This window comes from Prionailurus bengalensis, chromosome A3, assembly GCF_016509475.1.
Source record: "Prionailurus bengalensis isolate Pbe53 chromosome A3, Fcat_Pben_1.1_paternal_pri, whole genome shotgun sequence".
In the NCBI taxonomy this organism is placed as follows: domain Eukaryota; kingdom Metazoa; phylum Chordata; class Mammalia; order Carnivora; family Felidae; genus Prionailurus; species Prionailurus bengalensis.
The window spans coordinates 119,979,104-120,049,899 of record NC_057354.1 but is presented as its reverse complement, the minus strand read 5'-3'; the positions used below and the strand labels follow the sequence as shown (position 1 = coordinate 120,049,899).

At 48.1% G+C, this 70,796-nt stretch overlaps 1 protein-coding gene, 1 non-coding gene and 1 pseudogene across 3 annotated transcripts; 1 reads left to right on the top strand and 2 right to left on the bottom strand.

Moving 5' to 3' along the window:
* Positions 1 to 17,933: 17,933 nt before the first annotated feature.
* KIF3C (kinesin family member 3C) lies at positions 17,934 to 56,894 on the bottom strand. 2 transcript variants are annotated; one of them, XR_006301092.1, is made up of 9 exons: positions 54,492 to 56,820; positions 33,831 to 33,932; positions 33,064 to 33,186; positions 31,812 to 31,930; positions 31,202 to 31,318; positions 21,024 to 21,132; positions 20,667 to 20,839; positions 19,382 to 20,420; positions 17,934 to 18,534 (listed from the first exon to the last, which is right to left on the bottom strand). XR_006301092.1 is itself a non-coding variant. In XM_043604367.1 (8 exons), exons 1-8 carry the CDS (start codon positions 56,043 to 56,045, stop codon positions 20,327 to 20,329), a joined length of 2,391 nt encoding a protein of 796 aa, XP_043460302.1. In that variant the 5' UTR covers positions 56,046 to 56,894; the 3' UTR covers positions 17,934 to 20,326. The 2 variants fall into 2 exon arrangements, 1 of the variants encoding a protein (XP_043460302.1); XM_043604367.1 differs by having other exon boundaries at positions 17,934 to 20,420; positions 54,492 to 56,894.
* TRNAR-CCU lies at positions 39,361 to 39,434 on the top strand. Its single transcript has one exon. It is a non-coding gene; the product is annotated as a tRNA-Arg (tRNA).
* A 10,053-nt stretch (positions 56,895 to 66,947) lies between the features above and the next one.
* LOC122467017 lies at positions 66,948 to 67,270 on the bottom strand (annotated as a pseudogene).
* Positions 67,271 to 70,796: the final 3,526 nt, after the last annotated feature.

Genomic DNA, 70,796 nt, shown 5'->3' with positions numbered 1-70,796 from the left:
CCTGGCCAAATTAAGCAGTTGGTCACTCCTACAGCAAAGACGCTCTGCTCCGTCTGGTTACATGCCTGTCTCTCTTCCAGACTATGAGCTCCTTGAAGGCATGAACTTTATTCTCTGGGTCTTTGTAACCCCGGTATCTAGCATGGTGCCTGGCCCAAAGTATTTGCTTCAAGCCAGTGTATTATTTCTAAGGAGAGGCTCCCAAGGCCTTTCCATTGTTCTTGGTGTTGATCTAACCTTTTCTAAAGTTCAATGTCTTTTGCAAAGATAGTGTTTTTCCTCCATGATCTGGACTGGAGGATTGACCTGGTGTTTTCAGTCTGAAAGCTTTTAGAAAGCACTGGAGACAGGATTAATTGGTTTAGAGCTCCCCTCTCCCTCTCCCTCCTTTTTTTTTTTTTTTTTTTTTTTTTTTTTTAAGATTTCAAGATTGATATAAAGCAGAAAGACCGAGCGAAGAGAAAGCCACTTTGTCAATCAGCAGCCTGCTCTGGGAATAATGCACTAAGAGCTCTACGGAATTGAAAAGAAAAAAAGATATTATCCTTGCCCTCTAATTGAATACCATCTACAAATCTACAGACCTTCTGATTCTCTGAGAAGGACCTTGGCACACACTTGGAGTTTCCAAACTGTAATTCATAACATTTTGAATCATAGTTTTCAAGTGTTTCTTTAATCTCAGAACCGCTTCTTCAGGTTTTTCTAGCCTGTGAGATCAATATGCCATTCAGTTAAAAGCTCTCGTGGAAAGGTGGCCAGCAGATCCCCGAGGCTCGGTTCTATTGGACTTTCTGCTAAGCCTCTCCCACAGGGCCCCTGAGACAGAACTCGAGGCACCAGATCAATCATTCATCCAGTCTCTCACCATTCAACAATTTATTTTATTGAGTGCCTGCTACGTGTTTGGTGCTGGACACCCCTTTTCTCGGAGTCTACATTCTGGGGGGGGACGAGGGAGAGCAACAATAATCACTGTAAGCTAGTGGTTCTCAAACTTTGTTTTTCATCAGAGTCCCCTGGAGGTTTTTGTTTTTTTTGTTTTGTTTTGTTTTTTTGAGGGTTTGTTAAAATACAGATCTCTGGGCCCGACCCCCAGAAGGTCTGATGCCATAGGTCCAGAGTAGGGCCTAAAAATATGCAGTTCTGACAAGTTTCCAGCTGATGCTAAAACTGCTGGTTGGGGGCGGGGCACACTTTGAGAACCGATGTCAATAATCAAATGCTAAAATATCTTCAGCTTTTAGAAAATAAAGGATGGGGCGCCTGGGTGGCTCAGTCGGTTAAGCGTCCGACTTCAGCTCAGGTCACGATCTCGCGGTCAGTGAGTTCGAGCCCCCCTCGGGCTCTGGGCTGATGGCTCGGAGCCTGGAAGCTGCTTCAGATTCTGTGTCTCCCTCTCTCTCTGCCCCTCCCCCACTCCACTCATGCTTTGTCTCTCTGTCTCAAAAATAAATAAACGTTTAAAAAAATTAAAAAAAAAAAAGAAGAAAGAAAATAACAAAGGAGAGGGGACCCTGGGCGGCTTAGTCGGTTAAGCGTCAGACCTCAGCTCAGGTCATGATCTCATCACCGTCTGTGGGTTTGAGCCCCGCGACAGGCTCTGTGCTGACAGCTTGGATTTATTTAATCCTCAAAAATAAAACATTACCAAAAGAAAGAAAGAAAAAAAAGAAAGTAGTAAAGGAGAGTGGAGTTGAACATGATCTGGATGGGTGGTCACTTTAGACTGGGTGGCCGGGGAACGCCTCTCTGAGGGGATACTTGATTGAGACCTGGATGATGAAAAGGAGCTAGCCACCTAAAAATCTGGAGGGAGGGCAATTCTAAGAAAAAGACAAAGCAAGCACAAAGGCCCTGAGCCGGGGACAAACATAGCATATTTAAAGTACAAAATAGGACCTTGAAAATGCCAATGTAGCTGCAGAGTACTTTCAAGGAGGTAGAGGGATACAAGATTGTCATAAAAGCAGACAGGAATTGGATCAGGTAGGACTTTGTAGGCCATTGAAAATAGTCCAGTTTTTGAAGTGCGACATAAAGCCATTGGAGACTTTTAAGCAGAGGACTAGTATGACCTCATTTTGCATTTCAATTTTTTTTTAATGTTTACCCATTTTTGAGAGCGAGAGGACAGAGCATAAGCAGGGGAGGGGCAGAGAGAGAGAGGGAGACACAGAAACTGAAGCAGGCTCCGGGCTCTGAACGGTCAACACAGAACCCGAAGCGGGGCTCGAACCTACGAACCGTGCGACCATCACTCGAGCACAAGTCAGACCCTTAACCGACCGAGCCACCCAGGCGCCCCCTCACTTTGCATTTTAAATAGAACTCGTTTGCTATGAAATGCCTCTTTAGCTTTTGTGTGAAGAAGGCACCGTGGGGGAGGGGCGGGAGGGAAGGTCAAAGCAATGGTAGAGCGGACGGACCGCGGAGGAGGCTCTTGCTGGGTGGGGGTGGGGGTAGCAGGGGAAATGGTGAGCTACAGAGTGGTGAGGAGGAACACCTCATAGCGCTCTGTTCCTGGTAGGCATCGGCCGGTAGTCGTTGAAGGAATGGGTGAAGGAAGGAAGCTCCCTTCCCTTCTGAAATGACACGGCTGTAATCCTTCACCGATGAAAGGAAGACTTCTGTATATCATCAGTCCCCAAACCAGATTCCATTTCCTAGTTGGTAACAGGGGTTTTGTAGAGGTGCATGCGGGTGTGGGTGTGAGTGCTAGTTGAATCTTTTTGGTTATCATATGCCCCTTCGCTCTCTAGCTCTCTTTTCAAATATGTCACTGTTACCCTCCCCCCACCCCCCTTCTTCCCGGTAGGAGGCAATCCAACAGCTCGCTAGGAATCATTTTCCTTTTGTAAAGCAAATTGAGTGGGGGCGGCCTGGGAGCTCTGCAATTCCCCTGGGAGGTGTGAGGCATTGCTCGGTCTCCAGGGACTCCCGTTGCTGGGAGAGGCTGGAAGTGACGAAGGACTCTTCCCTGCTGCACCCAGGGCAAAATCAATTTACTCCTCTAAGTCACTTTCACTCGGCTGTTTTTATTACCGTTTCCACGGCATCTCATCCTGCTAGAACAAAATGCAATCAAAATATGGGTTTAATTTGACAAGGGGAAAGGGCCACGAACAACTGTAAATTGTCAGTACTGTGGCATACGACAGCCCTGATCTCTGCAAGAACAAAGATGAGTCAAGCGGCTTTTGCAGATTGAAGCGAGCTGTCATAGGGCTCCAAAGAGGAAGCTTAGGTATGGGGGGGGGGGGGGGGAGTATCTGAAACACAAGTCACTCCTTCAAATGCTGGCCCAACTTTTAGAATTCCCTGCTTAAACGATTCCATTGTTTTAGCATCAAGCTATTGTTTTAGCGATACATTTCAAAAGTTAAATAATAACAGCAGAAAGCCTATTTTTCTTTGCAGAGGTGACATTGAAACTGTTGCACCAGTCAAAAGGATTCAAAGGTCAGCTCTAAGCTGGCAGTACGCTGGAGGGCCAGTGTGGAGCTGAGCAGAGTGCTTCTCAGTGAGCGCGCTCTCGTCTCCCAGGGTGGCCTTGCTGACAGGCATGGTCCTTCCGGGATACTGGGCTTTCTAGATGGCTCTCTCACACCTTTCTTTTTCCCTTTCCTGCAAACCCATTTCTGTCTGGCTAATAATGTCTCTTAACCAGCCACATACAAAAGCAGCCAAATTGCAGAACTTTGGCTTTTTTTTTTTTTAATTTTTTTTTTCAACGTTTATTTATTTTTGGGACAGAGAGAGACAGAGCATGAACGGGGGAGGGGCAGAGAGAGAGGGAGACACAGAATCGGAAACAGGCTCCAGGCTCCGAACCATCAGCCCAGAGCCCGACGCGGGGCTCGAACTCACGGACCGTGAGATCGTGACCTGGCTGAAGTCGGACGCTTAACCGACTGCGCCACCCAGGCGCCCCAGAACTTTGGCTTTTTAAAAACATATTTAACTATTCGTTCTGTGTTCTTTGTTGCTCATGAAAAATGTAGATAAGTAAAATATATTAGCAGTCTTTCTCAAAGATAATAAAAAAATCTGTTTTATTTTTATTTTAAACGTGTTTTGTTTTGGTTTTAGTTTTTTAAATTTTTTAAAAATTTTATTTGAGAGCGAGAGAATGAGCACAAATGGGGGAGAGGGGCAGAGGGAGAGAGAGAGAATCCTTAAGCAGGCTCCACACTCAGTGCTCAGCACAGAGCCCGACAACGGCTTGATACCATGACTCTGGGATCATGACCTGAGCTGAAACCAAGAGCTGGAAGCTCAACTGACTGAGCCACCCAGGTGCCCCACCCTGTTTTGTTTTTAAATCACGATTTTTTCCCTTGGGGACCCCTGGCTCCCGAGAGAGAGAAGGAGAGAGACAGATAGGTGGGGAAGGAGGGAGGGAGGGAGGAAGGAAGGAAGGAAGGAAGGGCAGGAGGCCGGAAGGAAAGGAGGGAGGGAGGAAGCTCTATACATTTAGATTCCTTCTGTGGGAGCCGTTTAATTGTGTCATCAGACTTTATGCCTATTTTTAAACAAAGATGTTCTTTAATCAGCTACATTCCAGGGTTGGCGCTAGTTGAGGAAAGGGAGGTCACTCAGACTGGGCATCAAAAGTGAACATTTGTGTGAATATGTGGCTCTAGAAATTGTTCCTCCTCTTCTTTGGAGAGAGAGACCAAACACACGGCTATGTGCCTGTATCTGTGTGTGTGCACATGAGTGCAGGTGCACGCTCACCCTCCCACCCCGGCCACATGCTCAGGAGCAACGCTCTGGAGCTTAGCCTTTGGTGAAAGCTGCCTATGAACTGGGCACAGTCCCAAAGTGGGAGAGGAAGCTTTTAGCATCCATCCTCAACAGTCCTTCCAATACAGGAGCGACTGGGTGGTTCAGTCAGTTAAGCTTCCGGGTCTTGATTTCAGCTCAGGTCATGATCTCACAGTTTGTGAGTTCCTGTCTCACATAGGGACTCGCTGTACTGACAGCACAGAGACTGCTTGGGATTCTCTCTCCCTCTCTCTCTGTCCCTCCTCTTCTCTCTCTCTCTCTCTCTCTCTCTCTCAATAAATAAAACTTTAAAAAAAGTCCCCCAAATGCATAGATTAAAATTATTTATCTAGGTATTGTTTAATTTCCTGTGTGCATGTGTATGTTTATTTCAAATTTTCTGACTTGGCATGTATTGATCTTATAATTAAAAAAAATAGTTTCTGGGGCACTTGGTTGGCTCAAATGGAAGTTCACATGACTCTTGGCCTTGGGGTGGTGAGTTCGAGCCCCACAATGCATAGAACTCAAAAGAAAACTTAAAAAAATAGTTCACATTAAGACAAAATTCCATGGTGATACTTACTTGCCTATTTACATTTTCTTTATCAGGAAGAGAGCAGTCTTTGGGATGGAGGTTGGGGAGTAAAGTGCTATGGAGGCAGAAACACCAGGGCTAAGGACCAAAGGGGAATGCAAGGTTGCTTCCTAACGTGAATCACTTTGCCATTAAAGCTCTGTGCTATGGCTGCAGAGACTGATGTAAATTTACTCTGGGGCTACTGAAGCTTAAACCCTAGGACCCTCCTGCTTGCACGGCCCAGAGAGGAGCCCTAACAATGTAAATTCTAAAAGATATTTTAACTGCAGTCACTTAAGACCACGGTCTCTTCTCTCTCTTTTTTTTTTTAAGTCTATTTATTTTTGAGAGAGAGCGATGGGGGAGCAGAGAGCGAGGGAAAGAGAGAGAGAATCCGAAGCAGGCTCTGAGCTGTCAGCGTGGAGCCCCATCTCAAGAATCATGAGATCATGACCTGAGCCCAAATCAAGAGTCAGATGCTTAACTTATGGAGCCACCTCCAAGGCACCCTGTCTCTTTTAAAGATAGAGAACAAACTAAGGACTGATGGGGGGGGGGGGGGCTAGATGTGTGATGGGCATTAAGGAGGGCACTTGATGATGAGCCCTGGGTGTTATATGTTAAGGGATGAATCACTGAATTCTACTCCTGAAACCAATATTGCACTGTACGTTCACTAACCACAATGTAAATACAAATTTGAAAAGGAAAAAGAGGGGCGCCTGGGTGGCACAGTCGGTTAAGCGTCGACTTCAGCCAGGTCACGATCTCGCGGTCCGGGAGTTCGAGCCCCGCGTCAGGCTCTGGGCTGATGGCTCAGAGCCTGGAGGCTGTTTCCGATTCTGTGTCTCCCTCTCTCTCTGCCCCTCCCCCGTTCGTGCTCTGTCTCTCTCTGTCCCAAAAATAAATAAACGTTGAAAAAAAAAAATGAAAAGGAAAAAGAAAATGAAGAAAATTTTGACACGTTTAAAAAAAAACAAACACAACACCGTGTCTCATGGCATGGCTACAGGCATTGAGATCCAACTAAGGAGACACTGAGTTGGAGACCTTGAGTTTGCTTTAGTAGGATATAGTTACGTGGTTCACAGTCACTTGCGTGCATGGATAAATCGTTGCTAGCTCACCGAGTGCGAGAATGGCTGCCAGGAACATGCCTATCATCCACTCTCCCGATACGCCTGGTAACAAAATGTGAGGGTGCCAGGCCAGACATTACAAGTTGGTAATGAAGAGTTCTGCAGTGCCTGGCACCAGACGTGGGTGGGAATGAAGGAGAGACAAGGTCTGAAATTTACAGAACCCAAAGCTAGTCGGCCGAAACTTCTTCTATCAGATGTGTAAAACAGTGTAGGTGGACTATTGGGTTCTCGTCAGTGCCTGGTCAAATTGGAATTTCCCCCCTGTCAGGAATGTACATGATACAGCCTATAGAATCAGGCGCATAAAATTCATTAATTCCCCCCATGTTTGTTTAGAGAGAAACAGACAGTGCGCGAGCGGGTTGGGGCTGCAGGGGCAGAGAATGAGAAAGCGAGAGAGAGAGAGAGAGAGAGAGAGAGAGAGAGAATCTTAAGGAGGGTCCATGCTCAGCACAGAACCCAGCAGGGGACTGGATCCCAAGACCTGAGCCAAATTCAAGAGAGTCAGCCGTTTAAGGAACCAAGCCACCCAGGCACTCCTCTTATCTTTCCCCTTTTTGATGGAAATTGCACACAAGAGAATTATCAGGATTCTTGTGTTTACAATCTTGTAGCCACAAGAAAAGAGCTAGTACATCTGTGTATACTTTGCACGTGTTCTACATCTCTACAGATACTGACATATAAAGGTATACAAAAAATTCATACTCAGCCATCACAATTAGAACACTGTTAACAAACTAGTTAATAAGCATTATTATTTCAAACCGTATTTGAGGTTAGTTACTGTGCACACACATACAACTTGGAATGCCCTGAAATCTTATAGCTCTCGTATGAAAAAACTTGATAGAGGTTTTCCCAAATTTAACCATAATTCTAAGAATTCAGATGACATTACCGATAATGAGGTCAAGCAGAAAGAAACTGTTCTAAACTCTCAATAAGAGAAAGGCAGAATTATTTTTGTGTTTTTTTGGCTAGAAAACAATTACAAAATTGCTGTCAAAGGCAGAGGCATTCAAAAAATGCACAGCAGAAAAAAAAATACAGGGTAAAAGTTTTAGAGAGGTCTGTCAAGTGTTTAATAAAAATATTGTATAATTTTTCTGAATTTTATGGTATGGTATTTGTCAGCTTTTAAATTGTGTCCTATGTTGTGATTTATTTTCTCATTCCAAACAAATATTAACTTTTTTTTTTTTTTTTTTTTTTTTAGGAGAGACAGAGCGCAAGCCAGGGGAGAGGGACAGAGGGAGAGAGAGAGAGCTCTGAGCTCAGCATGAACCTGATCCCATGACCCTGGGATCATGACTCGAGCTGAAATCAAGAGTCTGAAGCTCAACCAAGTGAGCCACCAGGTGCCCTTCAAATATTGACTTGGATATCTAATTTTGTTTCATAATATTCATTCTTTTTCTTAATAAGGACTCTTCTCCCCCTCCCCCAGATTGTATAAGGTCTAACACCTGCAGACCTTGACTCTGCTGTTCCCAGCAAGGACCCACCTAGACTTTGCAGAGGCCATCATGAAAAGCCCAAAGAATACAGGGCAGGAATGCCTGGCTGGCTCAGTTGGTGGAACGTGCGACCCATGATCTTGGGATTGAGTTCAAGTTCCACGTTGGGTGTAGAGATTTCTTAAAAATAAAATCTTAAAAAAAAAAAAAGAATCCTGACATATCCTGTGAACAGGAACAGGACCGATACATAAAATAGTACCATAATAAAATCCCTGATAATTACCCACTCAGAATAAAGACACGGATTTCCACCTTGAAGGGAGGTGTGATAAAGTTCTGGCCAACAGGGGTATGCAACTTCCAGTTTCCCATAAAGGAACAGGAAGTGTCCTCTACTTCTTTTCTCCCTTTCCGATGACTAGAATACAGATGTGGTCATGGGTGTCTTGGTTGAAACAACAATGTGCAAGGACATAGGTCTCTCATCCCACGGAACAGTCCCGAGCCAGCGCTGGTCCATTCATACCCATATTACTACGTGTGAGAGTTTCTATTTGTTTAAGCCCCAATTATTTTGGATTGCCATTAGGCAGCTGATCTTATATTGTAACAAATACAACCATAATAACACTTTACATTTATAGGGTTCTCTATTCTTCATAAACTTCTCTAGTGTCTCTTATGATCAGTAGCTGCTGGTGAGAGAGGAAAGGTCATCACTTTGACCTTTTCTACGAGGAGCCTGAGGCCCAGGATGTGGACTGACTTGCCTGGGAGCACACAGGGAAGGGTCCCCGATATAGCTACCTCACCAACAGGGACAGATAGCAGCTGGAAGCCAGATGTGTGAGTAGCACGGGTGATGAGCATGCTGGCTTTCTGCTCTTAACAGTCACAAAGAATTTCTTCTGGACTATTCTATCTATAAACCCCTGGAGTAGAGACAGTTCACATCCCTTCTCTTCTCGTCTCCTACTTTTCTAAATTTGCTGCAGCACATGGAAAGCGATGTAAGATAGAGGATTCCTGCTTCAAATACAATGTGTCTCTGCCCTCTTCCACCTTTTCCCCTCCTTTCCTTTAAAAATTCAGTCAAAAAAGCTGGGGCACCTGGGGGGCTCACTCAGTTAAGAGTCTGACTGCAGCTCAGGTCATGATCTTTCAGTTTGTGAGTTTGAGCCCCGCGTAGGGCTCTGTGCTGACAGCTCAGAGGCTGGAGTTGGCCTCAGTCTCCCTCTCTCTCTGTCCCTCCCCTGCTTGTGCTCTCTCTCTTTCAAAAAATAAGATGAACATTAAAGAAAGTTTTTAAAAAGAAATTCAGTCAAAAAGCCTTCAGGCATGGCTGTGCAGAGCAGGGACTGGCAAAGGCTGGCACCCACATGAGGAGGGGAACTGACAACTAACAAATGGTGGCAGTCCTGGAGGGGGTCAAGAAATTGGCCACATACAAGGAAATTGGGCAACAAATAAATACATTGAGTTTAATGGGAGCCAGGGGTCTCAACTGTCAGGGAAAGGAGTTATAAATATGAAAAATGGGAACCCCAAAACAAACCCTGAGATGTTGGCTCAAAATTGGAAGAATCAGTAGAGCACTCGTGGTTAGATAGGTAGATGTAAGTACAGTTGTAAAACGTATGTGAATGAACGAGTGTGTGAATACAACATGTATATTTCCAAGCTCTGTCCACTGAGAGAGCCTGGGAGTAATAGACTACCATTAGCAATGAGGGCACTATTTGTCACTAAAACGAATTGGGCCTTCTTGGATGAGTCTGGAACATTTTTTTGTGCCGTAAAGTAAGGAAGTGCTTATAGAAGAAAGGAAAGATTTCAAAAGAACACCGAAGCCAGCTTGAAGGCACTACCACTGACCAAATCTGGGATAATTTGAGCATCAAAACAAATAATGACAGGGGCACCCGACTGGCTCAGTTGGTAGAGCATGCAACTCTTGATCCTGGGGGTGTGAGTTCGAGTCCCATGGGGGGCATAGAGCTTGCTATAAAACAACAACAACAACAACAACAACAACAAAGGAAACCATCAAGATCCTAGAGAACACAGGCAGCAACCTCTTTGACTTCGACTGCAGACTGCAGCAACTTCCTTTTCTTTTTTTAAGTTTATTTCTTTTTGAGGAAGAGAGAAAGTGCAAGTGAGGGAGGGGCATAGATAGGGAAAGAGAGAGAATCCTAAGCAGGCTCCACACTGTCAGTGTGGAGCCTGATGCAGGCCTTGAACCCATGAACCTGTGAGATTCAGAGGATCCGAAGGGGGTTCTGCAATGAGAGCCCCAAGCCCAAAGTGTGGCCTCAACCATGAACCACCAATGCCCAAAGTCGAGCATTTAACCAACGGAACCACTCAGGTGCCCCTGCCTGCAGCAACTTCTTACTAGACATGTCTCCAGAGGCAAGGGAAACAAAAGCAAAAATGAACTATTGGGACCTCATCAAGATAAAAACTTCTACATCAGTGAGGGAAACAATCAGCAAAACTAAAAGGCAATCAATGGAATGGGAGAAGATATTTGCAAATGATGTATCCAAAGGGTTAGTATCCAAAATCTATAAAGAATTTATCAAACTCAACACCCAAAAGCCAAATAATGCAGCGAAGAAATGGGCAGAAGACATGAATAGACACTTCCCCAAAGAAGACATCCACATGGCCAACTGACACATGAAAAGATGTTCAACATCAGTCATCATCGGGGAAATACAAATGAGAACCACAATGAGATACCACCTCACACCTGTCAGAATGGCTAACACTAACAACTCTGGAAACAACAGATGTTGGCAAGAATTCAAGAAAGGGGAATATTTGAACTATGGTGACAACGCAAACTGGTGCAGCCACTCTGGAAAACAGTATTCAGTTCCTCAAAAAATTAAAAGTAGAACTACACTAAGACCCAGCAACTGCACCACTGGGTTATTTATCAGAAGGATACAAAAATGCTGATCTGAAAGGGCGCATGCACCCCAATGTTGATAGCAGCGCTATCGACAAGAGCCAAATTATGGAAAGAGCCCAAGTGTCCATCGACTGATGAATGTATAAAGAAGATGCAGAGGGTGCCTGCGTGGCTCAGTCGGTTGAACGACCAACTTTGGCTCAGGTCATGATCTCGTGGTTCATGAGTTCGGGCCCCACGTCGGGCTTGCTTCTCTCATCGCAGAGCCCTGCTTTGGATCCTCTGTCTGTCTCTCTCTCTCTCCATGCCGCCCCTGCTTGCGCGCTCTCTCTCTCTCTCTCTCTCTCAAAACTAAATAAACATTAAAAAAAAAGATGTAGTATAAATATACAGTGGAATGTTACCCTGTGATCAAAAAGAACGATATCTTGCCATTTGCAACAACATGGATGGAACTAGAACTTATGCTAAGCCAAATAAGTCAGAGAAAGACAAATACCACGATTTCACTCATGTGAAATTTAAGAAACAAAATGGATGAACATAGGGGAAGGGAAGGAAAAATAAAATAAGATAAAAACAGAGGGAGGCAAATCATAAGAGCAGAGAGCAAACTGAGGGTTGCAGGAGGGGAGGTGGGTGGAGGGGTGGGCTAAATGGGTGAAGGACCCTTGTTGGGATGAGCACTGGGTGTTACATGTAAGGGATGAATCACTGAATTCTCCTGAAACCTATATACACTATATGTTAACTAACTTGAATTTAAATTAAAAAAAAAATGACAATAATGGCTTATATAACCCATTAAATAAAACAGGAATCCAAGAGTCCACATTGATATAAACAAGCAAACAAATAAGAAGAGAAAATGGTTTCTCACGTTAATGTCGACTAACAACTGCAGAACAAATAATGCCACCATTTGGCAACCAGATAGCAGTAATTAATTCAAGCAGGAAACATCAACGGACGTTAAAACTAGTGGGGAAACGTAGAAAAGTGGGATATTTACATAGTTCACAGTATCTCCTCCCCAAATGCTTATTAATTACAAAGAGATAAGGAGAAGCTACAAGCCTGACAGACACTGCCTTAATGAATGATCAAAGTTAATGTCACCAGTAATCGAACCAAACACTGTCATCAAGTGCCACCTGATGGGATACGGTAAGAAGGCCACCGCCTCACTTCTGTGCATCACCTGAATCTAATCATGACGAAACTAAACCTTAATAGAGGGACAGCCACAAATTAACGGGCCTGTAATACTGAAGAATGCGAAAGGTGCAAAGGTCAAGAATAGGCTAGGGGTGGCGCCGAGCTGGTTCATTCAGTGGGGCATGCACCCCTTGATCTCGGGGTCGTGATTTCAAGCCCCATGTTAGGTGTAGAGTTACTTAAAAGAAAAAGAAAAAGAGAAAAAGAAAAGAAAAAGAAAAAGAAAAAGAAAAAGAAAAAGAAAAAAAAAGCTTAATTAAAAACTGGACTAAGAAATTCTTCTAGATAGTAGACCAAGAGACATGATAACTAAGTGAAACACGTGGTCCTGGGTTAGAATCCTGTTGCTATAAAAGTAATTCTTGGGACAGTTGGCAAAACTTGAACACAGTGTCTAGGTGAGGAGTATATGGGTGTTCTTGGGGCATCCAGCTGGCTCAGTCAGTGAGACTCATGATCTCAGGGTTGTGAGTTCAAGTCCCACATTGGGTATAGAGATTACTTAAAAATAAAATCTTAAAAAGGAAAAAAAAAAGAGTAGATGGGTTTCTTGGTACAATTCTTACAACGGTTCCATGAGTATAAAATAATTTAAAAAATAAAAATAAAATCGTGCCTGGGTGTCTGGATGGCTCAGTCAGTTAAGCGCCTGGGTCATGTTCTCGAGGTCTGTGAGTTTGAGCCCCATGACAGGCTCTGTGCTGACAACTTGGAGCCTGGAGCCTACTTCGGATCCTGTGTTTCCCTCTCTCTCTGCCCCTGTCCTGCTTGCACTCTGTCTCTGTCTCTCTCTCAAAAATAAATAAATATTAAAAAATAAATAAACATAAAAAAATAAAATCAACACACAACAGAAACAGTGAGTCAGACTACGAAATCCTTATGCCTTCTAGGCCCATGTCACCTGCTAACCATTTGTGTGACTTTGGGAAATCACTCTCCTTTTCTGGGTCTACTTTTCCTTATTGTCAAGTGGGAGCTTTGAATGTGAACAAATAATCACTTTGGTTTTCTAGTCCAAAGAATGTAGCACTTGTGACTGAGTACAGGGGCTCCAGGGGCTCCAAGGGGCCCTGGAGTGGCTTAGTGGCTTTGTGCCCTCCCTCTGCCTCTATCATCTTTGAGGGTGGTCCTGGCGTCCACACAGGCGATGGCCCCAGTGCTGGTACATGTTGAGGGGCAGGCCCCATGGTGACCAGGACTTGGAATTGCAAATAGCTGAAATGGAGATTTTCACACTTTAGTAAGTGTTCCCTGTAACCACCTGGAGGTGCTCATTTCAAATGGAGATTTCTGGCAAATCCCCCTAATACTGGTTTAAACCTGTAGGGATTTGTCTGCCACCATTATTATTCTTTTTTTTTTTAAGATTTTATTTTTAGGGGTGCCTAGGTTGCTCAGTCAGGCCTTGGACTTCAGCTCAGGTCACGATCTCACAGTTTGTGAGTTCAAACTCCATGTCAGGCTCTGTGCTGACAGCTCGGAGCCTGGAGCCTGCTTCAGGTTCTGTGTCTCCCTCTCTCTCTGTCCCTCCCCCGCTCGTGCTCTCTTTCTCTTTCTCAAAAATAAATAAACAATACAAAAATTATAAAGATTTTATTTTTAAGTAATCTCTACATTCAACATGGGGCTCAAACTTACAACCCCAGGATCAAGAATCACATGTTCCACCGAGTAAGCCAGCCAGATGCCCCTATCTCCTACCATTATAAGTCCAGAAGTGGACAGATCCAGGCTGGTGCAGCAGCCCAAACTCCATCAGGACCTTGGTTCTCCACGTCTCCCCACTCCATTGGCCTTTACATGCTGTGCCTGTTGCCTCAGGGTTACAATATGGCCCCTGCTCCTTGAACAAGCCTGACACATTCTCACCTAGGAAGTCTGCATTTGCTTTTCCTCTCCTGGAGTCCACTTCCTTACCACCAGGAATTTGCTCAGAATTAGTAAAGGCTTTCCAACTGCAACTCCTCCTACCCCACCCCAACCAGTACCTGGAACGCCCCATCTCCCTTCTCTGCTTTATTTTTCTCAACCCCACTTATCACTACATGACATGCAACGTGTTTTTCTTTTTTTATATAATTAAAAAAATGTTTATTTATTTTTGAGAGAGAGAGAGAGAGCACGAGCAGGGGAGGGCAGAGAGAGAGAGAGAGGGAAATGCAGAATCCAAAACAGGCTCCAGGCTCTGAGCGGTCGGCACAGAGCCCAACACGGGGCTTGAATCCATAAACCATGCGATCATGACCTGAGCTGAAGTCAGAGGCTTAACCGAACGTAAGCACCACTTCTGTTTATTCTATTCACTGTTGTATTCCCAACACTTAGAACCATGCCTGGAATGAATATATGGGCAACAGGTGCTCAATAAAGAGTTGTTCAATGAAGGAATGCACTTCCAGGAGGTACACCTGAGTTCTAGGAAGGACGAAGAAAGGGGAAGAGGTAAAACAGGTGATTTCTATAACCGGAAAGCAAAAAACATTTCCAGAAATTCCTAAGCCACTTCAGTTTACATCTCCTTAGCCAAAACCATGGCCACCTGTTGCTGCAAGAGAGTCTGGGAATATGAGTATTTTTAGTTGGGCACACTGCCCTCCTTGAACAAATTTATTTTGTAAGTAAAATAGAAGGGAAGAGGGGCACCTGGGTGGCTCAGTCTGTTGAGCGTCTCACTTAGGCTCAGGTCATGATCTCATGGACTGTGAGTTCGAGCCCAGCATTGGGCTCTGTGTTGACAGCTAGGAGCCTAGAGCCTGCTTCAGATTCTGTGGCTTCCTCTCTCTCTCTCTCTCTCTCTCTCTGCCCCTTTCCCACTCGCATTCTCTCTCTCTCTATCAAAAATAAATAAACATTAAATTTCTTTTTTTAAATTAGAAGAGTGGATATTGGAAAGGCAACCTATAGTGTCTACCACATTGATGTGTCCTTGACCTAATAGAATCTCTGAGGGTGTTGATTTCGATGCACGTGAGCCTTGGACCATGTTGTAAGAAAAATAAAGAGAATAATAGGATGAACCCAAAACAAATTTTTTTTTTTTTTTTTTTTTTTTTTGAGAGCGAGCAAGCATGAATTGCGGAGAAGGGCAGAAGGAGAAAGAGAATCCCAAGCAGGCTCCACACTCAGCGTGGAGCCTGACTTGGGGCTTGATCCTACAACCCTGGGATCATGACCTGAGCCGAAATTAAGAGTTGGGATACCAGAGCAAAGTTGTTTTTTTTCTTAATGTTTACTTATTTATTTTTGAGAGAGAGAGCACGAGCTCTAGCGGGTGCAGAGAGAGGGGGACAGAAGAAATGGAGCAGGCTCTGTGCTGACAGCAGAGTCCGGTGCGGGGCTCGAACTCACCAACCGAGACCTCAACCAACTGAGCCACCCAGGCACCCCCAGAGCAAAGTTTAAAAAAATTTTTTTTAATGTTTATTCATTTTTGAGAGACAGCGCAAGCAGGGGAGGGGCAGAGAGGGGGAGGTGGGGGACACAGAATCCGAAGCGGGCTCCAGGCTCCTAGCTGTCAGCCCAGAGCCCAACGTGGGGCTCGAACCCAGGAACTGTGAGATGTGACCTGAGCTGAAGTCGGACGCTTAACTGACTGAGCCACCTAGGTGCCCCCAGAGCAAACTTTCTTAAGGCCTCATGGGTGATGAATGCACTGGTCATGGACCTCTGTTATGTTGGCTGTACAGAGCACACTCCACCACCCCCTTTCTCGAGAAAATCTTTACTTCCACCCCTCCCCCATACACATGGTTACAGTAGCAGAAATTGTGGAGGCCTTGTCCATCTACCACGTTTCCACCCACGTGACCCAAACCACTGAGTTGGCATCACATTCCCACGAATTTGGCACCAGGACTGAGATTCTGAGTCTCTCCGGATGACTGGATTGTGTAACTAGAGAGCGGCTGGCAGACGTATTTTCTACATCACAAACTGGACCAGCTGAGGAAAGAGCATGAACCCCACACAGAAAGAAGTTTGGTGAAATGGAGAGGGTCTTTGTGGTGTTTTGAGCCTCCAGTCCTAAGCTGTACCTGAGGACTCGTTCTGTCCTTGCCCTTGGGGTCTTTATTTCCATGTCTGTGGAAATCACGCTTCTCTGTGTCCTTATTTCACTCAGACCAGCTTAAATGAATCTTTAGTAGCAGTCAAGAGTTCTAACACACACCCCACCCTCTGGAGATCAGGTGCCCAGCTTTGGAGGAGGAAGTGAAACACAGCAGCCTCTTTATCAACAAACGGTTGACAGAAGACCCGGGTCAGGGTCAAGGGAGAATTCCTACCCTCGGCTGTTTTGTAAAGCTCTAGAAAACCACTTACATCAACCACACAAGTGACCCCACTACTAACAGGAGAAATGAGTGATTTAAAAAATTTTGTTTAATCTTTATTTATTTTTGAGAGAGAGACAGCGTGCGAGCAGGGAAGGAGCAGAGAGAGAGGGAGACAGAATCAGAAGCAGGCTCCAGGCTCCGAGCTGTCAGCACAGAGCCCGACATAGGGCTCGAACTCACCAACTGTGAGATCATGACCTGAGCCGAAGTCGGACGCTCAACCAACTGAGCCACCCAGGCACCCCAGAAACGAGTGATTTTAAAATAGGACCTCTAAGTTCAGGGTCTGAAGGGTCTGCCCTTCTGTCCCTGGCTTGCACTACTTGTAAAACATACAGGGTGCCTATCAGTTTTCCTGAGGTGTGGAGGGCTAGAGAGGAGGCAGAGAAAGGAAAAAAAACAGGGGCTTTAGAGTCTGGAAATCCAGCTTCATCACTGACCACATGTCTTTGGCTAAGTTAGTTAATTTTTTCTTTTTCTTTTTTAATATTTATTTATTTTGGGGAGGGGCAGAGAGAGGGGGACAGAGGATTTGAAGCGAAGCGGACTCTGTGCTGACAGGCTGACAGCAGGGAGCCCGATGCGGGGCTCAAACTCACGAACCCCCAAGATCATGACCCGAGCCCAAGCCAGACACTCAACCAACTGAGCCACCCAGGTGCCCCAAGTCAGTTAATTTTCTTCAATCTCGTCTGTAACCCAGTGACAATAACTCCCACGTGGGAGGACTAAATGAGTGTGCACGTGTAAACTACCCAGCCCAACACCTGGCAAGTCCCAAAGAGCAGAGCCACTCCAGCCCCGGCACTCAGGGCTGGAGCATGGTGTACAGGCAGGGAGCCCCTCCGGGAGAAGCACCTGTGCCAAACCAGCTGGCTCACTGCTGCATTTCATGCACCAGGCCAACCACGATGCTCCCCTGGGAGTCAGGGGCCTTGTGTTTGTTAGAGGTAACTACTTTTCCTTTCCCATAAGACCCCCATGCTACGGGGAAGCAATTGTCCAATCTCAGAGGGAGGGAAAGAAGCCCTGAGAAGAGAGCCTATCGGGATGTTCTTCTTTGAAACTCTTTTAATTCAGCGCCCGCCGCCGGCCAGGCATCTCTGTGCACTTTACACACGTTACTGACCGCTTTCATTTCTCCTGGCTGATCAATGGAGGAGCAGAGCTGTCAAATGATATTGACAGCTAATCTGGAATCTAGGCCGCGCTGACATCTGCTAATAGCTCAGAATTAACTGGGTGGGGACCGTTCGCCTAGGACACAAACAGTTGCTGCCATGGTTCTGGCACGGACTTCAGACTAGAGCCTGGGACCTGCCCCTCAGCCCCACTGGGCAGACAAGTCCCTTCTAAGCAGCTGGTTCTTCCCCAAGGTGCTGGGAACTGCAGCTGGGCTCCAAATACCCTTGAACCGCTCTTGGAAAAACAAGGAAGAGAGAGAAGGCAGAAAACGAGAGTAAAAGTAGGAACAAAGAAAAGAGAAGGCAGGCAACCAGCTCGGCGACGATACTCATTCCTTTATTATCGACTGTGTTAATTTGAACAGGGCTGGGCTGCAGGTGCATTTCAGCTCAACAGAGAGGCCTCATCTGAAGCCAAGGAGACAGACGGTAATGTTTTTTATATATATTTATATATTACATATGTCCTGTATAGCCATATGTATAGTGACAAGAATGAGCCACTGCGTTAACTGTTGTCCTAAATAAAGACCATAGCAACAGACATGGAAATTTGGTCCCAGTCAAGGCCCTTACTTTGTCAATCAAATGTCTGATACATCAAAAGGGAAGGAGAGAGACAGAGAGACTGAGATCCAACCACCCCGGTGGCCCTGTTCCCAGCATGTCTTACACTGAGTGTCGAGTGTCCCCTGTGGAGGTAAACACACACACACACACACACACACACACACAAACACACACACGTACACAAAACTGCGGGCAGGAGCTCCTCATCTGACACACCTAGGGCCCAGCCCTCAGACTGGGGTTGGTGAGACTGGGTATTTTGTGCTATAAGACTGTGGGGTCAAGTGACCAGACAATGCGAAGTCGATGTGTCCAAGTGATGAATGGGGTGACACGTGCTGTTTCATCTACAAACAAGAAAGAGGTCAGTGGGAGAGGCTACTCAATGTAGGCATGGAGGTCCCCCTGTGCCCAGGCCACCTGGGGCATTTCTACACACAATTCCCATCGAGACACAGCCAAACCTCTGATCTGAATCCTGAGTCTCAATCTCTTGGGCTCTGATGAAAAATGGCATTTCCTTGAAGGACAGGAGCAAATGGCAATTGAGTTGCCAAACCAGCTAGTCCGGTAATTACAGCAGAAATGACAGCATCATTGAATTAAACCAAACCATAGCTTGGTCCTTACAGCAGAACTTGAACTGTATAAGAAGGGCTCACTTCCTGATGGAAAGAGAAGAACCAGGTAATCAGCCCCCAACCCCCACCACCTTCCCCTCACCCAATTTCAAGCAGCTCGGTCGGTTTCATGCTGTTCTCCCGATGACTAAAATCCTCAAATTCTGGGAACTAGAGACTCCCCCTATTAGGGCATTTTGAAATCTTTAACCACTTGTTTCTTTCATGATTGCCTCTTCATTCCTCCACCAAAATACACACTTAAAAAGTAAATCAGTGAAAATTAATCTCTCTCTCTCTCTCTCTTGTTTTTTTTTTTGTTTGTTTGTTTTTTGGTAGAAATTTACTTATTATTTGAGATAACCTGGAGACATCTTGGTATGTCACAAAGGGAGGCGAGGAGTACTTCCCCAGGGACCAATTTATACAATGCCAAAGAAAAAGGATCAGTTTTCAACAAAATAGTGCTCAACAAATGTGATGCAGAAACAGGAGTAATAGGCAAGGTTGATAAATTGTGCCTGGGTCCCTGTCTCCTGTGATAAATGAAGGGGGAAGCAACAGATTCCAATACCTTTGTTTAGCCAGGGGAGAATGACATTGATCGCTCCCACTATGAACTGGGATCCAGGCAGCTGCGGAGGAAAGTGACCAAAGCAGGAAGGAGCAGCATCTCAAAAACGGGGTGTTGGCTTGATCACTCGTTGACCCCAGTTACTTCTCAGAGGGAACAGAAACAAAGGGACTCAGAGAAGGGACTTCCTTTGATGACTGTCCATGTTGTCCCATTACTGTTTCATTTCCTGCAGGTCCTGAGCAGGCAGCAACTGGTTGGTTCACAATTCCCATCCAAGGGTTGGGAAGGTGGCCAGGAAGCAGAGTTTGGTAAGCCATGAGTTCTTGCCAAAGCCAAAGAGCATGGCTGTGTCGGTGAGGTCACATAAGTCCTTGAAAAGGAGCCCAAGAGGCCAACAGAGGTTGTCTGAGGTCCAGACGCTTGAGTGCAGGGCTCTTTTCCCTGGGAGCATCGGCCTGACACTGTCAGGACATGTCTTGTCCTTTGTGGACATCTAGCATTTTTCTAGTCCCAGAAAGTGCTTAAGAACTGCTCACCGTCGGCATAGGAGGAGATGGAGATTATGGAGAGAGACAGGTAGAAAAAGTACTCTCTTCTCAGGCACTGGCTACCTTCCCTTCTGGGAGCAGCTGACAGGGAGGAGCTTGAGGTCTGACATGGCAGGGGTCTAAAGTCAGAAGGAAAGGAGGCTATGCAGTGGCCACGGCAGGCTCAGGTGAAGGCATCTCCCCCCACAGCTGAGCTCCACAAATAAATAACATTAATTAAATAAAGGAGGCTAAGATGAGCAGGCAGAGACGCGGTCTGCCAGATGCTCACCCCCTCACACACACGCACACGCACATGCACACACACGCACGCACACTGAGCGTCAGGTGAGATGATCCAGGCTTGGCTCCCCAGCCCAGGAGGCTCTTGGATGGGCAGCCTGACTGAAGGTTGTCACTCATGGTCTAGCACTGTTGTGGGGTGCAGAGCAGCGGAGGCCAGTGAGGCGTGTGTGGTAGAGGGTGGAGGCCGCTGAGGACTCTGGCACCTGCAGAAAGTAGGGGTGAGGTAGGTGAATGGGGAGGTTGGGGAAGGGCAGGAAACAAAAAAGTGAGGACTTGCCTTTTCCTCATCCTGTTGCTGTAGGAACTCCCCCCCCCCCCCCCAGGGCTCCAGTTATCACCCTCCCTTAATGCCCTTCAGGTACAACCCAAACCCTCTTCAGCCTCAACCAGCCCACGTGGTTTCCATGCCTCCTAAGTCCACTGCCCACTCTGACCATAGCGGTACTGACCAGGACCTGGACTTCCGAACTTTAGATGTGGAAGGTCTTTCCAGAAAGCTGTCCAACCGCATAAGCCGCTCCATGTGTAGTGCACGGGGGTCTTGTTCTTGGTCATGAGAGAAGTCCATCTCAAAGACAGCTGGAGGGGACACATCCAGCTCCAGAAACATTATGTTTTCAGCCTGTGGTGGGAACATCAGACCAGACGTGAGCAGCGGCCCTGATGATGGGATCCCTCAGGCACTGAGGTGTAGCGAAATACTGGGTGTAGCGAAGGTGATGAGGTACGTAGAGCACGCCAAGGTTATGAGCATCCCTCCCTTGGACCCTCTCTCCTCCCGCCCCTTCTATTTCCCAGCTTCTTACCCTGTACCTGGGGTGGGACCCCATTGCCATAGCAACCCGAGCATACTGGCTGATAGGCCTCTTGTAGCCCACGGCTGACGTTGGCCGTTTCTTCATTTGGCTGTTATTGCTGTGGGGAAGAGGCTATATTAGAATGGGTTTCTTTTGAACACGGGGAAAATGACATCATGAAGAATTAAGTATCATTCAAGTAGGCAGGAAACTCCGCAGACCGTGGTTCACAGGAATTTTCTTCTCATTGTTCTAATACAGCTGGACAACTAAACACTATCAAAACACAGGAAAGCATAGATTTCTTTACTCTTGTGTTTTTCAGTTCTTTTTTCCCCCCACAGTAAAGAAGGTTTGATTAAGGGCTAGAATGAAGAAAGGAAATCCAGTCTTTCAGCTCTCAGCTTCATATGCTGATTTCACACATTATGCAAAACCGTTGATGATTAGTTGTTCTGGTTTTCATTTTTCTTCTTAGGAGTTTGTACAAAAAAAATGACTAAAAAAAATCAGGCTTGAAATGCAAGGGTCCCAAAATAGCCTAAACAATCCTGGAAAAGAACAAAGTTGGAAGACTTACACGTCCCAGTTTTAGAACTGATTACAGGGTGCCTATTACAGGATGGCTCTGTTAAGCATCTGACTTCGGCTCAGGGCATGATCTCCCAGTTCATGAGTTCAAGTCCCACTTTGGATGAGTTCGAGCCCCGCTTCGGGTAAAACATGAACCCCGCTTTGGGTGAGTCTCACTTCACTCTCTCTCCCTCCTTCCCTCTGCCCCTCCTGGGATTCTCTCTCTTTCTCTGTCCCTTGCTCATTTGCACCTTCTCTCTCTCTCTCTCTGTCAAAAAAAAAAAAAGAACTTATTACAAAGCTACAGTAATCAAGGCTGTGTGGTACTAGCATAAGGACAGACATATAGACCAATGGAAAAGAATTGAGAATCTAGAGACAAATCCTTATATTTGCAATCAATTGATTTTCTATAAGGGTACCAACTGAACCACCCATGTACCCCCAAGTTTTTGTTTTTTAATGTTTACTTATCTTTGAGAGAGCGAGAGGGAAAGAGCTAGAGCTCAAGGGGGGGGGTGGGGCAGAGAGAGAGGGAGACACAGAATCCGAAGCAGGTTCCAGGCTCTGAGCTGTCAGCACTGAGCCGCAGGATCATGACCTGAGCTGAAGTCTGATGCTTAACCAACTGATGCTTAACCACCCAGGCGCCCCTGTTTTGTTTTTAAAGAAACGTGTTTGCACGCTTAGAAAAAAGTCTAGGTATTCAACAAAATGCTACTAGTTACTATCTTGGGATGGTGTCATCATAGATGACTTTTATTATCTTTATGCCTTTCTGAAAAATCTGAACTTTACAATGAAAATGTATAACTTTATATCTAAATATCTCAGACATTCAGAAAAGTGTAGAAAATAATATATATGTATGCTTACCATCCAGCTTTGTCAAATCATTTAACATTTTGTTATACTTAAACTAAATCTTTTTTTTAAGAAATAAAATGTAGGGGCACCCGGGTGGTTCAGTCAGTTAAGCATCCAACTCTTGATTTCAGCTCAGGTCATGATCTCCAGATTTGTGAGATCAAGCCCCATGTCAGTGCAGAGTCTGCTTGGGATTCTCTCTCTCTCAAAATAAATAAATAAGCTTTAAAAAGGCAAGAAAATATAGACAGTTTTTAAGACTCCTATTTCTCTCTCCCTTGAGTTAGTTACTCTCTTGAATTTGGTGCTCACCAATGCCATTCCTGTTTTTATTGTTATTTTTATATGTGGCTATTCATAAACAATTAAATGGGTATTTGTATGCCTATTTCTAAAATTTGAACTGTGTGGTGAACATAACACATTTTTGTGTGCTCAACTTTTTAAGATTTATCCATGCACCTCTAGATTAGATTATTAAAGTTTACTTATTCGACTATTTTAAGGTTGCAATATGTCATCATATGTGTGTGTGTGTGTGTTTGTGTATAAAATACATATTCTTTTGATGGACATCTAGGTTGATTTTTTTTTTTATCTACTATACACAGTGCCGTTGTGAACATTTCTGTACAGGTATCTTCGAGTACATATTCAGAAACTTCCCTGGGGTATACCAAGGAATGGAATGGTTCCGTTGTAGGGTATGTGCATTTTCAACTTTACTAGATATTGCCGTATTGCTTTCCAAAGTGGTTATACGTGAAGGCTTCCATTGCTCTATATCCTAGCCAAATCACAGCATGTCAGGCTTCTTACTTTCAACAGTTTGATGAGTGTGGTGTATTACTTTTATTATTCAAAACAAAGAAACGAAGATAGGAAAGAAATCAAGAAAAGTATTTCCATTAAAATAAAATAACACAGATTTTGGAGTAAGACATATCTGAGTTTGAATGTTGGCTCTGCCCCTTAAAGCTGCATTACCTTGGGAAGTAGCTTAATACCTCTGAGGCTCAGCTATCTCGTTTTTTTCTTTAACATTTTTTAATGTTTATTTATTTTTGAGAGAAAGAGAGAGAGAGAGAGAGAGAGAGAGAGAGAGAGAGAGAGTGGGGGAGGGGCAGAGAGAGAGGGAGACACAGAGTCTGAAGCAGGCTCCAGGCTCTGAGCTGGTAGCACAGAGTCCGATGTGGGGCTCAAACCCGCGAACTGTGATATCGGACCTGAGCCAAAGTCGGACGCTTAACCGACTGAGCCACCAGGCGCCCCGGCTCAGCTAGCTCTTGCCTGTCCCCCAGAACTGCTGAGATTAAGTTCGATAAGGATTTAGCATAGCTCACAGCAAGGGCTCAACTCATGGCAGCTGTGATGATGATTTATTCTCAATTCTACTTGCTAATTTCAAGCAGGGATACAAACGAGCCATGAAAAAAAAGCCAAAAGGCAGACAGAAGACAGAGGAGAAGAAACAGGCCGAGTAATTCACAGATAGGACATCCTGTCCTTGGAGCTGACAGCACCAGGCCCGCCCTTCTGCGGCAGAGGGTGAGGGGATATGGCATTCCTGGGGTTCATTTTAGCAAGCCTATAAGGGAGTGCGGGACCCCACTTTAAGGAGGAAAACAGGGAAGGATGAAACCACGGAAGCCCCAGCTCGCTCAGCTGCTGCATAACCCCCGGGAGCAGGGAGGCTGTGCCCGTGCGTGTGGGCAGCCGCGCCCACAACTCAAGGGGAGGGGGGGAAATTAGTAACATAACCACTTAGCATTTATAAGGTGCATCTGCACATCCCATTTGAACTCTGCAGTCATCTCCTGCGGTGTAGACAGGGCAGACAAGGAGCCTGAGGCTCAGACAAGCAAAATGCCTTTTGTGCTTAAGGTCAAACAATTAGGAAGAGACTCCGAACTGGACCTTGCCAAATTCTCTTTTTAGGATGCTGTACTGTTTCTAGGAGAACACCCGGAGCAGGCTGGGGCGGAGTGCGCCCTGAAGGCTGCAGGCTCTGGGAATGGACAGGGGGACAGGGCTGGGCGAGCGGAGCAGTGCATCGTGTGAGCTGGCAGCCTGACCCAATAAAGATGCCAGCGCTATTCTGGGTGACATGCGGGAAGAGGGGGCTGGGGGAGGGGAGTCTGTAATTGGGACACCAAACTTCCCATCTACGCCCTCTTCTGCCCCAGGCCTACTTTCCATGATTGATCCCTCTCTAGTAAGCAGGTTGTGGCTGACAGCCCAGAGCGGGAGGCCTGGCTCTGTATGTATCCGCCCCTCCTGACAGAGACCCACAATCACTCTATGCCAGACAGATCCTAAGAGTTCTCATATGACCCTCCCTCTCAATGGCTGCCATCACAGTATTTTCCCCTTAATATTAAAATCTCATCGCTCAGCTCTGTCTTAGGGACTGACCCCAATCTCCTTATCAGCTGTCTCAGCATACACACACACCCACACACACACCCACACCCACACACACACCCCTTTTCCTGTTCTGTTCTGAAAACTGGCATCCAACATCATAGGGTGAGTTTTCCTTCTGGGTCTTTCCCAATCACCTGCCACAGCAAACCCGACTTGTCTCCGCAATCTGGTCCCTCTGTCCCCACAGGCCAGCTCTCCACTCTGCCTAGCCTGCCTGGGGAGGCCAGAACTTCTCTCCCTGTTTCAGATTCAACTCCGATGTCACAGACCTGTGAATAAATCTAGGGACTCAACCCAGAGCCGAGAATGTTCTTACTGAGGTAAACTTTGCCTCTGTAATGAAACCTGTTTAACTATCCGGATTCTATTTAGAGCAAGGAATGCTCTCTCTCTAAACTTGGAGAGCGCCCGAATATAAAATCAAATTCTAAAACAAAAACAGCAAGGGGCACATGGGTAGCTCAGTCAGTTGAGCGTCTGACTTTGGCTCAGGTCATGATCTCGCTGTCCGTGAGTTCAAGCCCTGAGTCCGGCTCTGTGCTGACAGCTCACAGCCCGGAGCCTGCTTCAGATTCTGTATCTCCCTCGCTCTCTGCCCCTCCCCCACTCACCCTCTGTCTCTCAAAAATAAATAAAGGTTAAAAAAATTTTTTTAAACAAAAACAGCAAACCAAACTCCCCTCCTGCGGCCCTTCTAAGGGATGAAGGCAAACTGGCTTTTCTGGAGTCCCTGTAATTATAATATTGGCTTATTGATATATGATTATTGATTACACATTTATTGATCATCTCCTCTGGGGCTTGGAGCCCCTCCCCCCATATTACCTCATTTCAACCTCAATAATCCTGCAGGGCGATTTACTATCTTGACTTTACAGGTGAAGAAATTTGAGTTCAGAGAGGTTAAAAAAACCTTTTCCAGGCCACAAGTGGCAGAGCAGGGACTAGAATTCAGTATGTTCTAAACCCAAAATCTAGTCTCTTTCTGCTGCACCATGGTGCCTTTGAAAAGACTCTCTGGTGGGGCACCTGGGTGGCTCAGTCGGTTGACCGTCCGACTTCGGCTCAGGTCATGATCTCACAGTTTGTGGGTTCGAGCCCCACATCAGGCTCTGTGCTGACCACTTGCTCAGAGCCTACAGCCTGCTTCAGATTCTGTGTCTCCTTCTCTCCCTGCCCCTCCCTGGCTCACACTTTGTCTCACTCTGTTTCTCAAAAATGAATAAATGCTAAAAAAAAACAAATGAAAAGACTCTCTGGTGGCTGGGGTCGCAAAGGCCCAAGAACTAAAGTTACAAATAGAATTGTGTGACTATAAACCAATGGTTCTAGACATTGTCAAATACAGACCCTTAGAGGACAATTTTGTATCCATACAATTAAAAATAAAGTCCATTATGAGAAACTAAAAATAAAAGGTCACACGTGTAGAACAGTTCCTGCTGGAGCTGGTTGCAAAAATGGGTTTTCAAAGTAACTTTCATAAACATTGTGATAGTGGAAGGCACCTCACCTGTGTAGCAACTAGTGGTGGCACAGAGATCGTGAAGATAAAAGAAAAAGGGGGAGTTTTCCCAAAAGAACTTGATATGGGCGCGTTTCAAGAGTTGCCTGGAGCTAACACCTTTTAAAGGCACTGGGAAGGGCATGTAGGGGCAAATGCTTGTAGCTGGAGGAGGAGGAGGAAAACCATTTTTCCAACCAAAGCCTTCTTTTCTCTTTAAAAAAAAAAATTTTTTTTAATGTTTATTTATTTTTGAGAGAGAGAGAGAGAGAGAGACAGAGACTACCAGCAGGGGAGGAGCAGAGAGAGAGGGAGACCCAGAATCTGAAACAGGCTCCAGGCTCTGAGCTGTCAGCACAGAGTCTGACGCGGGGCTCGAACTCACAAACCGTGAGATCATGACCTGAGCCAAAGCCAGACGCTCGACGCTCAACCGACTGAGCCACCCAGGCACCCCTTTTTTTTAAAAAAAGTTTTATTTAAGTAATCTCTATACTCAACGTGGGGCTAGAACTCATGAGTCGCATGTTCTTCTGACTGAGCCAACCAGGCACCCCTCCCCAATGAAAGTTTTCTAAAGGGACAACATGACTTCAGGTAATTTCTTTCCAACAACGCTTTTTTTTTTTTTTTTTTTTTTTTTTTTTTTGCTCTTCCTGTGAGTGGCCTTCAGTGTTTTTCATCCCTAGAGTACCAAAATAAAGCAAAATATTCCACATGTGAATTGAGCAAAAGGAACAACGCCCTGATTAATAGGCTTTGGGAAAAGAGTTTTTCAGCCCTGCTGAAATGAGGCTGCAAATAGTGAGACCCGGTGCCCCCCTTCCTCCCAGGGAGGCAGCTTCTTCCGCCCCCGACCCTCAGTTTTGCACTGCGAAATGAGGGGTTTGGGGCAGACAGTGTGAGGTCCTGATGAGCAACGCTTGCACTATGATGCTACCCTGTGGCTCTCTGTGCTGAGTCAGAATCGCAACTAGGATTCCAGTTATGAGGGAATTGTTTTTGCTTTATTTTAAAGAACCAACTGCTGCTAAAAAAAAAAAAAAAAGTAACTAAAAAAATTGTTTCATATAAACACATCCTTGATCTATTTTTTACTTTTGTAATTTCTGTGATTTTTAAAAAAGTTTTGAGGTAAACGCACAGCAAAATGGTTAGCAAATAACATTTTAAAAAGGAAAAAAATTTTTAGTAATTCAGAATTGCATATAGTTGATCACTTGGCATTCACTTATTTACTTTTAATTTTTATTAATTTTGAGAGAGAGAGAGAGAGAGAGAGAGAGAGAGCTGTCAGCACAGAGCCTGATACAGGGTTCTAACTCATGAAGCACGAACTCATGAAATGCAAGATCATGACCTGAGCCCAAGTCAGACACTTAACCGACTGAGCCACCCAGGCACCCCCCTGGTATTTATTAACAATTTTTTTTTTTTTTTTGAAGTAGGCTCAATGCCCAGTGTGGAACTCAATGCAGGGCTTGAACTCAGGACCCTAAGATCAGGAGCCGAATGCTTAACTGACTGAACCACCCCAGTTCCCCTAATAAACTTTTTTGAAGTAATTTATTTATTGGAGTTTTTTCTTAGAGAAATCTATAATTGTTTATTTATTTTTTAAAGTTTATTTATTTTGGAAGAGAGAGAGAACAAGCAGGGGGAGGGGCAGAGAGAGCGGGAGAGAGACAGAGACAGAATCCTAAGCAGACTGCACTGACAGTATGGAGCCTGATGCCGGGCTTGAATTCACGAACCATGAGATCATGACCTGAACCAAAATCAAGAGTCAGATGCTTAACCAACTGAGCCACCCAGGTGCCAAATCTATAATTGTTTATATCCTTTGTATTTTAAGTACAGTAAAGATTATTAAGATGTCATTATTGCCTTAATACCTTTTATCCTTACCCAGATATGTTTTAGTATTTTTATATAAAATACATACTTTGTATGTATTCTGAGCAGGTTATACACATTCTGTATAAAATAACATGGTTAAGGTGTGAACATACTTAACCATTATTTTGAAAAAGCTTGTGAATGTATTTCTTTTTTTTTTTTTTTTTAATTTTTTAACGTTTATTTATTTTTGAGACACAGAGAGACAGAGCATGAACGGGGGAAGGGCAGAGAGAGAGGGAGACACAGAATTGGAAGCAGGCTCCAGGCTCTGAGCCATCAGCCCAGAGCCTGACGTGGGGCTCGAACTCACGGGCTGTGAGATCGTGACCTGAGCCGAAGTCGGACGCTTAGCCAACTGAGCCACCCAGGCACCCCGTATTTCTTTTTTTTAATGTTTATTTATTTTTGAGACAGAGAGAGACAGAGCACAAGTGGGGGAGGGGCAGAGAGAGAGGGAGACACAGAATCCGAAGCAGGTTCCAGGCTATGAGCTGTCAGCACAAAGCCCGACACGGGGCTCGAACCCACAAACTATGAGATCATGACCTGAGTTGAAGTCAGACGCTTACCGACCAAGCCACCTTTCTTTTTAATAGTTATTACTAGCATCTATTTTTAAAAAAGTATTTAAAGAAAAAAAAGTATTTAAAGCACTTAAAAAAAATTTTTTTTTAATTTATTTTGAGAGAGAGAGAGTGCAAGTGGCGAGGAGCAGAGAGAGAGGGAGAGAGAGAATCCCAAGCAGGCTCTATGCTCTCAGTGCAGAACCCAATGTGGGGCTTGAACTCGTGAACTGTGAGATCATGACCTGAGCTGAAGTCAAGAGCTGAAGGCTTAACCAACTAAGCCATCCAGGTGCCCCTTAAGATAGCTTTTTTAATTAAAAAAAAATCTATGAATGATTTTTCAGTGTATACAAACTATTCTGAGAAATGAATAAACTCCTCTGAAGCATGAAATTACAAAAGTCCAATCAAGATCCTTTCTCAGGTCGAGATTAAAGGAGACCAACGAGGCACTGCCTTTAAATGCCATGTCCCAGCTCAGGTAGGGAGGCAGAAAATTGCCCTCAAGGACACTACTGGGATAAGTGGCTAAGACTGAATATTGCGTACATAATAGTATTGTGCCAGTATAAGATTTCCTGGATTTGATCACTGTATTGTGGTTATGTAAGAATGTGCTCATTCTTAGAGAATACAGCTAAGGGGTCAAGATGTCTGCAACTTAATCTCAAATGGTTAGGGGATGGGGAATAAAGCAAGAGGTGGCAAAATATTAACATTTGGTAATTTTGATGAAAGGTATAAGGGAATTCTTTGCACCGTTCTTGCAATGCTTATTTTTCAAAATAAAAAGGTAATAAACACATGACTTCTCAGAGCCTCTCATCCCATCTCTATTTAATGTAAAGAAATTCCCCCATGTGCAAACTTTCAATTCAGGAACCTGTCCAAGCACAAAATCAGTCACCCTACAGACCAGAAGCCTCACCGGCATCTGCCTCCAGCAGAGGGCACTGGAGTCGTGGCTTTCAAGTGGGGCTTCCTTGCAGAATCACCTGGAAGCTTTGAAAAAAATTTTAAGTCCTTGGGATCCACCCAAGACAGACTGACTATCTATCTATTTATCTATCTATCTATCTATCTGTCACCCAAGACCTTTTAAATCAGACTCTCTGGAACCCAAATCACAGGTGAGAACCTCTGTGCTAGATGATGTACTACTATGGGTCCCTACCTAGAGTGGAAGGTGCATTTTACCTGGGTGGCTCAGTCAGTTAAGCAACAGCTTCGGCTTAGGTCACGATCTCATGGTTCAAGAGTTCAGGCTCTGTGTCAGGCTCTAAGCTGACAGTGTGGGGCCTTCTGGGGATTCTCTCTCTCCCTCTCTCTCTGCTCCTCCTACTTCTCTCTCTCTCTCTCTCAAAGTAAGTAAATAAACCTTAAAAAAAAAAAAGACCTCTACTCATGAATTTGCCTCTTACAAAGTTGCAGTGTCAGCCTGGGTAGGATCGGCCTTTTAGAAAGTAGACAGATTAAGTGGGCATCAGATGCCCCGGTGAGAAGCCACAGACCTCTATGGCTAGCTTCCCACTGAGCTTTGGGGAGAATGCTGCCCTATCTTGGCATTAATATTCCTGAGATAAAGACAGCAAAGAACCTCCAGGGAAGTGCTTTGGTATCCAGCCTCCTAAACACCGCTGTCTACAGATTTTCAATCAAGGGACAGTGGTCCAGGTGAGTGAGGCAGTCCCTCTGCCGGGTTTGAAGATCATCTTCACGGCCACCAGCAGAGGGAGCCACACACACACACACACACACACACACACACACACACACACACACACACACACACACAGAGCCAGGGGACGCAAGCTGTACCTAAGAGCTGGGCTACAAGGAAACAGGTGGAAATGCTGAATCACCACGCTGAGCTGAGTGAAACTAAAAAGATTGGATCACGCCTCTCATTTCCTGATCTGATTATTTCTCTGTATTCAGAAAATACAGACTGGACTGTGAGCTCTGTGTCGGATTTACCTTCTGTCTGGAGAGTCTAAAATACAGTAAGGCAAACATTAACTATCGTCGCTGTTTTTGGCACCCGAAAAACGAATATTCACCAAACTGACAGAATGTTATCATTCACTGGGAGTGCCAAAAGGCTGAGACGCTCTTCCTCTCCGTAGGTCCCTCATGGGGCACCCGAGGAAAACACTTCGTTTTTGGCAAAACACCCTTCCTTCGTGAAGACCTCTGTGTTAGGTCTCGAGAAATCCATACTCCATCGGAACTTTCCCCACCCTTCTCCAAAGGCACAGAAGCCTCTGTCTCCCGCTGGCTCCTGGCCACCCCCAACCTCGGGTGGGCCGGCAAGTGCCTAGGCCCAGACCAGGGGGAGAGAGACTCACACTCCAGCTGGCACGAGCGGCTGGAACTTCCACTGCTCCTCCTCGCAGTCCAGGAAAAGCCGATTCATGATCTTGTTCTTCTCCTCAGGGGGGATGAAGTTCTCGATGATTAGGTACCTGGGAGCAGGAATGAGGTAGAGATGGGGAACTGGGGGGGGTGGTAAGAGACCACACAGCGCATGTGAAGGTTGAAGGATTAGAAGCAAGAAGCAAAGAGGCAGAGGGAACAGAGGAGAAAGCAGAGAATTGGAGGAAGAGGGTCCCTACAGAAGTCACAGAGCTTGAAATCACTGCTTCCAATGCAAGGACTGTAAGCCCAGGGCCTGAGGGGTGACCCGTGGCCAGCACCCAGCATGCACTTTGGGGGACTGATCGTATACAGGCAGAGCAGAGGAAAGAGAAGGAAACAAGGAGAGGAGGTTCATAAGCAACTCTAGAACTTAGACCTCGTCCCCATCCCTCGACACATTCTCTTCCTAAGGGACGTGGACTCCTGGGTGAGCAGACGGCTGGAATGAGGCCTTCAGGAAGGAATTAAGCCCATCAGGGAGAGGCCAGGGAGTGAGGCACGGCCGTGAGGACCAGGACTGGGAAGGGGAGGGGGCCCTACTTGAGCTTGAGCTCCCGGGTCTGCTCATTCTGCGCCTCCTCCAGGTCCTGCCGCACGCGGATGTATTCATCATGCTGGTCCTGGATCTCTGCCTTCACCGCCTGCAGCTTGGCGTAGAGCTGCGTGGAGACAGGCGCAGCTCAGAGGCTGTGCAGTGTGGCAGCGAGGCCCCTGTGACCCAGCCTGGGCCCCACCGACGCAGGCTCAGGGTCTACCAGCTGAGTTTGGGGTGAGGTCCAAGTCTGAATCTCCCTCTTGCCCCGTCACAAATCAGGGCAAGTTATTCAAAGGGCTGTCCTGTCCCTCCCAACACTAGGGCCCGTTACCTGCTCCCGCTCAGCTGCTGGCAGCATTGTGGAATGTTCAAACTGAAAGGGACCCGCGAGACCTTTTAATCCAACACCCTCTTTTTTATAGAAGAGGTAACTCAGGCACAGAGACGCTCAAGGCGACACAACTAGTTAAGAGAAGAGTCAGAATCGGGACCCAAGTACACAACAGCTGGTGCAGGATCCAGGGAGGGGAAGGGGGCCTAAGCCAGTTTGCAAGGTGACCCATCCCACTCCTGCCTCTCCAGGGGCTCTCACGAATGGGGGTGTGGAGGGCAGCACAGAGCCTGCTGTCCCACTCCTAACCCACCAAGAGGCAGGTATGTCCCTGGAAACTGCCACTGTGGCTGGGCAGCCTGGCCGGCACTGGGGCAGCCACGTCGACAACCCTCAGGGTTCTCCAGGCTCTTCCCAGAATCCGGGCCGGAGTTTGCTGTCCCTATACATGCCCTTCCCTGGCCAAGGACTTGGCAGAGTCCCGGAGAGCAGACAGTCTCCGCCCTTCCCCTGTCCACAGGCGCCTCTGGCTCCCTTCCTGAGCTCCCCCAGGCTGTGTCTCCTCAGGTCTCCTCGACACTCCGGGCCCTGTCCCAGGTCTGGCTACCCAAATTGTGACTCACTGATGATACTGTACAGGGGAAAGTTACCCACCGCCGTGAGGATGGCAACTGGAGACTGGAAGCGAAGGCCTTCCGAGCCTCTCAGGCCCTGCCTGGCCCAGGAGCAAAGGCTCTGTTCCACTCCAGCCCCAGACCCCTGCCTTCCCCACCCCTCACCCCGGCAGCCCCGGCAAAGTAACTCGGGGCTTCAGCAGTTCAAGCCAAGTGGGGAAGGGGCCCTATGACACATACCCCTCGGAGGGTGACCGTCTTGGGGAGAGGCTGCCGGGCCCTCACTTGACCCCTTCGCCTGTGGCATCTCACCTTCTTGAGTTTCTTGGTTTTGACCTCCACCTCCTGCTGCAGGGACGTGTAGGTGCCCCGGAGCTCCATGGTCTCTTCATCTCGGAGCATCATCTCCTGCTGCATTTCCCGTTCACGGCGTTTCTAGGCCAAGGCAGGGAACAGGGGCTCAGTGGGGCAGCGTGTACCGGGGAGGGCCAAGGGAGTTCAGGGGACAGGTGCATCCTGCCTCGCATGGGGTCTGGCTGCATGGTGACCACAGATGCCAGGGGGGAGAAGACAGTGTCCCATGGCCCGTGGCCCCTGCTGCTACCCCAACCTCAGTGGAGCCTCTTTGAACCTTCTTCTTGGCTCATATAGCTGGCACATTCTAGGGGTGTCCAGCAGCTATAGATTCCCATCATACTGGCTTCCCAGCTTCCTCACCCTCTCCCCTTGCGGTGTCACCGATGACCGGTAGGACCAACAAATTGTGGTTCTTGAAGACTTCAGATGTGGTCATACAGATGGAAAAGAACGTTCGCCCTTGTGGCAGGAATTAACACCAGATGCCCCGTAGAGGCTGATGTCATGGAGAACTGCCACTTCCTCTCAGCCGTCGGCGGGCAGTGCCCCGGACACAGGCAGGCTCCTGGGCTGGTGGACCCATGGGATCCAGGGCATCGGGTCTTAGGTTCTTAGCACTGTATTCCAGGGATCTTGAGTCCATGATGGCTCACTGCCCCATGCCCTCCGGACAAGACCTCAAGGCCATGCACCCCCACAAGACCTGAAGCCCCCAGCCCTACCTGCTCCGCAATCTCCTGCCTCTTCAGCTCCAACATCTTCTGCTGCTCATTGGTGTGATCCATGATGTTCCTGCCCCCGATGAGCAGCTTGCTCTCCATGGCCTGGGGACACAGAGGGATTAGGTGAGGGGCTTTTCAAATGGCCATGGCATCACCAGCTTGAGAGGTTTGGCTTCCCTGCTCCGCGGTCCTTCCGGGGGTGGACAAAAGATGTATCCCAGACAGGGCCTGTGGTCCTCACTGAGAACAAAGTTTCCCCTCCAGCCTCCTGGGCTCCAGCCCAAGGCTCCCATTGTCAAGAAGACTGTCAGGTGAGGCAAAGAGAGGGCATCCCTCGGGGAATATAGACACCTGATCTGTTTGCTTTGGATACAGATGGAAGGTTGGTTCACCATGCCTAGGAGGGGCGTGCAGAAGGCATCCTAATCCTGGCTTTCGGCTGGAGCCGGTGTTCAAGAGTGGGGAGCAGAGGCTCCAGTCAACAGGCAGCCCAGCTCTTTAGCTAACTGGCTCCTGACTCAGGAAGAGGGCTCTCAACACACGTGTAATCTTCAGCTGACACGGAAAGCAAAAGCAAAGGAAGACCTTGCAGCACTAAGGGGCAATATGAGGTTCCAGAAGCGGCATGAGCCCTGGAGAGCTCCAGAAAGACTCGGGTTCTGCCCACTAAATGCAAGGCCCTGGCCAAGTTACCCCCTTTGGCTCTCACATCCGTAACACGGGAACTGCTCTGTTCCAGGGAGGCCGACAAATATTTGCTGGGTACTATGTGCGAGGGGCTGAACTAAGCCCCTAACAAACACCATCTCTGATCTCCATCCTCACCCTAAGAGAAAGGTGCTCTTGCTTTCCCCACTGAACAAATGAAGAAACGGAGAGTAACCAGCCTGAGGTCACGCAGCTAGTTAACAAAGAGGGAAGATTTGAACCCGCCACCCTCAGTCCGTGAGCCCCTGTGCTGGGTGAAAGCCCCCAGCCCGGTGCTAGGCACACGCCTGCCAGGGGTGCTGGTTGACTCTGAAGCTTAACTGGTCATGCATTTGTATAAACTGGGTAACCTGTGACTACATAAAATGCACTTTCATTCTTGCTAATCAGAGGGCGCTGCCCCAGGGCACTCCAGCTGTCCTCTGATTTCATCCCAGGCTTCCCGGAAGGTTGAAATCACCTTGAGCCACCAGAAGATATTGGCTGCCTCCCCACTGGAAATTTTCCCAGTGGAACCGGCTGACCTGCTTGAGGGCTCTCAAAGCAGACGGTGCTGTCACAATGTGGGAGAAAGGAAGACCCTTTGCCACCTGTGAGAGCCCCATCACCGTGGACAAAGCGGGACAGGGGTTAAGGGTTGCTTTTGGGGGTCAGAGGTTGAGCTGTGTGAGGATGCCATTGGGCGCTGAGCAAAACCGGGCCAGTCAGAGCGACCCCACACAGCCTCCAAAGCCAAGGGCAGGGCTGCCGCAGAGCAAGGGGCCCCGGATAGCTGCCTGTCCTCACGGCCACACCACCGCCACCTGCTGGGCTACTGCCCCTCCCCTCCAGGCCTTGCTGTGAGTTACTATCTCACCACCCAGCCCCCCCCTCCCGCCCCCCACCACAGGCACAAACTCAGCCTAGATTCTTCCTTCTCACCCAAGGCGGCTATCCTTTCAGTGAGTGACTCCTTAAATCTTGTGCCCCAGGCACCTTAGCTTCCTCACCCCAGGCCCTGCCCTGAGTGCAACCCCCCACCTCCCCTACACCAAGCCAGTCATCAGACCCCTTCAAGTCTGCCTTGTTAGGGCTCGCGCCATTCCCACCTTTTCATCCTCACGACCGACACCTGCTGACTTCACTGCGGTCTCCATGACTCACCTGGGTTTTTGCCATGGACTCCCTGCTGCCTCAGTTTCCCCTTCCATCCACCCCCCGTATGACACCCAGGGGCAGTCACCAAAAACACAAGTCTGAGCCTGCCCCTCCTCTGCTGCGAAGTATTTACCAGGCCTCCATTCCTCGCAGGATAAAACCCAAGGTCGGCAGCAGCTCCCTGCCCCGCGGGCTGGCCCAGCCCCCCAGCCTCCCTGGCTGCCTACTCCCCAGGTGTGCCCTGTGCTCCAGTTCCACCCAAAGAATCCCAGCTCCTGCAGGGAACTAAGTCAAAGAAAGACAAATATCATATGATTTCACTCAGATGTGGCATTTAAGATACAAAACCGATGACCATAAGGGAAGGGAAGCAAAAATAATATAAAAACAGAGAGGGAGACAAACCACAAGAGGCTCTTAAATACAGAGAACAAACTGAGGGCTGCCTGTTGGGTGGGGGGAAGGGCCGAAGGGGTGAGGGGCATCGAGGAGGACACCGGTTAGGATGAGCACTGGGTGTTATATGTAAGCGATGAATCACTAAATTTGTTCCTGAAAAAACAAAGAATAAATTTATTTTTGATTAAAAAAAAACAAAGGAAGAATTCCAGCTCCTGGAATGTGCTGTGCCTTTCCACGACACCGGGCTCCTCTTCCCACTCCACGTCCACCTGGAAAATCGCTCCTTATCCTGCAAGACCCACCTTGAGAACCTTGGGATGTTTTCTCTGATTCCCTCAAATCTGTGCATTTCTTCCTTTGGGCCTAACTAGGACACGTCCCTACCATTTCCCCAGAATGGACCATTACTGCTGATATCCTGTCTCCCCTGTGAGCTCCTTCAGGGTAGGAATCGTGTCTTGGTGCTTGGCACATAGTAAGTGCTCAATAAATGTGTGCTGAACTGAAAGGAATCCCTGAGGTGGTCCCAGAGGGGGGTTCTAGGTCCTTTTCCTGGGCCCGCTCATCCAGAATAGAACCGGCCCTTTCTGGCAACTTCTCCTACTTCAACTGACTGGCCCACACTCACTGGTGCAGGGTGAAAGGGCAGAGCAGTGGGGTCTGAGAATCTGGGAAGCCTGGCAGGAGGGATGGGACGGGTGTGAAGAGGCAGGAAGGAGACAAGGCAGCAGTTCTGTCATATGCGGAGGAAACCCCCTCCTGCTGGGGCCATGGATAACTGATCCCTCCAAAAACTGGGTAATGAGATGTTGGGGGACTTGGTGTCTGGCCTGGCTTCCCGTTCTGGAACACTCCAGCCCTGAGTCCTCGCACTTCCCGTGGTACTCTACGTGACTCTAGTGTTCTTCACTCTTTGCCACCTCATAAAGACACGACTTCTCAAACTTGGTTGCTATATTAGAGTCACTGGGGAGCCTTTCAAATTCCCACTGCGGGGCCACATCGCATTATAATCTTGGGCCCTTCGGCTCATGACCGGCCGTGAGAACTCCCAAGCCAGGTGCTCCATGGAAGAGTCTGGTAAGGAAGGCGCGGGGCAACTGCTGATGCCCCGGTTTTCCTGATGGAGTTAAGGACGGGGACCCGGGTTGAGAGAGAACAGGACAGGGAACCAGGAGGAAGAAAACCATTATTTTCTTTGCTGGTCAGCTGTTCCATATTTACTTCTCCTACTAAACCTTTAAGAATTGGGTCTTAAACTTTGATGTCTATTAGAGTCACCTGGGGAGGTTTTATTAGGCCCAGGCTACACCCCACTGTCAATCAAATTGGAAAGGGGCAGGAGAGCCAGTGATGAGGTCTGGGCATTGGTGTTTTTTCAAGGTTCATATTTAAGAATCACTGCTTTTTTTTTTTTAATTAATTAATTTTTATTTTTAAAAAAAATTTTTTTTTCTACGTTTATTTATTTTTAGGACAGAGAGAGACAGAGCATGAACGGGGGAGGGGCAGAGAGAGAGGGAGACACAGAATCGGAAACAGGCTCCAGGCTCTGAGCCATCAGTCCAGAGCCCGACGCGGGGCTCGAACTCACGGACCGCGAGATCGTGAGCTGGCTGAAGTCGGACGCTTAACCGACTGCGCCACCCAGGCGCCCCTTTATTTTTTTTTTAATGTTTATTTATCTTTGAGAGAAAGAGACAGAGCACAAGTGGGGGAGGGGCAGAGAGAGAGAGGGAGACACAGAATCCGAAGCAGGCTCCAGGCTCTGAGCTGTCAGCACAGAGCCCGATGCGGGACTAGAACCCATGAAATGCGAGATCATTACCTGAGCCGAAGTTGGATGCTTAACCGACTGAACCACCCAGGGGCCCCTAAATTTATTCTGAGAGAGAGAGAGAGAGAGAGAGCACAAGCAGGGGAGGGACAGAGAGAGATGGAGAGAGAGAGAATCCCAAGTGGGCTCCACACTGTCAGTGCAGAGCCAGATGCAGGGCTTGAACTCAGGAACCGTGAAATCATGACCCGAGCCAGAATCAAAAGTCAGACACTTAGCTGACTGAGTCACCCAGGCGCCCCAGAATCACTGCTTTTTGAGGTTCCCCCCAGAATCAATATTACCGGGGGACTTGTTACAAATGCAGGATCTCAGGCCCTACACAGACCTAGTGAATCAGAATCTGCTTTGTAAGGAGATCCCCAGGTGGCCCGTGTGACATGCTTTAAGGGGCATGCTGTTAGCACCATCATTTTCCTTACGAAAGCTCCGACAGGTTAAGTAATCCATCCACCGTCAGTCACATCACGGCCATTAAATTTAAATGGAAAATCCAGGCCCAGGTCGGCCTGGCTCCAAAGCCCATGCTCTTTCTACTCCAGACATTCTGTTCAATGTTTTAGGAAGCAGAACCTGCTAAAAGAAGAGCAACACGTTTCCATCGGGAGAAAATCGTGTCTGACTCATCCCCATGGTTATTCCGGTACATGGGGAAGCCAGTGGCCAGAACGTTAGAGGTTAAAATACCCCTGCCTTGGTTAAGTTAGATAGGGGGGCTGGGGTCGGTGGGGGGGGGGGGGGTGGTAAGGAGACAGAGAAGGGAAGTATATTCTCGTAATAGGGGGGTGGATTAGGAAAAGGAAACAGAAACAGGCATCTCTCTGGATGGAAAACTGTTCAGATGTTAAAAGACAGGACTGATCTTCACTAGAAATCACACAAGAAAGAGAACACTGGCCAGATACCCAGCTCCACAGATGCCCCCAGAGCTTCGTAAGTGGTAACGTCCAAGAGAATTTCTAGGCCGTATGAGCTGACAAAAAAAAATGTCAGATGAGCTTCAATTACAGTTTTACATTCTGGGAAGAAGTAATCCTAGCTCTACTCATTAAATGATAGCTGTGAGCAATCAGTTATGAGTTAAAAAAAAAAAAAAAAAGTGGGGGAGGGGGGAGTAATTCTCTATTGTTCCCAGAAGACATTGGCTTAATATGCTTCCACAGCTAAAAAAGCCACTAGCATCTGGCCAGGCACCATCATGAAGGCTTTTTTGGAAACAAAACAAAAATCATTCTACCCTAATATAAAATGGTGACGCAGCTCAATCTGGAGCACTGTGTGTAGTTCCCTCACTGCGTCTCTGGGGACACGGAGGAGAGTGATCTAGAGAAGGGCGGCTAAAACCATCCAAGGGCTATTAAAAATTAGGACTCTTTAGCCTGCAAAGACAAAGAAAGGTTACGAGGATAGACCTGGAAACTATACGATCAAAATAGGTGGGGGGGTGCCTGGCTGGCTCAGTCGGTAGAGCATGCGACTCCTGATCTCAGGGTCGTGAGTTCGAGCCCCAGGCTGGGGCATAGAACTTGCTTAATTAAAAAAATAAAATAAAATAAAATATGGGGCACCATATTTTATGTGGCTCAGTCGGTTAAGTGTCTGACTCATGATTTTGGCTCAGGTTATGATCTCTTGGTCGTGAGATCGAGCCCTGCATCAGGCTCTGTGCTACGCGCAGAGCCTGCTTGGGATTCTCTTTCTTTCTGCCCCTCTCCCGCTCAGGCACACGTTCTCTTAAAATGATAAACATTAAAAAAGAATAATAAGGGGCGCCTGGGTGGCTCAGTCGGCTAAGCGTCCGACTTCAGCTCAGGTCACGATCTCGCAGCCAGTGAGTTCGAGCCCCGCGTCGGGCTCTGTGCTGACAGCTCAGAGCCTGGAGCCTGTTTCAGATTCTGTGTCTCCCTCTCTCTCTGACCCACCCCGTTCATGCTCTGTCTCTCTCTGTCTCAAAAATGAATAAACGTTAAAAATTAAAAAAAAAAAAAAAAAGAATAATAAAATAGGGGCACCTGGGTGGCTCAGTCAGTTAAGCATCTGACCTTGGCTCAGGTCGTGATCTCGTGGTTCATCAGGTGGAGGGAGCCCTGTGCTGACAGTGTGACAGAGACCACTTTGGATTCTGTCTCCCTCTCTCTCTGCCCCTCCTCTGCTCATACTCTCTCTCTCTCTCAAATGAATAAACATTAAAAAAAAGTTCCCTTTAAAAGATAAAATTAAATTAAAATAGGTGTGAAAAGGAAAGATCCAGGCTTTTCCAATCAGTCCTGGTACATAGAGGAAGAGCTTATACTTTGGGTTTTTTTGACAAAGAAAGGGAAGTTCTACTGTTCATAAAAGGTGATAAATTTATGGAATTGATTATTTCAGGAGGACTATTTTAAATATCTAATAGTTTATTAAGGGATTCTAAGGACACATTTTTTTTAAAGTAAGCTCTATGCCCAGTGTGGGGCTTGAACACAGGACCCCGAGATCAAGAGTTGCTCTACTCCCCCAGGTGCCCTCCTGAGCACACATATTTAACCTTTTATTGTCTTTCTCTCCCTTCAGGAAAAAAAAAAGCACTAATATCAGAATAACCACAGAAATAAAAGAAAATTAGGAAAAGACATATTCCTCACATACTCAGCTTCTTTTATTTTCCCTGTTTTTCCAGATTTTTCCATATGCACACATCATTTTTTCACATCAACAGGCAAGGTATAAATATACACTCATGTCCTGCTATTTCCATTTAATCAAATCTCTCCAGAATTTCCTGTTACTTCACTAAGGTTTATGACTATAAATTTGATGATTGTATAATACAGCAGCTAATTTAAATATATTTCATTAACCTGCATTAGAAGATATTTTAGTTGTGTTGGGGCACCTGGGTGGCTCAGTCGGTTAAGCGTCCGATTTCCGCTCGGGTCATGATCTCACGGTCCGTGAGTTCGAGCCCCGCGTCGGGCTCCGTGCTGACAGCTTGGAGCCTGGAGCCTGTTTCAGATTCTGTGTCTGCCTCTCTCTGACCCTCCCCCGTTCATGCTCTGTCTCTCTCTGTCTCAAAAATAAAAATAAACATTTAAAAAATTTTTTAAAAAAAGATATTTTGGTTGTGTACAATGTTTATGACAAACATCCTTGTACATATCATTTTTTGGTTTTTTTAGATGACTTTCTTAGAAGGAAATTTCAGGAGTGGACAAAGGATTATAAACATTTTGTCTATCTTAGAACATACTGCCAAGTTCTAACAAGTTTATACCACTTAAACTACTGCCAGCAATAAATAATGGAGCTGCTTTTATTACAATGTCATAGGCACAAAGTATTATCATTAAAAATTGCTCTAGGGGCGCCTGGGTGGCTCAGTCGGTTAAGCGTCCGACTTCAGCTCAGGTCACGATCTCACGGTCCGTGAGTTCGAGCCTCGCCTCGGGCTCTGGGCTGATGGCTCAGAGCCTGGAGCCTGCTTCCAATTCTGTGTCTCCCTATCTCTCTGCCCCTTCCCCGTTCATGCTCTGTCTCTCTCTGTCTCAAAAATAAATAGACGTGGGGCGCCTGGGTGGCGCAGTCGGTTAAGCGTCCGACTTCAGCCAGGTCACGATCTCGCGGTCCGGGAGTTCGAGCCCTGCGTCGGGCTCTGGGCTGATGGCTCAGAGCCTGGAGCCTGTTTCCGATTCTGTGTCTCCCTCTCTCTCTGCCCCTCCCCCGTTCATGCTCTGTCTCTCTCTGTCCCAAAAATAAATAAATGTTGAAAAAAAAATTAAAAAAAAAGAAACCTTTAAAAATAAATAAATAAACGTTAAAAAAATTTTTTTTAATTGCTCTAATAGTAGATATAAAATTGAGGCTTCCCATTTATTTTATATTCTCTATACCTTTCAGGTGGACTTGTGGAGGGCTGAGCTCTCCTTTCACAACATATCCTTTTACGCTTTTTTCAAGTTATTTTTTTTTCTTGGTGATCTTTAAGTAAGGAGACAGACCTCTGATTCAAAACAATTCTTTGTTCAGCCTCCACTTTCTCCAGCTACCCACACCTAGTCCTTTGCTCTCTTCATTCAAAATTCGGCCTGACAGGGGTGCCTGGGTGGCTCGGCTGGTTAAGTGTCCGACTTTGGCTCAGGTCATGATCTCGCAGTTTGTGACTTCAAGCCCCACATAGGACTCTCTGTCAGAGCAGAGCCTGCTTCAGATCCTCTGTCCCCCCCCCCCCCCTCTCTGCACCTCCCTCTCTCTCCCTCTCTCTCTCAAAAATGAATACACATTAAAAAAAAAATTCTGCCTGACAATGTCCAAATGGATTCAAGATACCCATTTAGACAGTCAGGCAGACTTTGAGCTGCCAATCAGGCCTGGAATCTGCTGTTCCAGCCAAGACCACCAGGGCCCCCAGGTTCTGAGCCTCCCCTACCCGTACAATAGGACTCTCAGGACTGATTTCTCTGTCAGTTCTTGCTAATTGGCCTTCATGTTAGATCTCTCCTTGGATCTAGAACTCTGCTTCAGGATCTCTCCTTCTGGCTGGGCCCTGGGCTCTATGAAGAGAATTCTGGATGATGTCTGACTGTCTGTTATCACCCCACTCCCATTTGTCCACAGACCCTGTGCTTCTCCGCCAGCCCCGCCGAAACCCAGCACAGACGTGGTCTGAATGACAACTGAATTTGCCTTTCTGGTGACTCACCAAGTCTTGCCCACTTGTCCAGCCCACGCTGTCAGCCAAGCCTGGCTGACAGAGCCTGTCTTATGCTAGAAGCGGGGAGGGGGGGGGGGAGGGGGGCTGGTCCTGGCACAACATCTGTGGGCAGGTGCAAGGTCTCAGCCCCCGCCTTCTCCCCATTCTCAACCCATGCTGTCTGCTTCGCCCCCACGCTCTGAAATATGTCATGCATGACTTCAATTCTTTGCTTGGAAACATGGGTGGGATTTTTTTGTTGCTTTTACTTTCATGTCTCCCTCCCATTTTTCTGAGGATACCGGTTGCCATCTCCTCCTTTTCTTCAGATCTCTGTCCTTACTATCACCTATGGAGGACAGGGAGGGACAGGGATGCCTCAAATCCGTAGGCCCACTTCAGGCTGGGATTTACTAAACAGAGGGGCTGGGAATACAGGGTTCCTAGTCCCCAGGAACAGTTCCCTGGAGCTCTTAGCTGCCCTAGTTAATGCTGCCTTTGTGATCTCTCAAGGCAAAAGACAGGTGGGTGGGGCCTGTGGACAGGACTGGGTTTGGTCCTACTGGTTCTAAATAAGTCCAGTGTAACTAAAAGGCCAGCAGAGGCTGTGGGGGTGGAAGAGGCAGGGCTGGGCGCTCCAGGGCCATGGTCTGACTCTTGAGAGACTGATACAAATCAGGCATAAGTAAGGCAGCCTCAGCAAATCATGGACCCCACCCCCTTTGCTTTACAGATGGGACACTAAGATGTGTCAACAGAGATGGAGTAGTCTAAGCCTGGAGTCTCATAATCCAGGAAATTTTAAGTGTAATCTGGGGTGCCTGGGTGGCTCAGTTGGTTGAGCGACCGACTTCGGCTCAGGTCATGATCTCACAGTTTGTGAGTTTAAGCCCCGTTGTCGGGCTCTGTGCTGACAGCTCAGAGCCTGGAGCCCGCTTCGGATTCTGTGTCTAACCTCTCTCTCTGCCCCTCCCCCACTCATGCTCTGTCTCTCTCTGTCTCAGAAATGAACATTAAAAAATAAATAAAATAAAGAAGTGTAATCTGCTCCTACATTGACTATGTTCTTTCCAGATAATTTCCCAATTTGACCAGGGTCTTGATTCCAGGCATTAGAGGCGGCTGCTGTGACAACTGATAGCCCATTTCATCACAGGGACCATGTCAGCCTTCAGGCCCAGCTTGGGATATTCAGAGGTTCACCCCTTCCTGTGCAGGGACCAGTGCAAGACCAGAAGGAAGAGGAAGGAGGCCTCAGTACTCATTAAGCGCCAATCTGGAAAGATAGGAGACAGCCAGGCCCAGAGAGCCACTCTTCTGAGAAGATACGATCAGGTATGATTTCACAGAAGCCAGACAGGCTCTGCCCTGCCAGCGCCAGCTAATCTATGACATTCTGAGGGCGACAGGAATCACAGATGCAACTTGCCATGTGCCTGTGGCCAGGCTAGGTCCTTTTAAGCTTAATCATCCCATTTGAGATAACAAGAATGATTGCCATTTGACATAAAAGGAAACTGAGATTCAGACTGGTAAACAGACTCGATCAAGGTCATGGAGCCAGTAAATGGCAGAGGTGATATTTGAACAGCAGCTTCCTAACTCCACTGGCGTCCTTTTCCCCGTTCCACAGCTTTCTCCTGGGTTCAGGAAGGAAGGAGCCTAGGAGAGAAGCAGCATTTGGTATTTGCACCTTTGCCAATTCGGGAACCATCAGGAAAGCTCAGGGCGCCATCTCTTTCTCTCTGAGCCGAAACAGGCAGATCTCTGCTGAAGATGCTTTTGCCTGAGGCATCTTCTGGGGGCCTCTGAGATGAGTGGGTTAGAGTCTTAACCACATGCCTGGGGGGAGGCTGTCAGTAGCACTAGCATCCCGGAGAGAGGCTAACCCCTGGAATCTTCATGGGAAAGGCCACCTCCCAAGTTCCACAGAGGAATGATATAAACAGCACTGGGCATGTCAGGGAGCCTGAATGCTGGTACATTTGCTATGTAATCTATTACAATCTATTTGCTATGAAATCTAGGGCATCAGACCCTGGACTTCAGTTTCCTTATCTGTAAAACAGAAGAGAATACCACCAACTTTGCAGGCTTTGGGTAAGAACGGTGAGTTGGGTAACAGATGTGAAAGTACTTGGTAAGTGATAAAGTGCAATCAAATGTCAGCAGTTACTTGTCAGTCAGTGTCTACTCATCACAAAGAGCAACACAAAACAGTCAGTGGAACAGTCCTTGCTCAAATCTCTTGTTACCACCACTCCTACTGTCATAGGCCTATTTCTCCTTCTGTGGCTCCCTCGTTACAGATCTTGAGAAGATAGCAGTAAGAGGGAAAAAAAAAAAAAAGAAAGAAAGAAAAAAGAAAAAGAAACCAAAGAGACAACAGTAAAGGGAAGAACCGTGCTATTTGCAGTGATTTTCTGCCCCGGGGGACAGAAATCAGGAGACTCGGGCTGTTTCCTGCCTTGAGTCTCCTTGGATGGCTCAAACCACAACCGAAAGGATTGGTCTCTCAAATGCTAGGAATTCTCCCATCAAGAAGAAAAAAATTAGCGATCAGGAAGCGTATTGGCTGGGGAGTGAACTGAGCTGGACTCCGCTCCCAGCTTTGTATTGGACAGGGGATGGATGCCCCTCGGAGAAAAGCGGGAAGAAAAAAAACAGCCCGTTCACTTCAGTCAGAAAACCACAAACACCTCACATCTGATCCCTACCTTCCTCCTTCTCCCCTACTTCCCTTGTTTAGATGTAGTGTTCTAGAGGGTGTCTCTCCAGCACCAGGGATGCAAGTGAACAACAGAACGCTATAATGTCAGAACTGGATGAGACCTAAGGAGGCATAAAGGGCAGACTCAGCATTTGACAGCCTGGGCACAGGGCCAAGGGCTTAGGTGGGTCACTGGGGTCATACAGCCTCCAGCCCCCAGGCAATGCTTGGTCATTCCTCTCCAGTCCCCACTGCCCATCATTCAGGCTGACCTCTAACCCTGGGCTCCTGACCTGCTGCTTCTGAGGTGAATCAGCAAATAGTATAGAAAGCAAGGAATCATCTACTGATCATGTCTTACAGTCCCTGGGAGGGGAAGTGACTTGTCCACGGTCACAGGATTACCAATAACTGAATATCACTGAGAATGATTATCAACCCTGGATCTCCCTCAATTATTCATTTTTTTTTTAATAATTTTTTTTAACGCTTATTTATTTTTGAGACAGAGAGAGACAGAGCATGAACGGGGGAGGGCCAGACAGAGAGAGAAGGAGACACAGAATCTGAAACAGGCTCCAGGCTCCGAGCTGTCAGCACAGAGCCCGACGCGGGGCTTGAACTCACAAACAGTGAGCTCATGACCTGAGCCGAAGTCGGACGCTTAACCGACTGAGCCACCCAGGCCCCAATTATTCATTGTTTTTAAGGCAATCTTCCAACCAGGTGTTAACACATTTATATATTTTTCCTCCCTTAAAATTTTTAGATTAGTTTTTATTTAACAAAGTACTATATGCTTGCAGTAAAAATAAAAAGATAAAGGTAAAGTATAAATTGAAAAATGAAAGCCTCCCTCCCCATTAAAATTCTTAGAAATAACCACTGTTAGTGAATTCTCATCATTCCTTCCAGAAATTTAAATAATTTAAAGACTTACTCAACTATACCTACTGATACATGCTTCTGGTCATGGGTACTCGAAAAGATTTGTTGATGATATGAATGAATGGAGCCAGGTGAGTTAGGGGCTGGGGGTTTGCATCATACGGAAGGCCAGAGATGGGTTGAGTTAAGCATCTCTCCAGATAAGAGCTCCCACTGGGGCCTATTAGCCCGGGATCTGGCATGAATCTTTCGTATCTGAGTTGGTGTTACAGTGTGGAGGTAAAGATCGTGGGCTCTGGAGACAGGCAGACAGAGGCTCCTGTTCTGGCCCTAACTCTTCCTAGGCACGTGACCCTGGGTTGTTCCTTCCTTAAGGAGTCTCGGTAGCCTCACTGGTCACGTCGAGATTAAAATAGTACTACTTCATGGGGCTGATGTGCGGATTAACGAAAAACAATGCACATAAAGAACACAGGCAGCGTGTTTGGCTGTACGAAACCTGCACTAAAGAAATGGTAGCTATCATCATCATTACTATTGTTGTCATTATTATTCTGCTGGCTCACCTCAAGAAAGGAGAAAGCCTGCAGGTCCGTCACCTAGTGCTATAGAAACAGATCAGCTCAGGACCTGGTACTCCTGTTAAGTACATCTGGCAGGAAAGGGAGACGACTGAGAAATAACTCTAATATGACCAGGAGTTAATGCCCAGGAATTTCTCAGCATATTACAAATTCTAGATATACCAAACCACAAGAACAGGTGCCCTCTGAACTCTGGGAACAGGGATCTGCCTTGCACAGCTGCATGGCAGAATGGCTTGCTTTGTGGGAAGAGGGACCATTTTCTTATCTCCTCAGGCTACCTGGTTCAACAGCTCTCAGGCCAAGAAGGCTCCAGAAGCGCCCTAGACTGGCCAGGTGCAACAGGCTGGCAGGGCATGGCAGGAGAAGGGTGCCCTTCTCTAGCTGCATTCCAGGCCTTGCCTCTAGTCCTCAGAGCACAATGAGAACATTATCATAGCCACTTGATCCAATCTTGTGCTATCTGGGGGCTGGAAATGACTAAGGGCAATAATACAGTCCTCCAGTCAACACACATAGGGAGAAACCCAACACTGGACCAAAAGGCCTGCTGAGCCTCGACATAACTCCAAGCCCAAAACATCTGATGGAAATGTATGAGTCTTAAATGCTTCTTGCCAGGCAGATCTTTATATTATAAAATGCCCCAGCTCATGGTAGTTCTGTTAAATGATCACACTGCTGCCAGGGATGGGAAGGAAGAGAAGACACGGATCCCATCAATGCCGAGAGGCCATGGACTCTGACCTAGATGTCAGACGCAGCTCGGGGCACCCATCACTTTGAATCAGGAGGCTTCTCTCAAGGATGGTGGAGGACTTAGCTGAGATGGGGGTGTGTTGTGTAGTCCCTGATGACCCAGCCCCGTAAATCCGAGTGTCTGGCATGGGACTGGTGTCCTGGGGGACGTGGAAGGCACCAGACCAGCTTTGGGGAAGTAGACACTTCCTAGATTACTGGGGAGTCTCTCCAGAGACTGGTAAGAGCCCTATTCAGAGACCAACGTGAAGACCAGAGAGCGGAACGATACTGGGTATTTAACTCCCCCCTCCACAGCACTTTCTCTCCTCCTGGGGCTCCTTCTCCCCAGGAGTCCTGCTGTTCGCCCCTTTACCCACTTTCTCCTTCTTTCTCCCTGCCTTTATGACCCCACTTCTCTTTCCCCTCTTCACCGTCCCCTTCTATTTCTTTCCTGTCTTTCTCCCCGTTCTCTTCTCTCTTTTCTTCATTTCATCGTCTTTTTCTAACTGGCCACGATAGAGAACTGAAAATTATTTTTTATTATTGATTGAATGCATACATTAAAACTTAAACCCTCTGGTCTTAATTTTTTCTTTTTTCTTTTTTAGGTTTTATTTATTGGGGCACCTGGATGGCTCAGTCAGTTAAGCATCTGACTCTTGATCTCAGCTCAGGTCTTGATCTCAGGGTTGTGAGTTCAAGCTCCACGTTGGGCTCCATATTGGGCTCCACGCTGGGCATGGAGCCTACTTAGAAAAAATAGTAATAATAATATAAAGTTTTATTTATTTAAGTCACCTCTACCCCCAACATGGGGTTCAAACTCATGATCAAGAGTTGTATGCTCTTCTGACTGAGCCAGCCAGACACCCCTAATCTGAATTTTCAAAAAGATGAACTGAGTATTTTATATGTTGCTCTAAAAAATAGTATTTCCAACAATTAAGGACTTTGAGGAGGAGGAGGGGACTTTAAAGACCATCGAGTTCAATGGCTTTGCTGATAGATAAATCCCTTTTGAGCGCCTCTGACATTCAGTTTCTCCTTGAGCCCTCCCAGGGATTGAAGCCCACTACCTCTAGAAGCAGCCCATTTCTAAGTGTTAGGAAGTTTTTCATATTGACTTTAATCTGCTCCTGTAATTCCCATCCTCTGGCTACCAGGACAATCTAGGATATAAAAACAGGACAATCAAGGCGCCTGGTGGCTCAGTCAGTTAAGCATCCGACTTCGGCTCAGGTCACGATCACACGGTTTGTGAGTTCGAGCCCCACATCGGGCTCTGTGCTGACAGCTCAGAGCCTGGAGCCTGCTGTGGATTCTGGGTCTCCTCTCTCTCTGCCCCTCCCCTGCGCATACTGGCTCTCTCTGACTTAAAAATAAATAAACATTAAAAAAACAAAAAACAAAAAACGGTGCAATCATCAGAAAGTGAGGTGCCTATTAGGTTCAAAAGATGGGGGTAGGCCAGCAGGCTGTGAGGTTCTCCCACTGGAGTAGCTGGCTTGGGTGGGCAAGATTGAGGAGATATATGGCAGCCAGCCACTGGCAGGCCCTGAATGCCAGACTAAAACGTGGTGTGTCTGACTTATCAGAAGGTGAAGCCAGGAGACACTGTCCATGAGGCAGTAATAAACAGTTGTTATTTACCGAACACTTCCATGCCAGGAACTGTGCAAAGTGTTTTAACGCTGATTATCTCATTTAATCCTCCCAATAGCACTGACGTAGTGGTACTGTTATTGTTTCACTTTATAGATGAGGTAACTGAGGTCTCAGAGCTAGTAAGTCACTAAACTCAGGTCTGTGTCTGATGCACCTGTTCTGAATACAGCACGCTACAGAACAAGGTCAGCAGAGAGACCAGGATGGGAGACCCCAGTCTGGGAGTCATTTACACAGAGGGAGAGAGTGTCAAGAACAGAGGGTGAGGGTCCCATTTAAGATCTCTTCTAAAGACGGGCCCCCAATCTCCATCTCTGGTCTTGTGCCTCCTCTTAAACTCCATCCATCCATCTCTAGCTGCCCATTGGATTTTGTCACCTCAAGTTCAATGCAGCCACACAACGTCCTGCCATTTTCCACCACCTTCCTAGCAACCAGGTTGCTGATCTTCCTAATTCTTTAAGCATAAAAGAGGATCAAATTTTGTGTTAAACCAACCCGGGCTCGACTGGATTTGCCACATGCAAAATATGAGGCCTTGGGCAAGTTACTTAACCTCCATGGGCCTCGGTTTAACAGCTATAAAATGGGAAGAGTGACACCACCTTTCTTGGAAGGTGCTTGTGTGGATTAAGTTGCATAATTTATAATTACAGTATGTAGTATCGTGCTTGGCACATAGCAAGTGTTAAGTAAACGGCATTATTACTGTGATCACTGCTATTTCTGGAGCTTGAAACTCCCTTTTTGCATAGCTTCTCGTGGTTAATCCCAGTGCTTATGAGTGGGGGGGTGGGGGGGGAGAAGAAGAGGGACCTACAAAGTGGACAATAAAAATTCAATGCAGTTTGTATTCTCTACAATGACCTCATCCCTTTGGCTTTGGGAGCCGCTGCTGCAGGGTCTCTTTTCTACACCCACCACAGACAGAGCTGGGCTCCGGCCAAGACCTGCCTGCTCTTCTCCCTCCAGACCTAGTTACGTGGGGGGACCAACAGGCATGCCTCTTCCCCTCCTCTCTTTAACTGGAACCCTCATTTTGTGTCATCTGCAGCCCTGACCTCCCTGAGACACACTTCTGTTTTCTCTCTTAAGTATCCAGGATCAAAGTTTTAGAGATTACCTGGTCCAATCCCTCAAACAACTCAGTGCGAAATTAAAGTAGTCATTTAAAAAACGTCTTGCAAGGGGTGCCTGGGTGGCGCAGTCGGTTAAGCGTCCGGCTTCAGCCAGGTCACGATCTCGCGGTCCGTGAGTTCGAGCCCCGCGTCGGGCTGTGGGCTGATGGCTCAGAGCCTGGAGCCTGTTTCCGATTCTGTGTCTCCCTCTCTCTCTGCCCCTCCCCCGTTCATGCTCTGTCTCTCTCTGTCCCAAAAATAAATAAACGTTGAAAAAAAAATAAATAAAAATAAAAAAATAAAAAAATAAAAAAATAAAAAACGTCTTGCGGGGCGCGCCTGGGTGGCTCAGTTGGTTGAGTGACCAACTTTGGCACAGGTCATGATCTCATGGTTTGTGAGTTCGAGCCCCGCGCCGGGCTCTGTGCTGACAGCTCAGAGCCTGGAGCCTGCTTCTGACCCTGTGTCTCCCTCTCTCTCTCCCTCCCCCACTCATGTTCTGTCTCTCTCTGTCTCAGAAATAAACATTAAAAAAAATTAAAAAAAAAAAAACAAAAAAACGTCTTGCACAATTAAACGTGAATAAAGTGGGCCTTCTCCAAACCAATCCATATGCTTTCACCAGTGCTCACCGCAGTCCGTGCACTGTGCCCAGACACATGTCAGCAGAGCCACAGCCTCAGTTGTGGGTCTGTGACTTGCCCTGCGCCCCCTTCCCCATAGGCCCTGGAAGCCATCAAGCCCCCTGGAGGTACTACATAAGGGTTGCTAAGGATTCGTGAGAAAGCAGGCGCCGGTCACAATCGCAATCACAAGCAAGCACACATTTGCACACCTAACACCCCCTGAGGCCCACGGTGAACACAGAAGGAGAGATGAAAGGAGACTCCAAGGAGACAGGCAGGGTGTTTGTACACAGTGAGGACAGAACAAAGGAAGCAGGGAGCCTGGAGGTGGAAGAGAAAGCGGGCGAGACAGACTGTAAGATGAGTCAGAGAGTGAACGAGGGCACTAGGTCGCATCAGCTACCGCTTAGTTGCCCCCAGAGGGTGGTGTGAGCGGGAAGAAGGGACTGGGGGGAGGCGAGAAGGGGAGTTGATGCCATAACTCAGAAGTGGGAACCAGAGGAGAGTGTGGCTGATGGGGAGCAGAAGCTCAGTTAATTTCCAGGAGGGACCCGAGCTCCCAGCCTTCTGAGTTCTCCCACGTCTTTCTTGCCCGGCTCTGCTTCCGGAGCTGCAGGGTTATGGCAAGGCCGTGGGGGACGGCCCGGCAAGGAAAGAGTCAAGCTAACAACAAAGATGTCAATCCCGGAGATCACTGGACCCCTGCTTGGTAGACAGAAGCCACCCTGTGGCTGCTAATGCCCCTCCATTTATTTGGCTCTTTCAACGTATTTCAAATGCCCACCCACTAATGATCTCATTTAATCTTTGGCACAAGCCCGTGGAATAGGCAGGCCCGGGATTATCTCTACCTCGCTCCTCCCCTCTTCGCCCTGGTGATCCCTCAAGAGTCCTCAAATTGTTGCCTCCATCCCAGAAACATCCAACATTGAACCAGCCAGCGCCTTAGAGGTACGAGGAGCTTGGGGTGCTCTGTCCAGGCTCCACTTTGAGTTGCTTGTTGCTGTTTGTCCTGGGCTGGGTGTGATAAGGAGTCACAGGACATGGACTCATTCCCCTCCTGGAATTTCCCAGCCACCCCTCCCCCTCCACTAACGTCTGAAAGCCTGGCACATAATGACCGTTTCTCCCAGTCCCCAGGGAGATGTGTCAGATATGCGGGACTTCTCATTAGGCGAACGGAAACCTAAGGCCTAGAGAGGCGAAGGCCTTTGCCCTGAATCACACAGTGAGCAAACATGGAGGGACTGTGATGACTTGAGAAGAGCACAGGTCTGGGGGCATTAGGAGACCTGGGTCCCAGTCCTGGCTCCACTGCTTATCAGCTGAGGGCACAGAGAGAGTCACTCAACTTCCCCAGCCTTGGTTTTCCTAACTGTCAAATGGGAACAAGTAGTTCCCATCTCTTGGGGTTGCCTGAGGTGAAGATGTCAAAGAGTTACAGAAAAATGAATTTTTCTGATTATCAAGTAGCACAGGTAACATCAGGATGCTGCTGTCATGGAGAGGCCAGATCAAGCATAAAGAGTCTAGGATTTCCTTAACTTACCTGTGTGGCCCTGGGCAAGTCCAGGCCTCAGTTTCCCAAAGCCCCTGCCAGCATTAAGAAGGAGGGTTCTGTGGACCATGCCTTTAGAGCAAGAATTCTGGCGCTGGCTGCCCTGATCTCCTGACCATCCTATTATCTGTGCCCACACTGCCTGAGATCCAAGAATCTTACTGAGGGAGCCAGTCAGTTGCCAACAATGGGAGATCCCATTGTTCCCAGTGGGAAGAATCCACTGGATCCTTCACTCCAACCCCTCTACCCATTTCGTCAGGGCTGAAGTGTGTTTCTGCACCGTCTCAGCCTCCACGGCCTCCCAGCCTTAAGGGACATGAGGATGGAGAAGGGAAAGTAAGGGGTAAGGGGGCACTCTTGGTAATGAAACCAATGACAGACTCCTGCCCATGTAAGCTTTCCCAGTGGAAAGCACCAGACTGCCTGGATTCCCTTCCTCCTAGGGAGAGCTGAGTGTAACTACTCTGCCGTTAACATCTCGCTTCTCCCAGGATGGCCCCAAAGGTGCCGGGCCCCTGATCCGTTCTTTGAGGAAGCACCTCAGCAGAACCCTTGCTGAGCTCACGGAGGTGAATTAAATATTAAATATGCAAGGCCAGAGCCGCGGGTGCAGCAACACATTCCCATAAACACAGACAATGGCATACAGCTCATCTGCCCGTCTTGCAGCAGCTGCCGCTCTCCTTCCGCGGGCTGGGTTCCCTGATCCCCAGCCCACACTCTTGAGAGGGCATAAAAAATAGCAATGTTTTTTTCTCTCCAGCAAGTGAACCAGCAAGCGCATGGTTCCCTGTGTCCTTCCTCCAACCCCTAGTGCTGAGGAATCCAGGGACCCGGAAATACCTGGACCATTGAGTTGTGGCATCAGCAGCAGTGAAATTTAACAGGTCTGTGGCTGGCCTGGCAGGGACCTCTGTAGCTTAGCCCCACCTAGGGCCTGGAGGCCCCCATCGGGAAGGGAACGGCTCAGGAAGGCCCAGATAGCTCTCAGGGCAATGGGGTAACTAGCTCTTACTGGGACCAGGACGAGGCCTGGGTGTGGGGGCCAGTTTGCTTCTCAGGTTGGAAGAGGTTCAGAGATCGCCGAGACCACCTCGGTTTTACCAAAAGGGAAACTGAGGTTTGAGAAAAGGAGGAAGCAACTTATACAAGGTCACTTAATAGTGACCTTAATAGTGAATAGCTAGGCCTAGTCTCCAGGGCAGAGCCCAGTGCTCTCTCGTCCCCTCTCTGTGATCCCTGAATCTCCCTCCTGATGCTACCAAGGACCAGGCTCTGCACTGCATGGCTCCCGTGGACTGCTTTCATGGGAAGCTGGATCCATCCCTACTGCTACCTTGCCATCCAAGTACCGAAAGAGCCCGAGGTCCAGGCATTCCAGCTCAGCTCTGCCATTTTGTAGGATGGAACCTTGGTCATGTCACCTCTCTGAGACTTACTTAGTTCCTTGCCTGTACGGTGGGGATTTAAGAACCAGGACCCTGGATGGCTCCTGTAAGGCTCAAAGGAGATCGCGTTTGTGGGGCATTTGGTCAACCGGGAAGTGCTGTCCGAATGTCAGATATGGTTAAAATGGTGTGAGGTGTGAAGGTGCTGCAGAGGGAGGAGGTCCCAGGGGAGGAGGCTGTGCAAGACAATCCACACCCAAACGAGGCTGACCTGGTCGTCCCGTGGACCCGACTGACACAGACGGCACCAGCAGAGATGGACAGGCAGTAGGTGAGACCAGCTCAGGTTCACTGGCTTGAAAGATCACCTGCCTGCTTTGCTTCGTGTGTGTATGCGTGTGAGTTTGTCTGTCCTCCTAGGCGCTCCTGGAAGGTTCTGCCTGGCAGCCGGGAATCACGGGAATTTGCCTGGCTGCTCCAGGGGAGCATCTGGCAAGAGGGCAGTGTGTGGCGCTGAGGGAGGACACCTTGCTTCACTCAGGTCAGGGCACAGACCCTCAAAGAAACGCCTGTCACCCAGATCCCTCTGGGGACCTCTGGAGTACCCCTGCTCTCTGGGGCCCTTACCTTGTACTTGGCTGCGAGCAGCTCTGTGGCCTGCTGCTCCCGCCTTAGGTCTTCCAGCATCTTCTCCTTTTCCTCCAGCAGCTTCTGCTTCTCCTCGCTCACGAGGCTGCGGTCATCCTGGATGGCCGCCTTCTCTTCCTCCAGACGCTCCTTCTGTTCCTGCAGGTAATTCTCCATGTTCTTATCCAAGGCTGACTCCAGGGGAGGCTGGGGCGGGCGGTGGTTGTTGTTGTTGCCATCCTCCTCTTCAGCCACCCAGGCCTCTATCACTGGCCCCTCAGGGTACCCGGCTGGGGCTGACACAGCCTTCTTCCTGCGGCTGCTCTTCCTCCGGAGCCGCTTTCCCAGCATCCCCTTCTTCTCCAGCTGGGCCTTCAGGCGGGCGATCTCCTCCTGAAATTCCCGCAGCAGAGTGTCCTTGGGGTCCTCGTTCACCCGGGGCTTGTTCTTGATGTTCTTGGCCCTGTTGGCAAAGCGCAGGGTGGAGAGGCTCTCGTCGTAGCTGTGAGAAGCTGGCCCCAGGGTGGCCACCATGATGGTCTTGGCGTTCCCCCCCAGAGAGTCCTGGAGCAGCCGGGTCAGCTTGGAGTCCCGGTAAGGGATGTGAGTGCTCCTGTTCCCCGCCAGAGCAGCGATCACGTTGCCCAGGGCAGACAGTGAGAGGTTGATTTTGGAGGCTTCCTTAGGCCTCTCTCCTCCACCACCACCACCACCACCACCACCACCACCACCACCACCGCCACTCCCCGTGGACTGCGTGACCGTCCCTCCGGCTGTGTTGGGGCCTGCCTTGTTCTGCCTCTCACTGCCAGCCAGGTCCACCAGGTTGAGCTTGCCCACACGGATGTGGTCCTGACCATCTGAGCCGCGCTCACTGCACTCCACCGTGATGACGAAGATGGCATGGGAGCGGGAGCTGACCTCATTCATGTGAGTGCTGCCCACTGCCCGGGTCTGGTTCCCCAGGTTCATCACGTGCTCAATCTCCTTGACATTCTTGGTGACGAAGGAGGAGAGGTCCTTGATGTAGACGCCGGTCTCCGGGTTCTCCTTCAGTTCTAGCCTCTTGCCAGGCTCCTTGGAGAGCAGGTCTCGAATCTCCTCCTGGTAGATCTCCAGGTAGGAGGCCCGGACCAGGTACTGCTGGTTCTGGGAGCGAGAGATGTGGGTGAAGATATGCTCAAAGGCATTGGGGATGACCCCGCGCAGCTCGGGCTCCACCCAGGTCCCCTGCATGGTGTAGGTCTTGCCAGTGCCCGTCTGGCCGTAGGCAAACACCGTGCCATTGAAACCCTGAAGCACCGAGTCTACCAGGGGCCTCACGGTTTCATCATACAAGTCCGCCTGCTTGGAGCTGGCATCGTACACGGCATCAAAGGTGAAGGACTTGGGCAGCTCCCCTGGGGCAGCGCGGGGGTTCCGCAGGGTCACCTGGCCCAGTTTCACGTCCATAGTCAGGATCTGCTCGTGACCAGCAGCCTCCTCCTTCCGGCTGAGGGGGCGGCACCGGGCCACCACCTTTAGGGCCTCGCTGGCCTTGGTTTTACTGGCCATCTTGCTGCTCTGTCCTTCCTGCCCCCAGGGCCCCTCCGCAGCCTGGGCGGTCCTGCTGTCCTCTCTAGGTCCGGATCAGCGGGGCCGGCCCAGCCCCCAGGCGCCGCTCTTCAATCCGCATGCAGCCTCCTAGGGTGGGGATGCTGGGAGGTGGCCCCGCCGCTGCTGCAGTCCGGGCCTCCACCGCTCTCCGGTCCTCGCTGCACCGGCCGGGCAGGGAGAATTAGGCAGAATCCCCGGGCAGCCGCGGGAGCCGCACCGGCCGAATGGCAGTGCCCGGAACCCGCCCCATGCTGGGGCAGAGGGAGCGCTGCCGTAAACAGCTACGGCAACAATGAGATAAAGGAAGAGGAAAATGGGATGGGGGTGGGCGGCGAAGCTGTCTTCTCCTCCTCCTCCTCTTCTAGGGATCCATGGCGGGGGCTGCTGGTCCTGGGCGGCCGGGGGTCCCGGCCCTCCCGAGGGCAGAGGCTCACCTGGGGTCCTCCCCCCGCGCTGGGGGATCATTCATTGCAGCCAGCGCGGCTGCCGCTGCCCCTGCCTCCACCTTCCCCGCCGCTGCCACCGGAGAATGAGAGAGAAAAACAGAAGGGGATGGGGCGGAGCAGCCGCGGCGAGAGTGATGTTGCCGCCGCGCTGCGGCCCCAGCTAAGCCGCCCGGCTGGGGTGGGGCAAGGGGCGGGGCCGCGGGGCGGGAGGCGCGAGCCCGGCGCGGCCGGAGCGCGGGGGACAGGGGTGCATCGCCCGCCCGCACCCCCGCGGACCCCTCCGGAATGACAGGCTCGGGTGCCGACCCAGGTCCCGCGCCCACCAGGCGGGTGCGGCGCAGGCACCGCCCGCCGTCACCCCACTGGGCCCGAGCATGCTGGGAATTGTAGTCCTGCCTTTGTTAACCGGGTTCTGGCAGGTTGCTGATGCCTTCTGGCGTCCGGGAGGCCCCTCCCTCTCTGGCTTGCAACCTACGGAGTGACTGCTGAGGTTGCAGCCTACCTGGCGGGGACGGGGCGGGGGGTATCCACCACCCACACTTGTTCCCTCCACAGGTACCATCCTCCATCATTCCACTGCTCCTGCCTTTCTGCCTGCAGACGCGTATAGATCACCCCTCCCCTTCAGAGTGGTGCCAGGCACCTTGACTCCTAAACGTTTCCTGACTCTGTCGTTCCTTTACCCTAGCCTGATTTACTTCTGGCCTTCCTCTTGTCTCCTGGAACCACCTTGCAGCCCATTCTCTCCTCACGTGTTCTCTGCACATGCGCCCAGGTCCCCTTCTCGCCTCTTCCACTAGCCTTCCATATTGTCTACAAGCCCCACCATCTTCTGATACAGGTCTACCTTCCGAGCCTCACCTCCAGGTACACTGTGTTCCAGACATCCATTCCTTCAAACAGTGCCTGCTGAGCCCCAGGCCCCATTCTAGGAGCTGCACCTTCTTGTCCTCAAGGAGCTCACATTCTAAGAACCATGTTTTGTGTTCTTAACTGGATGTGCTGTGTTGCATCTTTGTGCCTTTGCCCAGAGGGTGCTGTCACCCTTTCACATTTGGGACTGCCATTTGGGCAGTTCAGGCACCTCCTCCTCTGGGAAGCCTTCCTTGATCAGTTTCTTTTCCAGAGCAGAAAGAGACAGAATTTGCATAAAACAAAGCTTGAACTCAAATTGCACCTTTTTTTTAAAGTTTATTTCTTTGCTTTGAAAGAGAGAGAGAGCAAGCAGGGGAGGGGCACAGAGAGAGGGAGAGAGAGAATCCCAAGCAGGCTCCATGCTGTCAGCACAGAGCCTGGTGCAGGGCTCAGTCCTACAAACCAGGAGATCATGACCTGAGCCAAAATCAAGAACTGGACCTCAACTGACTGAGCCCCCCAGGAACCCCTCAACTTGCACTTCTGGTCTCCATCCAACTGTGTGACTTTGGGCAGTCACTTACCTTGCTCTAGCTTCAGCTTCCTCATCTGTTTAAACAATTGGAGTGGCGAGCCAGGGGCAGGGGTGAATAATACTCTATGGAGTAGTTGCAAGGCTCAAATGAAACAGTGAAAAACTATTGTGCCAGTGAGAAGACTTCTTTTTTTTTTTTTAAGAGTTTATTTTTAAGTAATCCCTACACCCAGCATGGGGCTTGAACTCACAATCCTGAGATCAAGAGTCATGCTCCGCCCACTGAGCCAGCCACATGTCCCTGAGAAGACTTATTTTTAGGCAAGCCCTTAATAGATGCTTGTGGCCTAGCTTGGTTGCCCTACAGCTCTTGCTGTCTTGAGTACCCTGGATAGACTAGGTCTGTGTTTAGTGTTCCTCTTTAGGGGTCTTCGTATTTTTCCTCTAGGATACAAATCAGTATAATTTCTCAAGTCCAAGGACCAAGCTAGTGCCCTACCCATATTCCCACTCTGCAGAGAGCAGTTGAATCTGTGGACTGAGCCCAAGTTGTCCTTTCTCTCTGAGATCCAGATTGAGGAGATAGTGTTATCTGGACCTTCATGGCCCTTCTTCACAGAGGCACCAGCAGAATCTTTGCACAAAACATTTCCAATGATGCTATTCTCGGGAGGACCTAATTGTTTAGTTCTTCACCTCCTCCCCATCTTCAAATCCCCGGGACCTTGATGTCAGCTCGACGGGAAGCTTGAGGCTTAGCTGTTGGCTCACCTACTTGTGAAGTCTCCTGGCTTTCCTCGGCCCTCTCTTTGATCAAGCTCTACTGCTTATGATTAACTTGGCTTTTGGACCAATTACTGGGTGGGGTTTTGGCTTTGTAGACTAACCTCTCTTGGCTCTGGCAACCTGACTTCTGGATGGAGCAACCATTTGGCTCTTGAACTATTTTCTTGTTGCGCTTGGCTTTGGTTTTTGGACTACTCTTTCTCTGCTTTGGCTAACTCACCTGACACTACATCTCTGCTGGATAAGAGGGATTCTGGCCCTGTTCTTCCCACGTGACACTGCCACCTGGCCAGGCACTTGCTCAGATCCTCGGCTATGGGAGGGGGCCTGGAATCCCAACGCCTACAAGATGTGTGATCCTGAGTAAATCATTCAGCTTCTCCGAACAGCTATTTTCCCAGCAGGAAAAGTGAAGATAAGAATGTTTCCATTACTCACAGGGTTTACATGAGTTTTGAGAGAGACGATGTGAAAACTCCCTGGATGTAGAAGACATTAAAAAAAAAAATTAGTAGTTTTCTTTCCTTTTGTCCTTTGTAGTCAACGGTGTTCACATCCTGTGTTTCCCTTTTCATCATCTTCTCCAGCCGTTCTTCCTTCCCTCTCCCTGTTCCACACTCAAGTCTCTAGTCATTTGGGTTTTCTTGAAGTTTTCCAAACACACCGTAAATTTTCAGGCCCCCAGGCCTTTGCTCACGCTGCATCTCTGCCTGAAATGTTCTCCTAACCGTCCCTGTCTACACCACCTCACTTTGTATTCGTTCCGCAACTCAATATGGCTTCTACTACCACTGTTCCACAGAGATTTCTCTTACCAAGGATATCAGGAGCCCCGAGGTGCCAATTCTAGTGGACCCCTTTCAATAGGAGCATTTGGCATAACCCACCTCATCCTTCTTTAGCAAACTCTCACTCACTTCCTGTGGTTTTCATGACCCTACACTTTTCTGGTTTTCCTCCTACAGCTCTCACGGGTTTTTGGTGGCTCAGTTCAGTCTCCCTGACCGGTTGACCTCATTCAACTCCAACATTAAATGGTGTTCACTAAGGTTTGATCCTAAGCCCCCTTTTACTTTCCATGTCACCCTATAATGATCACCGTAGTTCCTTGCTTCAGTTCATGTCTAAGTGATTCTTAAATTGGTATTCCAGTTCTGCCTTCTCTGAGCTCCAAATCCATGTATCCAATTCTTTAATGGACATAGCCACTTGGATGGCTCCCATGTGCCGGAAATTCTACTTGTTCACACTGAACTCATCATTCTCCCTTCCAAACTTTGTCCTCCAAGAATGGTCTCTAGCTCTGTAAATGGCTCTTCCCCCACCCACAATGTATCCTTCCAAACACTAAATCCTGTCAACTCAACTTCCTTAACATTTGTCAGATCTACGGACTTCTTCTCCCCTTCCACAGTCAATCTCATGACCCAAGCCACCATCTTCTCGGCCTGGTGCCCCACAGTAGCCTCCAGTCTGGTCTCCTTAGGTCTTCTCTTGCCTCTACCCGTCCATTCTGTACAAGTAATCCTACAAGTAATTAAAAAGACATGTCCGATCATGTCTCCCCATGCTTAAAATGTTTCGATGTTCTTCATTGCTCTTGAATTGAAGTCCAAATCATGAATGTAGCCTCCAAAGACCTATGCAGTCTGCTACCTGCCATATCTCCTGTCACATCTCATGCCACTCTTCACCTTGCTTCCTGTAAAGACCACAGGGCCTTTGCATAGGGCCTGTTTCTGCAACCTAAAACATTTATCCTAATCATCTTTACCTAGATACCTGCTCTTCATTCTTCAGCTCTCAGCTTGAATGTCGATTCCAATGGGTGTATTTCTTGACTTTCTCACCTAGTTTATACCCCTTTGTAATATGTTCTCTCTGTTCCTGTATTTTTTTCATAAAACTTAGCATAATTGTAATTAAATAAATATTTGCCCTCCTTTGTTGTTCTGTGAAGATATAACATCTCTGTTTGGCTCATTTTTTAAAAAGTAAACGCTACACCCAATGTGGGGTTTGAACTCACGCCCCCAAGATTGAGAGTTGCTTGTTCTACTGACTGAGTCAGCCAGGTGCCTGTTTTGTCACTCTTGTATCCACAATGACTAGTCCAATTCCTGGCACATAGCATGTGCTCAATAAATATTTAAAAAAATTTTTTAAGGTTAATTTATTAATTTTGAGATAGACAGAGAGAGAACAAGTGGGGAGGAGCGGAGAGGGAGAGAGAGAATCCCAAGCAGGCTCTGCACTGTCAGCACAGAGCCCGTGTGCGGCTGGAACCCACGAACCATGAGATCATGACCTGAGCTGAAATCAAGAGTCGGATGCTTAACTGCCTGAGCCACCCAGGTGCTTCAATAAATATTTTTATAAATAAACAGAAAAAGTGAAAGTCCTGTATGAACATCACCTTTTCTGGGAAGACTTCTTTGACTCTCCTAATTCTATCTATTCTAATTAATCGCTCCTTTCCTCATAATTCCATAGCTCATTGTTTAATTAGCCTTAGAGAACTCATCACTGGTTCCCTTGTATGGGTTATGGTTAACTGAGTCTGTCTCCCTCCCCATAATGTGTGCCCCCTGAGGACAGGAGCTATGCTCTTTGCTTCTGTGTCTCCTTTCCCCATACCTAGCATGATACTGTATACACGTTAGGTAATCAAAATCGGTTGTTAAGCAAATGAATGAATGAATGTTCCGAGACCTTCAGGGCAAGGAAATGGGGAGGCAAGACCAAGAAGCGGTGGTAAAAAAAAAAAAAAATTATATTTGTAGAATGATTTACGGTTAATAAGGCATTATCACATGTATTTCTCACTTAATTGTCACATCAACCCCAGAAAAGGGGCAGATATTAATATCCCCATAAAAAGGAGGATTCCAGGGCGCCTGGTGGTTTAGTCTGCTAGGTGTCCAACTCTTGATTTCGGCTCAGGTCATGATCTCACAGTTTGTGAGATTAAGCCCTGCATCAGGCTCTGCACTGTCTCTTCCTCTCTCTCTCTGCCTCTCTCTCTCTGTGTCTCTCAAAATAAATAAATACACTCAAAAAAAAAAAAAAAAAAAAAAGGACTCCAAGTTTTAGGCTAATTGACCAGGGAAGGACATCCTACCATCAAGTGGCACAGTCAGTTTTCAGACTCCAAACCTTCAACTCTGGTGGTCTTTTTCCTATGCCACAAGAAGAGCTTGTTGTGGATATGGCAGAATGGTAGTTTCTCAGTCCTGGTTTGAATGACAGTTCCATAGACGTCCAGATTCATCATTGGCTTGGTGGGAGGAAGAAATTCCCCTCACTGCATTTTCTGTGACAATGACAGTTCTTCTTTCCCAGAGGATGCCCATACAGGCATCTTCTTCTAATGTGGTCCCAGTAACAGTCAAGATGAGGTTATATCAAGAAGAGTTAGGTCTTTAGCAATCCTGAGGCCTACAAATTTTCCCTTGTTCTTCAAGACTTGGGATTACCCTGCAAAACCAAATTCTGCCAGCAGAGGGAGACATGACCATGTGACAGAATCACTGGCTGAGCTCCAAATCTGTGGGCTCTCCATCGCTGTGAGATTATCTAACTCAAGAGTCCCACCCCCCCCAACCCCCTCCCTCCACCCCCCCCCCCCGCCGATGCTGTGTCCACGTCCAGCTTACTCGCAGCTCTTCTTTTCCCAATAGTTTATTTTCTCCTTTCTCTGCTGTATTTTCTGGTAGATGGGAGTTGAGTCCACTCTCCACCCTTTCCCCCCAAAATACAGAAAAATCTGAAATATTAAAAATCCGAACATCGCGGGGCGCCTGGGTGGCTTAGTCGGTTAAGTGTCGGACTTTGGCTCGGGTCATGATCTCGTGGTTCCCGAGTTGCAGCCCCGCATGGGGCTCCGTGCTGACAGCTCAGAGCCTGGATCCTGTGTCAGATTCTGTGTCTCCCTCTCTCTCTGCCTCTCCCCCACTCAAACTCTGTCTCTCAAAAATAAACGAACATTAAAAAAAAATCTGAATATTGAAAAAGCACTGTCCTCAGTAGCTACTGTTTATTGAGCACCTGATAGGTGGATTACAGACGTTTTATCTAACTTTCACATTAATCCGGTGGTACCTGGCAGTCCTGGGACTTATGTCAAATGTCCCCAACTCTATCAACCCGTCCTGGGCCCGGTGTCTCAGCTCTTTTTTTTTTTTTTTTTTAACCTTTATTTATTTTTGAGACAGAGAGAGACAGAGCATGAACGGAGGAGGGTCAGAGAGAGGGAGAGACAGAATCTGAAACAGGCTCCAGGCTCTGAGCTGTCAGCACAGAGCCCGACGCGGGGCTTGAAATCACTGACAGTGAGATCATGACCTGAGACGAAGTCGGCCGCTTAACCGACTGAGCCACCCAGGTGCCCCTGGAGTCTCAGCTCTTAACATGCCCCCTCTTTCAACTCCCATGTCAACTCCTGCCTCCCCAGGAAACACTTTCCTGCCTTCTCCAGGCCTCGGTGTCTCTTTCTTTTCTTATCTCCTGTGGCCATTTGCACTATGTGCAATTAGCATCAACTTTTTAAATGGTGTCCCCCATCCATCAACGGAAATATTCTGTCTCCCCAACTGGATGTCTTCTACTTCCCCATACTTGAATTTCTCATTACAGAAATACTTTTAAGAACACGTATGTTTTTTTTTTTAAGATCTTATTTTATTTTAAATTTTTTAATGTTTATTTATTTATTTTGAGAATGAGAGTGCGCATGAGCAGGGGAGAGGCAGAGATGGAGGGACAGAATTCCAAGCATGCTCCGTGCCATCAGCCCGAGGCAGGGCTCAAACCCACAAACCGTGAGATCATCACCTGAGCTAAAACCTAGAGTCGGACACTTGGCCGGCTGAACCACTCAGGCGCCCCTAAAGATTTTATTTTTAAGTACTCTCTACATCCAACATGGGGCCAGAATTCACAACCCAGATATCAAGGGTCGCATGCCCCACCAACGGAGCCAGCCAGGTGCCCCAAGAACACATTTTGAAGAGTTTTGACCGTACTGTCTATAGAATTGTGTATCCTAATTAAAAAAATATATATCATACACATTACTGACCTTTTCTGCTTACTCTCCATGCAGTCCATCCACAAATCCATCCACAAATCCGGTCTGGGTTCTCCCTATAAAATTTACCAGCTCTGACTCCGACACCCTGCGTGCCCCCATCACCCCCGCCCTGGTCCATGCCACCTTTATCTCGTGCCCAGACATCACAGTAACAGGAATCCCTGCTTCAGCTTCCCTACTTCCCTTCTCCATAGAACAGTCGGTCTCTTCCTTCCAAACTAGAAATCGAATCATAGCACTTCCCGCTCTCAGGCTTCCAGCGGCCTCTTGTCACTCTCGGAATAAAATCCAAAGTCCCTCGCCCGGGCGTGTGGGACTTCCGTGGTCGGTCCTTGGTTACCTCTCGTCTCGTGTGCTCGTCCTCTCCCCTTGTTACACTCTGACTGGATAACGCTGGCCTCCTTGTTCTGCAGTCCCGCCAAGCACGTTCCAGACTTAGGGCCTGTGCCCTTGTTCTTTTCACGGCCTGCGGACCCGTCCTCCGGTGGCTGTGCACAGCCTCTCTCCTCCACTTCATGGGAATGTGAGCACCATGACAGAATTTGTCTGCTTGTTTTAAATTTTTTTTTAATGTTTATTTAGTTGAGAGAGAGACGGAGAGGCAGAGACAGAGTATGAGCAGGGGAGGGGCAGAGAGAGGGAGACACAGAATCCGAAGCAGGCTCCAGGCTCTGAGCCGTCAGCACAGAGCCCGACGCGAGGCTTGAGCTCAGGAGCCATGAGCTCATGACCTGAGCTGAAGTTGGAAGCTCGACCGACTGAGCCACCCAAGCCCCCCCGACCCCGACAGATTTTGATTCCCCATCCCCGTGCCTACAAGTATGCCTGGTTCATCAAAGCCCCTGGGAAACATTTGCTTAATAAATAAATGAGTGAACGCAGTCATTAATAGCCTTAAAATCATCATTTTGAACGGCTGCTTAGCTTAATGTAAACTGGTCTTTACTGTGAAATGTTAGGTTGAACCCTATGAAACTGCCGTTTTGTAGATTAAAATGGTTGATATTGGCAATTTCACATAGTTTAGTCGAATAAAACACACTCGGAAAGTTGCATTACATGAATACACCACTTGAAGAATTATTATAAACCAACATCCCTGTACCAAACACCCAGGCTAAACCCAGGACATTGCCGGCATCCCAGAAGTCCCCTGCGGGACCATTTGCAACCACATTTCTCTCCCTCCTCTCTAAGGTAACCACTCCTGATTTTTATGATAGTCACTTACTTGCTTCTCTTTGTCCTTTTACCATCTAAAGAGTATGGTTTTGGGGCGCCTGGGGGGCTCGGTTGGTTGGGCGTCCAACTCTCGATTTCGGCTCAGGTCATGATCTCACAGTTCCTGAGTTTGAGCCGCAAGTCGGACTCTGTACTGACAGAGCCGCATGAACCTTCTCTCTCTCTCTGCTCCTCCCCATCATGCACGCTCTCTCTGTCAAAATAAATAAGTGAATTAAACAAAACAAAACAAAACAAAACAAAGAGAACAGGTTTGTTTTGCCCATTTTTTTAAAGTAAACTCTATGCCCAGTGTGCGGCTTGGACATATGACCCCAAGACCAAGAGTCATGTCCTCTACTGACTGAGCCAGCCAGGCGCCCGTTTTGCCCATTTTGGGGTTTTATGGAACTCGTGCAGTGTGTATTCTTTTGTATCTGGCTTTTTTCTTTTTTCGTTTATTTGATAGACTCATCCATGCTGCTGGTCTGTTGTGTGGAGGGTTATTACCCTATACCGTTTCACGGTATGGCTATACCACCTCGCATCTGCTCTTGATGGACATCTGGGTTGTTTCCAGTTTGAGGTTATTACACATTATGCTGCTATGAGCATTCTCGTTTACGTTTCTCGTGCACCTTGAACCCATTTCTTTTTTTTAAACTTTATTTATTTATTTTGAGGGAGAATGAGAGAGGGCGAGAGTGCATGCAGGAGCAGGGGAGGGGCAGAGAGGGAGAGAGAGAGAGAGAGAGAGAGAAGGAGAGAGAGAATCCCAACCAGGTTCCATGCTGCCAGCAGGGAGCCCGACACAGGGTTCAATCTCCTGAATCATGAGCTTGTGACAGCCGAAATCAAGAGCCAGATACCTAAGCGACTGAGCCACCCATGTACCCCGGACCCATTTCTGTTGTGTATATTCCTAGGAGCGTTGCATATATTTTCTATGATCCTGTGCTGAATGATAGAGAATGCAGCCTTCAACTTCAGTTGATGATGTCAAACTGTTTGCCAAACTGGGTGTAACAGGTTGCACTTACAGCAGCCTGTGAGAGTTCCGGCTGCCTCACGTCAGAAGCAACACTTAATATTGGCGTTCTTAGTGTTAGATACTTGGCAACTCGTTATGGTTTTAATTTGGATTTCCCCGATGACAAATAAAGCTAAACATCTTTTCATAGGCTGGCTGACATTTCATATCTTCTTTTGTGAATTGCCCCTTCTATCTCTTGTTCATTTTTCTACTGAGTTGCCTGTCCCGTTCTTGTTGCTTTATAAGATTTCTTTTACATTTTGGCTTTGAACCTTCTGTGGCTTATATGTGTTGCAAGCATTTTCTCTGTAGCTTGACATTTCATTCTTTTCACGGCACCTTTTTATAGCCAGTATTCCTGAAATTTAATGCACACACACGTCTCCAGTTTTCTTTCTCAGGTTAGCATTTTTTGTGTTCTGCTTTAAAACTCTTCCCCTACCCAAGGTCACAAAGATATTCTCCTATATTATTTTCTAAAAGTGTTACTTGAGGAAATTTTTTTACACTAAAATGTTTGACAATTTTATGCAAGAACCACTAAAGTTTAATATTTAACAGCACAACAGACCGAAATCCAAGATATAAAGTTATCGTGTTCAAGAAACTGGGGAGAATCACTCTATCAACTCACTATACAGTATGTGATAAGAAGAATACTCACTTTATCATAGAAACCCTGTCTACACGTAGTAGTTGCTTCAAAAAACAATTTGGGGGGCACCTGGGTGGCTCAGTCGGTTAGGCATCCGGCTTCGGCTCAGTCATGATCTCACGGTTTTTGAGTTCGAGTCCCGCGTTGGGCTCTGTGCTGACAGCTCGGAGCCTGGAGCCTGCTTTGGATTCTGTGTCTCCCTCTCTCTCTGCCCCTTCCCAGCTCATGCTGTGTGTCTCTCTCTCAAAAATAAATAAACATTAAAACATTTTTTTCAAAAAACCATTTGGTCTCTTGACTTGTAAAAATGGTGTTCCAGTGTAAATTAGCAACCTTCGACTCTTTGGTGTGGCAGAGATGTGGTTTTCGCCTTCCGGTTCTTCCACCCCAGCCTGTGCCTCGAGGTCTGCAATGTTTTCTCCAGATAGTCACTGGGACTACCCATGTCGTCACTTTGCTGCAGGAGGGTCGGTACCACCTGGGTGAGATCCTGCACCGTCTTGGGGTCAGACTGGGGCATCTCTCCGGTTCCCAGCTTGACAGTGAAATCTCAACTGTCACCTACATTCTCAAAGCGTTACTGTTTTATTTATTTATTTAAAAAAAATTTTTTTTTAGGGGTCCCTGAGTGGTTCAGTCGGTTAGGCATCCGACTTGGGCTCAGGTCATGATCTCACAGTTCATGGGTTTGAGCCCTGCATTGGGCTCTGTGCTGACAGCTCAGAGCCTGGAGCCTGCTTCAGAATTTGTGCCTCCCTCTCTCTCTGCCCCTCCCCCGCTCATGCTCTGTCTCTCTCTGTCTTTCAAAAATAAATAAATGTAAAATAAAATAAAATAAAATAAAATAAAAACTTTTTAATATTTATTTATTTTTGAGAGAGAGAGAGAGCGTGAGCAGAAGAGGGAGACACAGAATTTGATGTAGGTTCCAGGCTCTGAGCTGTCAGCACAAAGCTTGGCACAGGACTCAAACTCACGGACTGTGAGATCATGTCCTGAGCTGAAGTTGGACGCTCAACCAACTGAGCCACCCAGGTGCCCCTATTTCTTTCTTTCTAAAGTAGTCTCCATGCCCAACGTGGGACTTGGGCTCACAATCCTGAGATCAAGCGTGCTCTACTGACTGAGCCAGCCAGGAGCCCCTAAGAGCCTTGTTTTAAATGATGACTTAACTTTGTAACTGTTTTCAGATCATAATTCATTTCAGATCATTCTCTCTATTGTTGCACATTCAGGGTGACCTTCTTGTTTTTCTTTTTGCAAATACTTCTTTTAAATTTTTATTTTATTTATTTATTTATTTTTATTTTACAGAGAGAGAGAGTGCGAATGGGGAAGAGGAGCAAAGGCAGAGAGAGAAAGAGAATCCCAAGCAGGCTCCACACTCAGTGCAGAGGCCGATGTGGGGCTCAGTACCAGAACCCTGGGATCATGTCCTGAGCCAAAATCAAGAGTCAGACATTTAACCAACTGAGCTACCCAGGCGCCCCCAAACACTATTTTAAACGTTGTGGGAACAGCCTCCTCCAAGCCCTCTGGCACTTGGGGAAAGGAAGTGGTGGGAGGTATTGCCCACTAACATTCTAGCCTTGCTCTCTCTCCTGAATTCTAGATATTTCTCCGAACGCCCGCCAGCCAAGCTCACCATCGTCACCAAACGCGGGAGGTACCTGCGGTGGAAAGTCAGGAGACCTGACTCTGGCCGCTTTGGCATTGACCTTGACTGGAAAAGCACCCGACTCTGCCTCATCCGACCGGTGTGTGTAGGTCAGGGCACAGAATCCTGCATCACCAGACTGCCTGCCTGGTGCCCTTTCCCCTGGTCCACCACCACCAATCAGCAGTGAGGCCAAGGTCCTGGCTTTCACATCCCGGAATGTGGCAGGGGCGGTTTTCCTGGTGTGATTCACCAACTGCAACAATGTTTCAGCCGGACACGGAGACAAACTAAGGGGAAGGGGATGCGCGTGTCCTCAGCTAGGAAGCTTCCTCAGAGCCTCCCCGTCCCCAGGGATCTCTGCCTCTCTGAGCTGGTTGTGTCTCTCATGGTGGAGGGTCATGGGCCCCGCCCTCCCCCGCCTTGAGAGGGCACTCACACCATCCTTCTAGCTGTTTCTCACGTGACGCTGTCTCTCCAGCTGTGAGCACCCGCAGGTCAGGGAGCAAGCATGCGTACACTTCTCGGCCCCTCCCCAACCCCGTGGCTGGACAAGGAACGATACTCACCAGCTGTGAGAGTGAGCCACCAGACGGTGTTTGGAGGGAGGATTCCAAAGTGGTCCAAAATGCGCACCTCTGGCCTCCCTGCTGGCTGAGCGCTGTCACAGAGGAGTGACAAAAAAGGAGCTGGGACAAACTCGCACAGGCCACGGCAAGTAGACTTTCAAAACCCAAGTCCGAGGCTCCCGGCAAAGGCTCAAGCGTTCTCGGCAATAGCTCCACCCACAGGCCGTGCTAACTGCCGTGGGGACGGGGACGTCAATCCCCTCGGAAGATCCTGCCTGTACCCTCTGCGGGTTTAGAAGCTAAAGGGAACGACAGCTGTTCTGAGCTGGGAGCAGAGTGGCCCCAGGGCTCGGAGCACGCTCTGAGCCCGAGTCAGGAAACCTGAGCTCGGGCCTGGCTCGGCCACAGTGTGCCCCGGCCTCCTGGTGACTTCACCCCTCTGAGCCTGTGCCCTGATATGCCCAGCAAGGGGCAGTCCTGCACAGCCACTGCACAGGGATGGAGTCAGAACAAGTGACACAATGTGTATAAAATTACTTTGCAAAGCTTAGAGCGTTGTACTGACATGAGGGTCATTAGACAGAAAAGCGCGGACAGATGAAAGGGGTAGGCTGCTGATTTCTCAAGGTACTTTACTCAGTAGTAGGAACAATCCTTTATTTGTTCAGTGCTTGAGAATTCACAAAGGGTTTCTGGGTTCTTTATCTCACCTGAGCCTCACAACAACCTAGCAAGGCAGGGCAGGGATTATTCTCCCTGACCACTGAGCAGGTAAAGAAAAGGAGGGCCATTTTCCCATGGTCCTACAGTCACAGAGCCAGGACTAAAACCCCCTTGTGATAGCTCTCTATGCTCCTTGTGATGGGCCCATTATGGTGTTCTCTGTTTCAGTTACTGCAACCCCATGGGGCAATTTCCCACAAGACGGGTGAGCACATCCTAGCAGGCCCCAGAGCCCCCCTGTGACTGGAAGGGGTGGGGAGGGTGGGGAGAGAGGAAAGAAGGCTGTGGTTATCTCATTAGCAATGGGAAGTTACTAAAAGCAGGAAAATACTGTGATCAGATCTGTGTTTTGTTAAAAAATGCTTTCTTTCTCCACCTCTTCCTTATCTGCTCCTTTTTTTTCCCTTCTTCCCTCTTCTTCCTCCTTCTCCTCTTTATTCTTCATTTACTTTGTATAATTCCCCACAAAGAGAAAGAAAGGAAAATTCTGGGACTTTCCATCACCAAAACCCTTGCGTGTTCATCAAGCTGAAGTCCTAACTGGCTGGCTCCTTGTATTTATAGGACACCAGGGTCCCGCCCAGAGACTCTGCTCTCTGGGGTGGAGGAAAGGGGGGGGGGGGGGCGTTCTAGAAGCTTCATGCTCCAGGAGCAACGCCAGGATTCAGCGAAGGAGTAGGATGTAGCAGGCATGTACGGCTGGAACCAGGCCCCTGGTCCCTCCCTGGCCTTCTGGAAAGAGCCTTGCCTCAAGGACTGCCTGAAATAGCCCAGAACCTGAGATCCTGGCCGTGTGCTCTTCTCCACTGGGTGTCTGCCACTCAAGAGTTCACACTCCCCAGGCCACTAGCAAATGGCCAAGTGGCCGATGTGCAATCTGGGGTGCCCCCGCCCCAGGACGTCTTCCTCCCCAGTTCCCTTAGATTACAGGCCTAACTTCCTCTCCAGTTGGTGTCTCCTACATAGATCACATGCCCAGCAGCTGGGTCGCCAGTCAGAGAGTTTGGGGAGGATCTAAACAGAAAAGGCAAGCACATCTGCCCATGCACGTGTGCATGCATGCGTGTGCATGCGTGACGAGTGTGTGACATCTCGGGAGGAAGGGGTTCACGCTGTCTCTACAGAGAACCTCTGCCT

Excerpts from the sequence above, each read along its gene's own strand:
- KIF3C (XM_043604367.1), bottom strand. The coding sequence starts at position 56,045 with ATGGCCAGTAAAACCAAGGCCAGCGAGGCCCTAAAGGTGGTGGCCCGG. Across the intron at positions 20,840-21,023 it reads GGTCCCACCCCAGGTACAGG|GCTGAAAACATAATGTTTCT; the intron begins GTAAGAAGCTGG and ends TTCCCACCACAG. Across the intron at positions 20,421-20,666 it reads GTTCGGAAGTCCAGGTCCTG|GTGCCAGAGTCCTCAGCGGC; the intron begins GTCAGTACCGCT and ends TACTTTCTGCAG.